General features: G+C 34.5%; 2 protein-coding genes across 7 annotated transcripts; one reads left to right on the forward strand and one right to left on the reverse strand.

Annotated features, from left to right (window-relative positions):
- Positions 1-36,533: 36,533 nt before the first annotated feature.
- LOC139891799 (polyadenylate-binding protein-interacting protein 11) lies at positions 36,534-43,973 on the forward strand. Of its 5 annotated transcripts, none has more exons than XM_071874793.1 (10): positions 36,536-36,586; positions 36,759-36,806; positions 38,163-38,273; positions 38,372-38,416; positions 38,508-38,580; positions 38,664-38,776; positions 38,876-38,935; positions 39,054-39,170; positions 41,249-41,310; positions 43,648-43,967. In XM_071874793.1, exons 3-10 carry the CDS (start codon positions 38,196-38,198, stop codon positions 43,703-43,705), a joined length of 606 nt encoding a protein of 201 aa, XP_071730894.1. In that variant the 5' UTR covers positions 36,536-36,586; positions 36,759-36,806; positions 38,163-38,195; the 3' UTR covers positions 43,706-43,967. The 5 variants fall into 5 exon arrangements, with proteins under 5 accessions (XP_071730896.1, XP_071730894.1, XP_071730895.1 ...); XM_071874796.1 differs by lacking the exons at positions 36,536-36,586; positions 36,759-36,806 and adding exons at positions 36,818-37,213; positions 37,364-37,500 and having other exon boundaries at positions 43,648-43,973; XM_071874795.1 differs by lacking the exon at positions 36,759-36,806 and having other exon boundaries at positions 36,534-36,586; positions 43,648-43,968.
- A 786-nt stretch (positions 43,974-44,759) lies between these two features.
- Positions 44,760-48,192, reverse strand: LOC139891800 (uncharacterized). 2 transcript variants are annotated; one of them, XM_071874798.1, is made up of 8 exons: positions 48,067-48,192; positions 47,663-47,760; positions 47,289-47,359; positions 47,087-47,175; positions 46,308-46,416; positions 46,036-46,049; positions 45,524-45,625; positions 44,760-45,169 (listed from the first exon to the last, which is right to left on the reverse strand). In XM_071874798.1, exons 1-8 carry the CDS (start codon positions 48,109-48,111, stop codon positions 44,996-44,998), a joined length of 702 nt encoding a protein of 233 aa, XP_071730899.1. In that variant the 5' UTR covers positions 48,112-48,192; the 3' UTR covers positions 44,760-44,995. The 2 variants fall into 2 exon arrangements, with proteins under 2 accessions (XP_071730899.1, XP_071730898.1); XM_071874797.1 differs by having other exon boundaries at positions 47,289-47,371.
- Between the last annotated feature and the right edge of the window lie 23,897 nt (positions 48,193-72,089).

The raw sequence follows: 72,089 nt of genomic DNA on the forward strand, positions 1-72,089 counted from the left end.
CCTACAAACACTTTCATTCATCAATTTTCTTCATCTAATTGATCTCTCTCAAGTTCTATCTTCAAGTTCTAAGTGTTCTTCATAAATTCCAAAAGTTCTAGTTTCATAAAATCAAGAATACTTCCAAGATTGCAAGTTTACTTCCAAGTTTTCTAAATCCATTCCAAGTAATCATCCAAGATCAAGAAACCTTTGTTACTTACAGTAGGTTATCTTTCTAATACAAGGTAATAATCATATTCAAACTTTAATTCAATTTCTATAACTATAACAATCTTATTTCGAGTGGAAATCTTACTTGAAATTGTTTTCGTGTCATGATTCTGCTTCAAGAACTTTCAAGCCATCTAAGGATCCTTTGAAGCTAGATCTATTTTTCTCATTTCCAGTAGGTTTATACAAGGAACTTGAGGTAGTAATGATGTTCATAACATCATTCGATTCATACATATAAAGCTATCTTATTCGAAGGTTTAAACTTGTAATCACTAGAACATAGTTTAGTTAATTCTAAACTTGTTCGCAAATAAAAGTTAATCCTTCTAACTTGACTTTTAAAATCAACTAAACACATGTTCTATATCTGTATGATATGCTAACTGAATGATTTAAAACCTGGAAACAAGATGAACACCATAAAATCGGATATACGCCGTCGTAGTAACACCGCGGGCTGTTTTGGGTTAGTTAATTAAAAACTATGATAAACTTTGATTTAAAAGTTGTTATTCTGGGAAAATGATTTTTATTATGAACATGAAACTATATCCAAAAATTATGGTTAAACTCAAAGTGGAAGTATGTTTTCTAAAATGGTCATCTAGACGTCGTTCTTTCGACTGAAATGACTACCTTTAAAAAAATGACTTGTAACTTATTTTTCCGACTATAAACCTATACTTTTTCTGTTTAGATTCATAAAATATAGTTCAATATAAAACCATAGCAATTTGATTCACTCAAAACGGATTTAAAATGAAGAAGTTATGGGTAAAACAAGATTGGATAATTTTTCTCATTTTAGCTACGTGAAAATTGGTAACAAATCTATTCCAACCATAACTTAATCAACTTGTATTGTATATTATGTAATCTTGAGATACCATAGACACGTATACAATGTTTCGACCTATCATGTCGACACATCTATATATATTTCGGAACAACCATAGACACTCTATATGTGAATGTTGGAGTTAGCTATACAGGGTTGAGGTTGATTCCAAAATATATATAGTTTGAGTTGTGATCAATACTGAGATACGTATACACTGGGTCGCGGATTGATTCAAGATAATATTTATCGATTTATTTCTGTACATCTAACTGTGGACAACTAGTTGTAGGTTACTAACGAGGACAGCTGACTTAATAAACTTAAAACATCAAAATATATTAAAAGTGTTGTAAATATATTTTGAACATACTTTGATATATATATGTATATATTGTTATAGGTTCGTGAATCAACCAGTGGCCAAGTCTTACTTCCCGACGAAGTAAAAATCTGTGAAAGTGAGTTATAGTCCCACTTTTAAAATCTAATATTTTTGGGATGAGAATACATGCAGGTTTTATAAATGATTTACAAAATAGACACAAGTACGTGAAACTACATTATATGGTTGAATTATCAAAATCGAATATGCCCCTTTTTATTAAGTCTGGTAATCTAAGAATTAGGGAACAGACACCCTAATTGACGCGAATCCTAAAGATATATCTATTGGGCCTAACAAACCCCATCCAAAGTACCGGATGCTTTAGTACTTCGAAATTTATATCATATCCGAAGGGTGTCCCGGAATGATGGGGATATTCTTATAAATGCATCTTGTTAATGTCGATTACCAGGTGTTTACCATATAAATGATTTTTATCTCTATGTATGGGATGTGTATTGAAATATGAAATCTTGTGGTCTATTGTTACGATTTGATATATATAGGTTAAACCTATAACTCACCAACATTTTTGTTGACGTTTAAAGCATGTTTATTCTCAGGTGAATACTAAGAGCTTCCGCTGTTGCATACTAAAATAAGGACAAGATTTGGAGTCCATGTTTGTATAATATTGTGTAAAAACTGCATTCAAGAAACTGATTTCGATGTAACATATTTGTATTGTAAACCATTATGTAATGGTCGTGTGTAAACATGATATTTTAGATTATCATTATTTGATAATCTACGTAAAGCTTTTTAAACCTTTATTTATGAAATAAAGGTTATGGTTTGTTTTAAAAATGAATGCAGTCTTTGAAAAACGTCTCATATAGAGGTCAAAACCTCGCAATGAAATCAATTAATATGGAACGTTTTTAATCAATAAGAACGGGACATTTCAGTTGGTATCCGAGCGTTGGTCTTAGAGAACCAGAAAATTTGCATTAGTGTGTCTTATCGAGTATGTTAGGATGCATTAGTGAGTCTGGACTTCGACCGTGTTTTCTTTAAAAATGATTGCTTAACATTTTTGTTGGAAACTATATATTATTAACATGTATATATTATGTGATATATTAATCTCTTAACATGTTTGATATTGTGTGATAGATGTCTACCTCTAGCACAAATCCCATTGACTCACCTAATAATAACGAAGAGTCGAATATATATTGGACTGATTCACAAGTTCCCGAAGAAGAACCGGAAGAAGAATCAGAACCGGAAGAATAATCAGAACCGGAAGAGGAGGAACCGGAGGAGGAAATAGAATCGGTGGGGGAAATAATAAAACGGTTAAGTAAAAGAAAATCCTCAACCAACTGACCAAGGTTAATTATGGTCAATGGTGTTTCCGCCAAGGAAGCAAAATATTGGGAGGATTACCAATTCTCCGATGAATCGGATTCCGACGAGAATTCCGATGATGTTATAGAAATTACCCCAACTGAATTTAAAAAGGCAAAAGCAAATAATAAGGGAAAGGGCATAAAAATAGAGAAATCTAATTCCAACCCCGATGAACTTTATGTGTATCGTCAACCCCCGAAGCCCTTAAGTTGTAACAATGACCCGGGAACCTCCAAACCACCAGGTTTTTCTAAACCGTTGTGGAAAACGACAGCTCGTATTAGGGGAACATCATATATCCCTAGAAACTTAGCAAAATGAACCAAAACCGAAGAAGAAGAAATGAGCGAGTCGGAATAAGATAGTTGTATTCGTGTGGTGTAATATATGTAATATAGTGTGCTTATGCTTTATGATATATGTAAAAATTGCTTGTATTAATAAGTATTTTTTTTTATGAATCTAACTCTTGTCTATTTTACAGTATAAAAACACAAAATGGATAGACACCCCAATATTTTAAGAGACCTACCAGGAGACATGATTGATGAAATCTTGTCTAGAGTCGGTCAGAATTCTTCGGCACAACTATTTACGGCGAAATCAGTTTGTAAGACATTTGAAGAGCGTTCCAAGAATGTCTTGGTTTATAAGAGACTTTCGTTTGAAAGATGGGGGATATCACATTGGGAAACCCATAAGTTACGATGTGTTTACTTTGACGCATATATTGCGGGGAACCCAAATGCTATTTTACGCAACGGGTTAAGAAATTATTTTGACTCAATGTATCCGAATATAGGACTTCATGATTTAGAAAAAGCGGCTAACATGCAACATAAAGAAGCATGCTATGCTTACGGGTTAGTAATGTTCGCTTCTCACCAAAGTGAGAAAAAGAACATCGGGCTACAACTTTTAAACAAAACGTTCCCACAAGTGACGGAGTCGGTAATTGGGGTAAGAAATGAGGTTTTTAGGTTATTACGAGACTGTTGGTCATTATGTAACCCTCGTCCCTTTGACGACGTTACAACACGCTGCCTTATCAACGGCCATAACGGTTATGTTCCACAAGACCAAGGATGGGAAGTAGTCCTAGTAAAACCAGAATGCATGACTTGTTTCTGGACGTATGAATTACGTGTCTTTATTGCCTTTGCTGAACGACTTGTGTACTAGCTAGAATTATCTTGACAACTATCTTGTATCAAAGTTATTGTGTGCCATATTTCATGCTTTATGTAAAATAAGCGGTATTGTAAGTTTGTAAAATATTGTATAAAAGTTTGAACGCGAAATATTATTATAATCAGTTTTTCATATAGAATTGTAGTAGTTGAATTGTATATTAGCTACTAAGTATGAACTTAACGGGTAGGTACTCCCCGAATTTAAACTTATAAAACGCTAATATGAAGAAAAAGCTTTTATAAATGAGTTCATATTATGCTACGAAATACTATTAACTACTCTTAATATTCTGTAGGATTAACTTGTTCCATTTGACTATTTTGAAGGAAATGGCACCGACTACTCGACACACCGTGAATATGAATGAAGAGGAATTCCGTACTTTTCTAGCTTCAAACATAGCCGCAGTACAGGCTGCGCTACATACCAACAATAACCTTGGATCTAGCAGTACAGGAAATCGTGTAGGATGCACCTACAAAGAATTCACTGCCTGCAAACCTTTGGAATTTGATGGAACCGAAGGACCGATCGGATTGAAACGGTGGACCGAGAAGGTCGAATCGGTGTTTGCCATAAGTAAGTGTACTGAAGAGGACAAAGTGAAGTACGCTACGCATACCTTCACAGGTTCTGCGTTAACATGGTGGAATACCTATCTAGAGCAAGTGGGACAAGATGATGCGTACGCACTACCGTGGTCAGCATTCAAGCACTTGATGAACGAGAAGTACCGTCCCAGAACCAAGGTCAATAAGCTCAAGACAGAATTTAGAGGGTTACGAACCCAAGGATTTGATATTACCAAGTACGAAAGACGATTCACAGAATTGTGCCTATTGTGTCCGGGAGCGTTCGAAGATGAGGAAGAGAAGATCGACGCGTTTGTGAAAGGATTACCGAAAAGAATCCAAGAAGATATAAGTTCACACGAGCCCGCCTCCATACAACAGGCATGTAGAATGGCTCACAAACTAGTGAACCAGATTGAGGAAAGAATTAAAGAACAGACGGCTGAAGAGGCCAATGTGAAGCAAGTCAAAAGAAAGTGGGAGGAAAACGGTGATAAGAATCACCAATACAACAACAACAGCAATTACAATAATAATCGCAACAATTATCCCAACAATCGCAATATCAATCGCAACTACAACAAACGGCCCAACAATAACAACAACAACAACAACAACAACAACAACAACAACAACAACAACAACAACAACAACAACAACAACAACAACAACAACAACAACAACAACAACAACAACAACAACAACAACAACAACAACAACAACAGCAACTACAACAATCATCTCAACAACAATAACAACCGCAACAACAACAACAATCAGAAGCAGCTATGCCAAAGGTGTGAAAAGTATCACTCGGGGTTCTACACCAAATTTTGCAACAAGTGTAAAAGAAATGGTCATAGCGCGGCGAAGTGTGAGGTCTACGGACCAGGGGTTAACAGAACGAAAGGAACAAATGGTGTCGGAATGAGTAATGGCGGAGCAAGTAGTGTCAGAGCAAGCTATGCCAATGTAGTTTGTTATAAATGTGGAAAACCGGGCCACATTATTAGAAATTGCCCGAACCAGGAGAACACGAATGGACAAGGCCGCGGAAGAGTTTTCAATATTAATGTGGAGAGGCACAGGAAGACCCGGAGCTTGTTACGGGTATGTTTCTTATTGACAATAAATCTGCTTACGTTTTATTTGATTCGGGTGTGGATAGAAGCTAAATGAGTAGAGATTTTTGTGCTAAATTAAGTTGTCCATTGACGCCATTGGATAGTAAATTTTTACTCGAATTAGCAAACGGTAAATTAATTTCAGCAGATAATATATGCCGGAATCGAGAAATTAAACTGGGTAGCGAAATATTTAAGATTGATTTGATACCAGTAGAGTTAGGGAGTTTTGATGTAATAGTTGGCATGGACTGGCTGAAGAAGGTGAAAGCAGAGATCGTATGTTATAAAAATGCAATTTGCATTGTACGAGAAGAAGGAGAACCCTTAATGGTGTACGGAGAAAAGGGCAACATGAAGCTACATCTTATTAGTAATTTGAAGGCACAAAAACTAATAAGAAAAGGTTGCTATGCTGTTCTAGCACACGTCGAGAAAGTACAAACTGAAGAAAAGAGCATCAATGATGTTCCCGTCGCAAAAGAATTTCCCGATGTATTTCCGAAAGAATTACCGGGACTACCTCCACATCGATCTGTTGAATTTCAAATAGATCTTGTACCAGGAGCTGCACCAATAGCTCGTGCTCCTTATAGACTCGCACCCAGCGAGATGAAAGAACTGCAAAGCCAACTGCAAGAACTATTAGAACTTGGTTTCATTCGACCAAGCATATCACCATGGGGAGCTCCTGTTTTGTTTGTCAAGAAGAAGGATGGTACATTTAGGTTGTGTATTGACTACAGAGAGTTGAACAAACTTACCATCAAAAACCGTTATCCACTACCGAGAATTGACGACTTATTTGATCAACTACAAGGCTCGTCGGTTTATTCGAAGATCGATTTACGTTCTGGATATCATCAAATGCGAGTAAAGGAGGATGATATTCCAAAAACTGCTTTTAGGACGCGTTATGGTCATTACAAGTTTATGGTTATGCCGTTTGGATTGACTAACGCACCAGCTGTGTTCATGGACCTTATGAACCGAGTGTGTGGGCCATATCTTGACAAGTTTGTCATTGTTTTCATCGATGACATACTTATTTACTCAAAGAATGATCAAGAGCACGAAGAACATTTGAGAAAAGTGCTAGAAGTATTGAGGAAAGAAAAACTGTACGCTAAGTTTTCAAAGTGTGCATTTTGGTTGGAAGAAGTTCAATTCCTCGGTCACATAGTGAACAAAGAAGGTATCCAGGTGGACCCGGCAAAGATCAAAACCGTTGAAAAGTGGGAAACCCCAAAAACTCCGAAGCATATACGTCAATTTTTAGGATTGGCTGGTTACTACAGAAGATTCATCCAAGATTTCTCCAAAATAGCAAAACCCTTGACTGCATTAACGCATAAAGGGAAGAAATTTGAATGGAAGGATGAACAAGAGAAGGCGTTTCAATTATTGAAGAAAAAGCTAACTACGGCACCTATATTGTCATTGCCTGAAGGGAATGATGATTTTGTGATTTATTGTGACGAATCAAAGCAAGGTCTCGGTTGCGTATTAATGCAACGAACGAAGGTGATTGCTTATGCGTCTAGACAATTGAAGATTCACGAGCAAAATTATACGACGCATGATTTGGAATTAGGCGCGGTTGTTTTTGCATTAAAGACTTGGAGGCACTACTTATATGGGGTCAAAAGTATTATATATACCGACCACAAAAGTCTTCAACACATATTTAATCAGAAACAACTGAATATGAGGCAGCATAGGTGGATTGAATTGTTGAATGATTACGACTTTGAGATTCGTTACCACCCGGGGAAGGCAAATGTGGTAGCCGACGCCTTGAGCAGAAAGGACAGAGAACCCATTCGAGTAAAATCTATGAATATAATGATTCACACTAACCTTACTACTCAAATAAAGGAGGCGCAACAAGGAGTTTTAAAAGAGGGAAATTTTAAGGATGAAATACCCAAAGGATCGGAGAAGCATCTTAATATTCGGGAAGATGGAACCCGGTATAGGGCTGAAAGAATTTGGGTACCAAAATTTGGAGATATGAGAGAAATGGTACTTAGAGAAGCTCATAAAACCAGATACTCAATACATCCTGGAACGGGGAAGATGTACAAGGATCTTAAGAAACATTTTTGATGGCCAGGTATGAAAGCTGATATTGCTAAATATGTAGGAGAATGTTTGATGTGTTCTAAGGTCAAAGCTGAACATCAGAAACCATCAGGTCTACTACAATAACCTGAAATCCCGGAATGGAAATGGGAAAACATTACCATGGATTTCATTACTAAATTGCCAAGGACTGCAAGTGGTTATGATACTATTTGGGTAATAGTTGATCGTCTCACCAAGTCAGCACACTTCCTGCCAATAAGAGAAGATGACAAGATGGAGAAGTTAGCACGACTGTATTTGAAGGAAGTCATCTCCAGACATGGAATACCAATCTCTATTATCTCTGATAGGGATGGCAGATTTATTTCAAGATTCTGGTAGACATTACAGCAAGCATTGGGAACTCGTCTAGACATGAGTACTGCCTATCATCCACAAACTGATGGGCAGAGCGAAAGGACGATACAAACGCTTGAAGACATGCTACGAGCTTGTGTTATTGATTTCGGAAACAGTTGGGATCGACATCTACCGTTAGCAGAATTTTCCTACAACAACAGCTACCATTCAAGCATTGAGATGGCACCATTTGAAGCACTTTATGGTAGAAAGTGCAGGTCTCCAATTTGTTGGAGTGAAGTGGGGGATAGACAGATTACGGGTCCGGAGATAATACAAGAAACTACCGAGAAAATCATCCAAATTCAACAAAGATTGAAAACCGCCCAGAGTCGACAAAAGAGCTACGCGGACAGTAAAAGAAAAGATATAGAGTTTGAAATTGGAGAAATGGTCATGCTTAAGGTTTCACCTTGGAAAGGCATTGTTCGATTTGGTAAACGGGGGAAACTAAATCCAAGGTACATTGGACCATTCAAGATTATAGATCGTGTCGGACCAGTAGCTTACCAACTGGAGCTACCTCAACAACTCGCGGCTGTACATAACACTTTCCACGTCTCAAATTTGAAGAAATGTTTTGCTAAAGAAGATCTCACTATTCCATTGGACGAAATCCAAATCAATGAAAAACTTCAATTCATTGAAGAACCCGTCGAAATAATGGATCGTGAGGTTAAGAGACTTAAACAAAATAAGATACCGATTGTTAAGGTTTGATGGAATGCTCGTAGAGGACCTGAGTTCACCTGGGAGCGTGAAGATCAGATGAAGAAGAAATACCCGCATTTATTTCCAGAAGATACATCAACACCTCCAACTGCTTAAAATTTCGGGACGAAATTTATTTAACGGGTAGGTACTGTAGTGACCCGAACTTTTTCATGTTTATATATATATTAAATGAAATTGTTATTTACATGATTAAGTGTTTCCAACATGTTAAGCAATCAAACTTGTTAAGACTTGATTAATTGAAATAGGTTTCATATAGACAATTGACCACCCAAGTTGACCGGTGATTCACGAACGTTAAAACTTGTAAAAACTATACGATGACATATATATGGTTATATATATAGTTAACATGATTTTATTATAAGTATGTATCTCATTAGGTATTTTAACAATGAGTTATATACATAAAAATGAGACTATTAATTTAAGAAACTCAAAAACGATATATATAACGATTATCGTTATAACAACGTCTTACTAGGTACATATGAATCATATTAAGATATTGATACACTTGGTTAATTATGTTAAATGATAAGTAAATATATTATTAAGTGTATTAACAATGAAATACATATGTAAAAATAAGACTACTAACTTAATGATTTTGAAACGAGACATATATGTAACGATTATCGTTGTAACGACATTTAACTGTATATATATCATACTAAGATATATTATATATCATAATATCATGATAATATAACAATTTAACATCTCATTTGTTATAATAAATAATGGGTTAACAACATTCAACAAGATCGTTAACCTAAAGGTTTCAAAACAACATTTACATGTAACGACTAACGATGACTTAACGACTCAGTTAAAATGTATATACATGTATTGTTTTAATATGTATTCATACACTTTTGAAAGACTTCAAGACACTTATCAAAATACTTCTACTTAACAAAAATGCTTACAATTACATCCTCGTTCAGTTTCATCAATAATTCTACTCGTATGCACCCGTATTCGTACTCGTACAATACACAGCTTTTAGACGTATGTACTATTGGTATATACGCTCCAATTATCAGCTCTTAGCAGCCCATGTGAGTCACCTAACACATGTGGGAACCATCATTTGGCAACTAGCATAAAATATCTCATAAAATTACAAAAATATGAGTAATCATTCATGACTTATTTACATGAAAACAAAATTACATATCCTTTATATCTAATCCATACACCAACGACCAAAAACACCTACAAACACTTTCATTCTTCAATTTTCTTCATCTAATTGATCTCTCTCAAGTTCTATCTTCAAGTTCTAAGTGTTCTTCATAAATTCCAAAAGTTCTAGTTTCATAAAATCAAGAATACTTCCAAGATTGCAAGTTTACTTCCAAGTTTTTGAAATCCATTCCAAGTAATCATCCAAGATCAAGAAACCTTTGTTACTTACAGTAGGTTATCTTTCTAATACAAGGTAATAATCATATTCAAACTTTAATTCAATTTCTATAACTATAACAATCTTATTTCGAGTGAAAATCTTACTTGAAATTGTTTTTGTGTCATGATTCTGCTTCAAGAACTTTCAAGCCATCTAAGGATCCTTTGAAGCTAGATCAATTTTGTAGCGACCCGACAAAATCGTCATTGACGGCGCCGTCTACTTAGGTCCCATCACGTGGTCATAAGTCTTTAAAACAACGTTTGACCAAAAGATATGTCGCATTCATTTCAAATGTAAAGATTGTTCAAAGTTTACAAGAATAGTTCCACCACAAGTTACGTTACAAAGTTATAAGTACAAATGAAACTTATGCGACACAATTTAAAAGTAGCTAAAAGACGCTCCATGTATGCATAAATACTCGACATCCAATGCAGGTATCAAAATAATGAGCGGAAGCATGTATCATGTATCGTTCAAGGACCTGAGAAAAACATAGAAATCTGTCAACGAAAACGTTGGTGAAATCATAGGTTTGAGTAAGTAAGTACAAGTGAACCACAAGATTTGCAACAACGAGATAATAGTAATACATTCCAAAAGTTTGTTTCACGAGCACCCAATTATCAATGCTTAACATTCCTTCCATTGAACCCCATCACTTAGTGCTAGAACATACACTGTTTCTCGAAAATATATTTCATTCGTAAACGGTAGCGAACTGTTTGAATGAGGGTTTGTCAAACCCATATGGATCCATACAACATAAGTTCTCGCTTACACCCGGCAAGTGTAACTAATGATAATCGAATTGAGGATTTTGTTCTAAACTCGTATGTAGAATGTTTGTTTTCCTGTACTTGTGTTCACTTAGTAAAAGAAATGTTTATGTTTTCTCATCCCAAATGTAAGTTCAAAAAGAGTAAAAGTGGGACTATGATCTCACCTTGAGTGCACGAGTAGTAAAGTACTTCAACAAGTAAACGTGTGCAAGGAACAATGCTAGTCTTGACCTAAACAAATAGGTCGTATCAACAACGGTAAACACAAAAGGTCAAAGATGTTCAATTAGTCCTATGGCTCGTTACGACTCGATTACGTAGCATGTGAATCAATTTGTCAAGTTTTCATGCAAGATACAAGTATAGAAACAAGTTAGGAATGTTGCATAATCATTTGGTTAAGTTTGACAAAAAGTCAAACTTTGGTCGGTCAAAGTCAACGAAAAAGTCAACACGTTCGGGTCGGGTCCCGAACTATTTTTCTGAGGTTTTTAATCATATATGAGCATGTTAGAACAAGTTACATGTGAATCGGAGGTCCATAGCATAGCAAACTTTTTTCGTAAAATGACCAACGAGGACAGTAGCCTGCCAGTGCATCTGGACGGCGTCCAGATTTTCTGGACGGCGTCCAGTTTTGAAGGCTGGGACGGCGTCCAGACTTTCTGGACGGCGTCCAGCTTTGAATACTGGGACGGCGTCCAAGTATCTGGATGGCGTCCAGGTTGGATTTCAAGTCTGATGCAGAACTCCTAAGTGCACGAACCAAAAACCAAATAAACACAATTTATGATCCGCAAACAATCAAGTCAAGTATTTTATACCGTTGGGAAGGTAATTTGATGAAGAAAACGACTAGACACATTTCAACAAGTAATTTAACACCTACAATAACCCAAAACCGCATTAAACGTTCATAATCAAAGGTTCAAGTTCTAAAACGCATTTCATGATTCGGGTAACCAATTTACATGTATGATATGCCGTTTCGAAGGTAATCAAACACACGTTGCAACAAAACACTTATCAACAATATTTCATAGCATTTGATACATCCAAAGTTCATATAAAGCTTATCAAACCCTAACCAACATCTCAAAACCAATAATCATGTTAATGTAAGGTTTTCATGTCAATCAACACACCAAAACGAAGTTAATGAAGTAACTAACACTTTGAACACACAACCATTAACATCTAAACACATTTTATCATTCAAAATCAAAGGTTAAACTAACCCATTTCAAGTGTTCATGCTAGTTACACCAAATAACAAGATCGAGCCTACAAATTACATACACGACATCACAATGAGCCATAGACACTAACTAACACCATTTCAAGTCAAAAACACGAATTTAGAGAAATCTAGAGTTTTAGAAATGTTACCCAAACGAGATGAAGTTGGTACCAAAATGAAGAGGATGAAGAGAGGATCACGAATATGTAATTTATTTTGTTGTAAGCCTCCTAGATCGAATTTAGATGATGATTGAATGAATTTGGTAATTGTGTGTGTGTTCTTGCTAGAGAGAAAGAGAGAGATTGAGATGGTTGAATGGTGGTGATTGGAGTGGACTAGTTGACCTAGTCAACTAGTTTGCCCCGTGTCAATTTTAGTCCCTCAAGTTTGAATCGGGTGCGTGAATTACCTAATCGAGATAATTTAAAACGCGTATTAACGAAAGATGTTATAAATATATAACGGACTTTAAAATAGTTAAACGGAAAGTAACCAGAAAAAGGCGGGATGTTATATTACCTACTCCTTAAAAGAAATTTCGTCCCAAAATTTAAGTAGGCGTAGTAGTCGTTGTTTCTTCCTCGAGATCTTGCGTTTCCGAATTCACGAATAGATGAGGATACTTTCTTTGCATTTGATCTTGTCTTTCCCAAGTAAACTCGGGTCCCCTTTTGGCGTTCCAACGGACTTTAACAATCGGGATTCGGCTTTGTTTCAATGTCTTGACGGAGGTGTCCACAATTTCAACCGGTTCCTCCAAAAAATGAAGTTTGTCATCAATAGTAAGTTCCTCGAGAGGGATGACGATATCGGGTTCGGCAAGACACTTTTTCAAGTGAGATACATGAAAGGTAGGATGAACGGAGTTCAATTGAGGTGGAAGATCTAAACGATAAGCAACGGTTCCAATACGCTCCAAGATTTGGAAAGGACCAATATACCGCGGAATTAGCTTCCCGCGTTTCCCAAAACGGATTACACCCTTCCAAGGTGCGACTTTTAACATGACGCGGTCACCGACTTGAAATTCAAGGTCGTTGCGTCGTTTGTCGGTATAGCTCTTTTGACGACTCCGGGCCGTCCGAAGCCTATCTCGGATTTGAACGATTTTCTCGGTGGTTTCGTGAATGAGTTCGGGTCCGGTGATTTGCACGTCGCCTACCTCGGCCCAACAAAGAGGTGAACGACATTTTCGGCCATATAGCGCTTCAAAAGGTGCGACTTTAATACTCGCGTGATAACTATTGTTGTAAGAGAACTCGGCGAGAGGTAAGTGCTTGTCCCAAGCTTTTCCGAAATCAACCACGCAGGCTCGTAACATGTCCTCTAAGGTTTGAATTGTACGTTCGCTTTGTCCATCGGTTTGAGGATGATATGCGGTGCTCATGTCTAAACGCGTTCCCAACGCTTCTTGTAAAGTACGCCAAAATCTAGAAACGAAACGGCCATCTCGGTCGGAGATAATCGATAAAGGTACACCGTGTCGGGCTACGATCTCCTTAATGTAAAGTTGTGCAAGTTTCTCCATTTTGTCCATTTCTTTCATGGCAAGGAAGTGTGCGGATTTGGTGAGACGGTCAACAATAACCTAAATGGTATCATAACCGCCCGTCGTTTTTGGTAGCTTGGTGATAAAGTCCATCGTTATCCTTTCCCACTTCCATTGCGGGATCTCGGGTTGTTGAAGTAGTCCGGATGGTCTTTGGTGTTCGGCTTTGACTTTGGAACATGTCAAACACTTGGAAACATAAGTAGCTACGTCCCTTTTGATGTTCGACCACCAATATAGTTGTTTAAGGTCGTGGTACATCTTATTGGCACCGGGGTGAATCGAGTATCGTGACTTATGGGCTTCGTCTAAAATAAGGCTTCGTAGGTCCCCATAACTAGGCACCCAAATCCTTCCGGCGTAATATCGGAGTCCGGTCTCCCTAATTTCGAATCGAGAGACGAGAATGTTCAAGAACTCGTGTGAAAGGTGTGATGACCCGGGAATTTCCGACCAAATTTAAACTTAATCTTTATATATTTCCGACACGATAAGCAAAGTCTGTTAGACTGAGTCTCAAAATTATTGAACTATTATATGGATGCATTTAACCTCCGACTATTCTCGACGATTCACGAACAACTATTTGTAAATAGTTACATATATATTTAAATATATATATAATAATATATATATAAATATATATATATAAATATTACTTGTAATTATATAATATTATATTTAGTTGTTTAAAAGAATATAATTAATATACTTAAACTTGTTAATTAAGATTTGATATATATATATATAGAATGTGCATATTGAAAATGAATGATTTCTAGCCAAATTAGTAAATGTCAGTAACACTCAGTTGACGTTTCGTTAGTTTTAATATAGATATATTACATGTTTATGAAGGACTAAAATAAAAGTTGAACTGTAAATCAATTACGAAGATGTTACATTTGTTAAAAATATTTTTACCTTTTTAAGTTTAAATATTAGTACTCCGTACATATAAATTGAAACAGAAAATAAATAATTATCGAACCTTTTTGATCAGGTTTCAAACAGTTGATGAGTGAAATAATTAAATATATTTAATCTAAAAATTTGGGATTTTTAGGGACACTTTTATGTATTAACTGTTTAGCAATGGACACGATATTATATCCAGTTGAGACTGTCGGCAACAAATATCTCAGACTTATTGTTGTCACACGATTACTTTGCTTTATTATTAAATATGATATTTTTTTTTAAATGTGAGAATTATTTAGGTAACACAGCTATTTTCCTTTTTACATTCTTTTATCATATAGATTATATATTAATATTAATATATATATATATATCACCATATAGAGAACACACCACAAAAGTATGCTTTGTGCTTTATTTCTCCTGTTGCATTTTTTTTGTTCTTGTCGAGCTCCAAAAACTCACAACCGGCCATATTCTATTATTAACCTAACACCACCCAAACTACCATAGATGTAGCCATTCGATCACCCTCTCCCAACTTGAACCATCCACCATCACCCAAACTTCCACCACATCGACACTCTCACCGTATAATTTGTTTCGGTTTCTTGCTGCAACAACTAACTACGATTTATATTTCTGTTCAGCTGTCAACACTTCGTCGATCAAGCTAGCAGCTACAGCTGCTTTATTTCTATTTATAATCGAATATCACCACCTCACGCTGCTATGTTACTGTTAGTTTGTTGTTGTTTCTTATTTGATTCTGTTTTAGACAAATGAAACAACAACCCAAAAACCCATTACTACTATTTCTGTTTTCCTTATCAAACCCAAACCCACAAACACAACCCACCACCTTTGATGTACGATGGTTCACTGTTGCTCGACTACACCCTCAGGCAACCCACGATCACCACTACTGTTGGTTGAAACTGTCTTTCACTTTCTAACGCCACCATGAACCCATCATCAACCCTCACTGTACAAACCCACTTTATTTTTTTTTTTGTTGCTCGAATCACCATCTCAAACTATCAAGCACCAGATGCTGAATACGCCTTCTATTTACAGCACATCTACCACGTTGCATTGCTACTATCTAGTTCTTTCTGTTTTCAACAACCAATAATAGAAACCATCACAAACTACACCATCCAAAACCCACTTACGTTACTGTTACTTATGCTTGGTTTCTATTTTCTGGAAACCATCATACACCTGCGATCTTTTTCTTTTTCTGTTTCCTTATTGGTGTCGAGAACTTTACCATTACATCGCCTACTACAGCTGAAGTGCTGCTGATCCGAACCCAACACATGCAGCATCTTATTTTGAACCACCATTTATAAAGTAATCCACTATCCTAGCTACTTTATCTAGTGCTTTTATGTCTTGGAAAATATTTAATATAGAAAACTATAATATGTATCAAGTGGAACACTTGATGGCCGACCATTGGGATAGTTATAGCGACGTTCAATATATTCCTTTTTGCTGTGTTATGGATTAGATCATAAGTAGATGAATTTTTTTTATTAGGCTAAACACGCTTATCAATATTTTAAAAGGATTGATGATAGTGAAGCATATGATTAGGAAGATGACGATGATATAAATAATGATGATGATGAGTGATGTACATGATGATGACATTTTGATGATAGAGGATACGGATGATAATGATAATAAATATTGATGGTGAAGATAATCATAGATGATGGCGTTGCAATATAAATGAGGAAGAAGAAGGAAACAGAATGTATAGGGTTAAAAAGATTAGGATACTAATAAGACCAGGAAAACGAGAATGGAGGAGTGGTTCTGGGAGTTTGTGTGTAAACGAAAGGACCAGGGTTCGAATCTAGACAAGTGCATTTATTTTTTTTTAAATAAAAGCAGTCTTGATAAACTGATTATTGGGCTTGTGTATATTGGGTAAGAAGAAGTTGTTGGGCCGAGTTCTTCATTGTCAGTTGGGCCGTGGATTTGTAAAAGAATTTGTGCCATGGACTTCTAATGATTGGGCTATTGCTTGTTGGGCCGAAAGGAGCTGAGGAAGACGAGTTATAAGAAAAATTAGATTAAATGTTACTTAAGAAAAACGTGACATTTCAGATGGTTAGTGGTGTTATTGTTGAGCGAGAGGTCTCGGGTTCGAGTCCGGACTGATGCATTTATTATTTTTTAAGACTTATTACATTAAGGTAGCCTTTTTATTATTATTATTATTATTATTATTATTATTATTATTATTATTATTATTATTATTATTATTATTATTATTATTATTATTATTATTATTATTATTATTATTAGTATTATTATTAATATTATTATTATTATTAATATTATTAATATTATTATTATTATTATTATTATTATTATTATTATTATTATTATTATTATTATTATTATTATTACAACTATACTATTATCTTTATTATCATTTTTACTAATAGTATCATTAGCATTTTTATTATTATAACAACTATAGTATTATTAAAAGAATCATTTTTAGTAAGAATATCATTATTATTTTTATTATTATCATAAGTAGTAGTATTATTATCTTTATAAGCAAATACAACTTTTATTACCGTTATTGATAATATGTTACCAAATAAATATTTTGTATATAAAAATATTCTTTTATTAATATTACATATATGTATGTATTGTTCATATTAACGTTTTTATATAAATATTCATATATAACAAATTAAATATTTTTGATATAATACTAATCATATATAGATATTAATATAATGATATAAATATTAATCATTTTAAATATATACACAAATTAAATATATAAAATATATAAACTAGGATAGAATATATCAATTTGTTCGATTACGATTATATGTGTTAATAAATATATAAATGATATAGGTTCGTGAATCCGAGGCCAACCCTGCATTGTTCAATAACGCCGTATGTATTTTTACTACAAAATACAGTATAGTGAGTTTCATTAATCCCTTTTTAAATGCTTTTGCACTATATATTTTTGGGACTGAGAATACATGCGCTGTTTTTATAACTGTTTTACAAAATAGACACAAGTAATCGAAACTACATTATATGGTTGAATGATCGAAATCGAATATGCCCCTTTTTATTAAGTCTGGTAATCTAAGAATTAGGGAACAGACACCCTAATTGACGCGAACTCTAAAGATAGATCTATCGGGCCCAACAAGCCCCATCCAAAGTACCGGATGTTTTAGTACTTCGAAATTTATATCATGTCCGAGGGAGGATCCCGGAATGATGGGGATATTCTTATATGTATATTGTGAATGTCGGTTACCAGGTGTTCAATCCATATGAATGATTTTTGTCTCTATGCACGGGACGTATTATCTATGAGCAATGAAAATGAAAATCTTGTGGTCTATTAAAATGATGGAAATGATTATTTATGTTAAACTAATGAACTCACCAACCTTTTGGTTGACACTTTAAAGCATGTTTATTCTCAGGTACGAAAGAAATCTTCCGCTGTGTAATTGCTCATTTTAAAGATATTACTTGGAGTCATTCATGACATATTTCAAAAGACGTTGCATTCGAATCGTTGAGATCATCAAGATTATTATTAAATCAGTTATAGTTAGATATATTATAAAATGGTATGCATGCCGTCAACTTTCGATGTAATGAAATATTGTCTTTTCAAAAACGAATGCAATGTTTGTAAAATGTATCATATAGAGGTCAAATACCTCGCGATGTAATCAACTATTGTGAATCGTTTATAATCGATACGGACTTCCTCCGGATGGATTAGGATGGGTCCTTTCAGTTGGTATCAGAGCGGTGGTCTTAGCGAACCATGTCTTGCATAGGTGTGTCTAACTGATAGTTGTTTAGATGCATTAGTGAGTTTGGACTTCGACCGTGTCTGCATGTCAAAAGTTTTGCTTATCATTTTTGTCAGAAATCATTTGTTTATCATCCTTAGTAAATTACCTGCTTATTATTCTTAGTCTAGACACATCTTATTGCATTGACTGCATGAATAGTGTATAGACAAAATTCATATCTTAGCGTATCTACTAATTCATATTTTAGCGTATCTGTTACTGTAACTTTGTCTGACAACTTCCGTAGATTCCTCCGTAACTTATGGGATTTTAGTATTATATATGCATATGTAAATTATGTATTGCAGGGTACTAATCTACATCTTATAATCTATTTCTTATCAAAAATACTTCATCTGATCGTACGAGATGAATCCCTCAACCAGTTCGAATCCCTCGAATTCCGACAGCTATTCCGATAGTTATCTCGACAGTTATTCCGAATGGATAGTCATCTAAACTCCGGAAGCAACATCATCAGAATGAATAAATCAATCAGCCATCCTTAATTCATCTGATGGGTTCGTAGTCGACTTAATCAATGGAGATGCGAAGAAGGCGATCCCTTCCACCAACCGAATTCACCTCTTGACAATGAACCTGAGGCGCTTACCGGCGAACCTGTTCGAGACACTATTTTCTCTCTCATTTCCAGAGTATCTCATCACGATCATATACTATCTCAGAATTCTAAACCTTATTCATCCGCTCGTTTCGACCAACAATCATCCCGGAGTAATCGAAGAAGTCAACGAGCTTCGCGCTCGAATAATCAATTCGGAGAATATGGTGCAAAATGTACCAGCTTCAGCAACATCACCGGCACCAATAGTACAATCAATAACAGCACCAGTACCATCAACAATCCATGCTTCAATATCATCATTTGTACTTTGAGTATGATCTTCGTTCGACATATCGAATATGTAATCTCTAAAGTTTTAAAGATTATTTATTCTAGTTCCAACCGAAAAGCAAATGAATTTAAAATTATATTAACTCATTAAATCCATGAATACATCTGAAGAAAATATATATGTATATATGTTTTCATAAAGATTGTAATTAAAGATTCTCTTGTACAAACTGTTAATGGTGAAAATATTTTAACGGGTAGGTAATACCCGAGGACTATTTAAATTTCACATTAATAAGTTATATTGTACGTTCTTTGAAGCCGATTCAACAGTCATTTACTATCCTACTTACAATCACCGATATCCGTATCCGTTCACCAAAGAATAACTATTTTCATTCAAATTCAATTTCATATTTGGATTTTGACCTATCAGAATCCAATAAGTGGCATAATGAAGAAATAATGGACACAATAAAAAAAAAATTGATTAGAAACAGACTAATTAACAATATTAAACTTTGTTAAGAATCCACGCTAATTGTTCCAGCTAACTATTTCTAGATAACTGATTACATTTATTTATTGCAATTTATTTATCGCAATTTATTTATTTATCGCATTTTAATTATCGCAATTTACATTCTCGCAATTTTAATTATCGTCATTTAATTTCTGTTATTTACTTTACGCATTTTATTTATCGTCATTTAATTCCTGTATTTATTTTACGCACTTTAAATATCGGGACACGTATTTAAGGTTTTGACATATCATATCGACGCATCTATATATATTATTTGGAATCACCATAGACACTCTATATGCAGTAATGCGGGAGTTAGCTATACAGGGTTGAGGTTGATTCTATAATAATATATATACTTTGAGTTGTGATCGAGTCTGAGACGAATACGAGTCACGATACATATTAATTAATTCGAATATTATATATTAAATTATATATGAATTATTGGACTGTCAACCGTGGACTATCGATTGTGGACTAATAACATTGGATAATTAAAATGAATTAAAATATTGATTATAACATATGAAACTAAACAATTCTTCAAGTTTGCCACTTGATTTCGTCTTAAACCTCATCTGTATCTTCACGATTACATTCTGCGTTCAAACCTTTCATGATTCTTGAAAACACCTCAATCGAGAGGATGAGTCAACCGCACTTCATCTACGGAAGAAAAGATTGATGCATAAAATTACGTACCTAAAAACACTCGGAACCTGAGTAAACGTTTAACACGTGTCTGTGCTAGCTCCTTTGGCATTGTTACTACCGAAAATAACATTGTAATTTTTTTTTCAAAATTAGCCAAATTTGTCACAGCTCCAACAAGTCAACTTCGACTTTTCGTTCGAAATGACCTTATTATAAATTTGATATATATGTGTGCTCTTTTATTGTTATCAGGGAACCTTTTATATTCCACCATATTACCAGCAGATGTACCAGCAACCTTGTAGCTCCTTAGTTTAAATCCCTCCAACAAATCATTATATTTATCTATTGAAGTCTCATCATGTACTCATCCGCATCTTTTAACAAGAATTGCCATACCAATTACCGGGAATCAGCAAATCTGTATTGTGAGTCTCGCAACGTTTTCACATCAACAGTTATATGTATCCATATAACATTTATCTCTTAGAATTATGATCTTCCATTCTGAAATTCTGAAAAGCACCCAGCCTGCGAATCTATACTCTGAATTTTGAAAAGTTGAATGAAGCAACAAAAACTGTAAATGACCTCAATAGTCAAAAGTTGATGATAAAGAATGGAGTATTGGAAACACTCAATAGAAAATTTAGTACCGAAAAGCGGATTATGCGAAACTATGAAGGAAACCATGGACAAATCACAAAGAATAAGTTTGACTTCAAAGAATCTAAATAATTCAATGCCTGCTGAAGTCTTTAGCGAAAATCTTGCTCCTTACTCTACACCCTTGCGGACAATAGGCTCCATCATCCTCTGATCTTAGATATTCAAAGATATTATCGTATCTTTCATTATAAATATCCTCCATATTTCTGAAGATATTTTTATAATTATTCTTATCTGAAATCATTAATCTCTTCGTGCTATCAGTGTTACATCCTATAGAAACTGTTAGTTTCTATATTTTGTAAACTTTCGAGCTTAAAATATGAATGTTATTGAAGTAATGTTGGGAACTGAAGCATGAGTTAGTATAATATAATGACACTTGATCAACGTGATTATATTACAGTAAGTCATGCTGAGTTTCTAAATGAAACATGATGATTCACAGATTATAACGTCATCATGTGCCATGTTACATAACTCTTTCATTCTGATTAACTTCTGAACATATCAAGAAAATATATTCTTGATAGTTCTATTCTCAGTGATTCTGGTAATTTGACAAATCAAATCGTGCTATTACGTTCATTCTCATTTAGAACATTAAGTTTATTCGAAACCCCATACTTACGAATTCTGGACCATTACTTGCGAAAAGAAAACAAAAGCATGAAACTCCGAAATAGAAATGGGGTATAAATCGCAGCAAATAAGAGAGAGCATTAACTGTGAATGACAATGATTATAGAAGACTGAAGCAGAGACTCCTAAATATAAGGGAGAATATAAAGCCCTATAACAATACGGAGATTACAAACTATGGATATTAATACGAATAGCAATATAAAGACACGGTATAATTAAGAATAGTATCACCCCAAGGTAACAGTAGAGGTAAACAGATTTTTCTTGTGGAAGATTGAAAAGAAGGATGACAGAAATGATAATTAGAAAAATATCAAGGATTAGAACGGGATTAAGTATTTTCACAATCTTATTGGAAGTATGAACTAAGAAAGAAAGTATAGGAATGGTGAGAATAATGGAACGGAAGAGCTTAATTTATAGTGGAAATATCAGACAGAGTAATCGAGGTGATCTGATAGAGTAATTGAGGCAGATCACCGTATTTAATTATAGAGATCTTAATCTCCTTACTCGCCGAAGAATCAAATCTTTTAGATTTCGAAGATTTTCTTTAAAATCCCTTGAATTCCGGAATTCAACCAAGACAACGTCAAAAGCTAAGACGCACTTTATTTTCTAATTTTCACCGTGACTACGTCAAAAGTTAAATCTCTATCTCAATCTGTTGTGACAGCTTCATTCGTACACTTCATCTAATCGAATCGTTTTATCTATATTAGTCAATAATGATAAAACTCAACTTATCAACTCATATTTGTCATGAAAACATTTTTATTGTTAGTCATGACCACCTCACTCAAATTTCGGGACGAAATTTCTTTAACGGGTAGGTACTGTGATGACCCGGAATTTCCGACCAAATTTAAACTTAATCTTTATATATTTCCGACACGATAAGCAAAGTCTGTTAGACTGAGTCTCAAAATTATTGAACTATTATATGGATGCATTTAACCTCCGACTATTCTCGACGATTCACGAACAACTATTTGTAAATAGTTACATATATATTTAAATATATATATAATAATATATATAAAAATATATATATATATAAATATTACTTGTAATTATATAATATTATATTTAGTTGTTTAAAAGAATATAATTAATATACTTAAACTTGTTAATTAAGATTTGATATATATATATATATAGAATGTGCATATTGAAAATGAATGATTTCTAGCCAAATTAGTAAATGTCAGTAACACTCAGTTGATGTTTCGTTAGTTTTAATATAGATATATTACATGTTTATGAAGGACTAAAATAAAAGTTGAACTGTAAATCGATTACGAAGATGTTACATTTGTTAAAAATATTTTTACCTTTTTAAGTTTAAATATTAGTACTCCGTACATATAAATTGAAACAGAAAATAAATAATTATCGAACCTTTTTGATCAGGTTTCAAACAGTTGATGAGTGAAATAATTAAATATATTTAATCTAAAAATTTGGGATTTTTAGGGACACTTTTATGTATTAACTGTTTAGCAATGGACACGATATTATATCCAGTTGAGACTGTCGGCAACAAATATCTCAGACTTATTGTTGTCACACGATTACTTTGCTTTATTATTAAATATGATATTTTTTTTTAAATGTGAGAATTATTTAGGTAACACAGCTGTTTTCCTTTTTACATTCTTTTATCATATAGATTATATATTAATATTAATATATATATATATATATATCACCATATAGAGAACACACCACAAAAGTATGCTTTGTGCTTTATTTCTCCTGTTGCATTTTTTTTGTTCTTGTCGAGCTCCAAAAACTCACAACCGGCCATATTCTATTATTAACCTAACACCACCCAAACTACCATAGATGTAGCCATTCGATCACCCTCTCCCAACTTGAACCATCCACCATCACCCAAACTTCCACCACATCGACACTCTCACCGTATAATTTGTTTCGGTTTCTTGCTGCAACAACTAACTACGATTTATATTTCTGTTCAGCTGTCAACACTTCGTCGATCAAGCTAGCAGCTACAGCTGCTTTATTTCTATTTATAATCGAATATCACCACCTCACGCTGCTATGTTACTGTTAGTTTGTTGTTGTTTCTTATTTGATTCTGTTTTAGACAAATGAAACAACAACCCAAAAACCCATTACTACTATTTCTGTTTTCCTTATCAAACCCAAACCCACAAACACAACCCACCACCTTTGATGTACGATGGTTCACTGTTGCTCGACTACACCCTCAGGCAACCCACGATCACCACTACTGTTGGTTGAAACCGTCTTTCACTTTCTAACGCCACCATGAACCCATCATCAACCCTCACTGTACAAACCCACTTTATTTTTTTTTTTGTTGCTCGAATCACCATCTCAAACTATCAAGCACCAGATGCTGAATACGCCTTCTATTTACAGCACATCTACCACGTTGCATTGCTACTATCTAGTTCTTTCTGTTTTCAACAACCAACAATAGAAACCATCACAAACTACACCATCCAAAACCCACTTACGTTACTGTTACTTATGCTTGGTTTCTATTTTCTGGAAACCATCATATACCTACGATCTTTTTCTTTTTCTGTTTCCTTATTGGTGTCGAGAACTTTACCATTACATCGCCTACTACAGCTGAAGTGCTGCTGATCCGAACCCAACACATGCAGCATCTTATTTTGAACCACCATTTATAAAGTAATCCACTATCCTAGCTACTTTATCTAGTGCTTTTATGTCTTGGAAAATATTTAATATAGAAAACTATAATATGTATCAAGTGGAACACTTGATGGCCGACCATTGGGATAGTTATAGCGACGTTCAATATATTCCTTTTTGCTGTGTTATGGATTAGATCATAAGTAGATGAATTTTTTTTATTAGGCTAAACACGCTTATCAATATTTTAAAAGGATTGATGATAGTGAAGCATATGATTAGGAAGATGACGATGATATAAATAATGATGATGATGAGTGATGTACATGATGATGACATTTTGATGATAGAGGATACGGATGATAATGATAATAAATATTGATGGTGAAGATAATCATAGATGATGGCGTTGCAATATAAATGAGGAATAAGAAGGAAACAGAATGTATAGGGTTAAAAAGATTAGGATACTAATAAGACCAGGAAAACGAGAATGGAGGAGTGGTTCTGGGAGTTTGTGTGTAAACGAAAGGACCAGGGTTCGAATCTAGACAAGTGCATTTATTTTTTTTTAAATAAAAGCAGTCTTGATAAACTGATTATTGGGCTTGTGTATATTGGGTAAGAAGAAGTTGTTGGGCCGAGTTCTTCATTGTCAGTTGGGCCGTGGATTTGTAAAAGAATTTGTGCCATGGACTTCTAATGATTGGGCTATTGCTTGTTGGGCCGAAAGGAGCTGAGGAAGACGAGTTATAAGAAAAATTAGATTAAATGTTACTTAAGAAAAACGTGACATTTCAGATGGTTAGTGGTGTTATTGTTGAGCGAGAGGTCTCGGGTTCGAGTCCGGACTGATGCATTTATTATTTTTTAAGACTTATTACATTAAGGTAGCCTTTTTATTATTATTATTATTATTATTATTATTATTATTATTATTATTATTATTATTATTATTATTATTATTATTATTATTATTATTATTAGTATTATTATTAATATTATTATTATTATTATTATTATTAATATTATTATTATTATTATTATTATTATTATTATTATTATTATTATTATTATTATTATTATTATTATTATTATTACAACTATACTATTATCTTTATTATCATTTTTACTAATAGTATCATTAGCATTTTTATTATTATAACAACTATAGTATTATTAAAAGAATCATTTTTAGTAAGAATATCATTATTATTTTTATTATTATCATAAGTAGTAGTATTATTATCTTTATAAGCAAATACAACTTTTATTACCGTTATTGATAATATGTTACCAAATAAATATTTTGTATATAAAAATATACTTTTATTAATATTACATATATGTATGTATTGTTCATATTAACGTTTTTATATAAATATTCATATATAACAAATTAAATATTTTTGATATAATACTAATCATATATAGATATTAATATAATGATATAAATATTAATCATTTTAAATATATACACAAATTAAATATATAAAATATATAAGCTAGGATAGAATATATCAATTTGTTCGATTACGATTATATGTGTTAATAAATATATAAATGATATAGGTTCGTGAATCCGAGGCCAACCCTGCATTGTTCAATAACGCCGTATGTATTTTTACTACAAAATACAGTATAGTGAGTTTCATTAATCCCTTTTTAAATGCTTTTGCACTATATATTTTTGGGACTGAGAATACATGCGCTGTTTTTATAACTGTTTTACAAAATAGACACAAGTAATCGAAACTACATTATATGGTTGAATGATCGAAATCGAATATGCCCCTTTTTATTAAGTCTGGTAATCTAAGAATTAGGGAACAGACACCCTAATTGACGCGAACTCTAAAGATAGATCTATCGGGCCCAACAAGCCCCATCCAAAGTACCGGATGTTTTAGTACTTCGAAATTTATATCATGTCCGAGGGAGGATCCCGGAATGATGGGGATATTCTTATATGTATATTGTGAATGTCAGTTACCAGGTGTTCAATCCATATGAATGATTTTTGTCTCTATGCACGGGACGTATTATCTATGAGCAATGAAAATGAAAATCTTGTGGTCTATTAAAATGATGGAAATGATTATTTATGTTAAACTAATGAACTCACTAACCTTTTGGTTGACACTTTAAAGCATGTTTATTCTCAGGTACGAAAGAAATCTTCCGCTGTGTAATTGCTCATTTTAAAGATATTACTTGGAGTCATTCATGACATATTTCAAAAGACGTTGCATTCGAATCGTTGAGATCATCAAGATTATTATTAAATCAGTTATAGTTAGATATATTATAAAATGGTATGCATGCCGTCAACTTTCGATGTAATGAAATATTGTCTTTTCAAAAACGAATGCAATGTTTGTAAAATGTATCATATAGAGGTCAAATACCTCGCGATGTAATCAACTATTGTGAATCGTTTATAATCGATACGGACTTCGTCCGGATGGATTAGGACGGGTCCTTTCAGTTGGTATCAGAGCGGTGGTCTTAGCGAACCATGTCTTGCATAGGTGTGTCTAACTGATAGTTGTTTAGATGCATTAGTGAGTTTGGACTTCGACCGTGTCTGCATGTCAAAAGTTTTGCTTATCATTTTTGTCAGAAATCATTTGTTTATCATCCTTAGTAAATTACCTGCTTATTATTCTTAGTCTAGACACATCTTATTGCATTGACTGCATGAATAGTGTATAGACAAAATTCATATCTTAGCGTATCTACTAATTCATATTTTAGCGTATCTGTTACTGTAACTTTGTCTGACAACTTCCGTAGATTCCTCCGTAACTTATGGGATTTTAGTATTATATATGCATATGTAAATTATGTATTGCAGGGTACTAATCTACATCTTATAATCTATTTCTTATCAAAAATACTTCATCTGATCGTACGAGATGAATCCCTCAACCAGTTCGAATCCCTCGAATTCCGACAGCTATTCCGATAGTTATCTCGACAGTTATTCCGAATGGATAGTCATCTAAACTCCGGAAGCAACATCATCAGAATGAATAAATCAATCAGCCATCCTTAATTCATCTGATGGGTTCGTAGTCGACTTAATCAATGGAGATGGAAATGATTATTTATGTTAAACTAATGAACTCACCAACCTTTTGGTTGACACTTTAAAGCATGTTTATTCTCAGGTACGAAAGAAATCTTCCGCTGTGTAATTGCTCATTTTAAAGATATTACTTGGAGTCATTCATGACATATTTCAAAAGACGTTGCATTCGAATCGTTGAGATCATCAAGATTATTATTAAATCAGTTATAGTTAGATATATTATAAAATGGTATGCATGCCGTCAACTTTCGATGTAATGAAATATTGTCTTTTCAAAAACGAATGCAATGTTTGTAAAATGTATCATATAGAGGTCAAATACCTCGCGATGTAATCAACTATTGTGAATCGTTTATAATCGATACGGACTTCGTCCGGATGGATTAGGACGGGTCCTTTCAAAAGGTTTTCATCCTTGAGAGCCTCATCTTGGGCTACCCGAATTTGGCTATTAAGGTTTGTGTGGATGGTGATGTTTAAGGCTCGGACACGAAGAGGCACCGCTCTTTCTTTTCGACTTAAGGCATCGGCTACTACATTTGCCTTCCTGGGATGGTAACGAAGCTCGCAATCGTAATCGTTTAAGGTTTCAATCCACCTTCGTTGTCTCATGTTTAGTTGCTTTTGATCGAAGATGTGTTGAAGGCTTTTGTGATCGGTGAAGATAGTACTCTTAGTTCCATAAAGATAGTGTCTCCACATTTTAAGTGCAAAGACAACGGCTCCGAGTTCGAGATCATGTGTCGTATAGTTTCGTTCATGAATTTTGAGTTGTCGAGAAGCATAAGCAATGACTTTCGTTCGTTGCATCAATACACACCCAAAACCATGTTTCGAGGCATCGCAATATACAACAAAGTCATCATTGCCTTCGGGAAGTGACAAGATAGGAGCGGTGGTTAGCTTCGTTTTCAAGATTTGGAATGCAGATTCATGTTCGGTCGCCCAAATGAATTTCTTTCCCTTGTGAGTCAATGCGGTTAGAGGACGTGCAACCAAAGAGAAGTTTTCGATGAATCTACGATAGTACCCGGCGAGACCCAAGAACTGACGAATGTGAGTAGGAGTAGTAGGAGTCTCCCATTTACTAATGGCTTCGATTTTCGTGGGATCGACTTTAATACCTTGATCACTTACAACATGACCAAGAAATTGAACTTCCTTTAACCAAAATTCACACTTGGAGAATTTGGCATAAAGTCGTTCTTGTCTCAAGAGTTCAAGCACAAGTCGAAGATGTTGTTCGTGCTCTTCTTCATTTTTAGAATAGATCAATATGTCATCGATGAACACGATAATGAATTTATCGAGATACGGTTTGTACACGCGGTTCATAAGATCCATGAACACCGCCGGTGCGTTAGTGAGATCAAATGGCATGACAAGGAATTCATAACTACCATAACGAGTCCGGAAAGCGGTTTTGAAGACATCTTCCCCCTTAACCCTTAATTGATGATAACCCGAGCGGAGATCGATTTTTGAATATACACAAGACCCTTGTAATTGATCAAAGAGGTCATCGATGCGAGGAAGAGGATATCGGTTCTTAACCGTCAATTTGTTTAGTTCACGATAGTCAATGCACATTCGTAGGGATCCGTCTTTCTTTTTAACAAACAAAATCGGAGCGCCCCATGGTGAATGGCTAGGTTGGATAAAACCACGGTCAAGTAGTTCTTGGATTTGACTTTGCAATTCTTGCATTTCGGATGGAGCGAGTCTATATGGTGTACGTGCTACGGGTGCGGCTCCCGGAATAAGATCGATTTGGAATTCAACCGGTCGATGAGGTGGAAGACCCGGCAATTCGTGGGGAAATACATCGGAAAAGTCACTAACAATTGGTACATCATCGATATGCGTCTCATCGGACTCGACTTTCTTAACGTGGGCAAGGATCGCAAAACAACCCTTACGGAGTAGTTTTCTAACTTTAAGGCACGAAACGAGGTTGAGTCTGGTGCAACTCTTATCCCCATAAACAATCAAAGGTTCACCATTCTCGGTAGGAATTCGGATTGCGTTAAGATCACAAAGGATGTGAGATTTCGTTTTGACTAACCAATTCATACCGATTATTACATCAAAGCTTCCTAGTTCCATGGGTATCAAGTCAATTTCAAATTCCTTACCCAAAATGTTTAACGTACACCCCCGGTAATATGTGTCGGCACTTAATAGTTTCCCGTTAGCCACTTCAATGGTATAAGTGGTATCTAGGGGACGTGGTGGAGTATTAAAAGAATGAGTCAAAGTCTTGGATACAAAACTCTTATCGGCACCCGAATCGAATAAACAAGTAACATAAGTGTTGTTGAGAAGAAACGTACCCGTGACTAATTCATTATCATCTCGGGCTTCCTCGGTGTTGATGTTGAAAGCTCGACCGCGCGTATTGGGGTTATCTTTCCTCTTCGGGCATGCATTTCTATAATGGCCTATTTGGCCACATTCATAATAAGTGCCCGTTTTTGGTGCATTGGGCCCCTTTCGAGCGATGGGGGCAACACTTTTACACTCATTGGCCTTATGACCAACTCCTTGGCACCGGTGGCAAATTAACTTGCCACATTCACCAAAGTGATGTTTGTTGCATTTGTTGCAAAGAGGTAGGTTTCCGGCATAACCCTTCTTGCCGTCGGAGGTGTAAGGCTTCTTAGCAAGGTTGTTGTTGCTTGATTGGGAGGGTTCCCACTTTCTTTTGTTGCCGCCCGATTTATCCTCGGCCTTAGGTGCCGGAACTACGATTTCGTCAACCGTTTCTATCAATTTGCGGGCCATGTTCAAAGCTTCTTGATGATTAGTGGGTTTGGATAACATTACTCCGTGTTTGATACTCTTTAGAAGACCATCCATGTAAAGTTCAACCCTTAAAGCTTCGGGGTTCACAAGATTTGGGCACATCAAGGCTAGTTCGGAAAATCGTTGATTATAAGCCTTGAGATCATTTCCGATCGCCTTTAAAGTTCTTAGCTCTTGTTCGAGCCTTCGGGTTTCTTCACGAGGGAAATATTCGACAATCATCTTTTCTCTCAAGTCGGCCCAAGAGAGGGCGTGAGCTTCATCGGTACCCACCGATTGTATATAAGTATTCCACCATGTAAGAGCGACACCGGCGAAGGTGTGAGTGGAGTATTTGACCTTGTCTTGGTCCCGACAACCGCTTATGCTAAAGACAGCTTCCGTTTGCTCAAACCATCGGGTGAGCACGACTGGTCCCCCGGTTCCATCAAAAGTGTGAGGTTTGCACCCCATGAAGGATTTGTAGGAGCACCCTTCGTTTGAGTTACCGGCTCCATTGTTGTTGTTGTTGTTGTTGTTGTTGTTGTTGTGGTTGTTATTATTATTGTTGTTGGATGAGTGTCCGGCCATGGCCGCATCTACGGCGGTGGCTATCATGCGTTGTAGAGCTTGTTCGGGAGTTTCACGGCGTGGCGCACGGCGAGGAGCCATTGTTCCTTCAAGACACAAGAATATCATTGATTAGTATTCTCAATAATACTAACCGTGATATAGAATAAAGATAAAGAGAAGTTTTTCCTCGACTCGCCTTAAATTCTTTATGCCACAATGTCGGAACGTTCATATGAGTCACCGTAATATAATCCCGGAAATTAAATTACCCTGATTCATATGTGCATTCGACATCATTTCATATAGTCAAGGTGGCGTGTCAATCAAATTAAACAACGTGAGATTAAGATGAACTAAGAGTAGATATGAGTAGAAGCGTTCGAGTATAAATGCACAAGTAGTCAAGTAATTCCTACTTCAAGTCTATATGCCGGTTGTAGTCTAGACTCACCAATGTACCCTATGACTCGAGGTTGACACCAATGAACTCTAAATCCCTACAACCAACGTTCTGATACCATCTGTAGCGACCCGAAAAAATCGTCATTGACGGCGCCGTCTACTTAGGTCCCGTCACGTGGTCATAAGTCTTTAAAACAACGTTTGACCAAAAGATATGTCGCATTCATTTCAAATGTAAAGATTGTTCAAAGTTTACAAGAATAGTTCCACCACAAGTTACGTTACAAAGTTATAAGTACAAATGAAACTTATGCGACACAATTTAAAAGTAGCCAAAAGACGCTCCATGTATGCATAAATACTCGACATCCAATGCAGGTATCAAAATAATGAGCGGAAGCATGTATCATGTATCGTTCAAGGACCTGAGAAAAACATAGAAATCTGTCAACGAAAACGTTGGTGAAATCATAGGTTTGAGTAAGTAAGTACAAGTGAACCACAAGATTTGCAACAACGAGATAATAGTAATACATTCCAAAAGTTTGTTTCACGAGCACCCAATTATCAATGCTTAACATTCCTTCCATTGAACCCCATCACTTAGTGCTAGAACATATACTGTTTCTCGAAAATATATTTCATTCGTAAACGGTAGCGAACCGTTTGAATGAGGGTTTGTCAAACCTATATGGATCCATACAACATAAGTTCTCGCTTACACCCGGCAAGTGTAACTAATGATAATCGAATTGAGGATTTTGTTCTAAACTCGTATGTAGAATGTTTGTTTTCCTGTACTTGTGTTCACTTAGTAAAAGAAATGTTTATGTTTTCTCATCCCAAATGTAAGTTCAAAAAGAGTAAAAGTGGGACTATGATCTCACCTTGAGTGCACGAGTAGTAAAGTACTTCAACAAGTAAACGTGTGCAAGGAACAATGCTAGTCTTGACCTAAACAAATAGGTCGTATCAACAACGGTAAACACAAAAGGTCAAAGATGTTCAATTAGTCCTATGGCTCGTTACGACTCGATTACGTAGCATGTGAATCAATTTGTCAAGTTTCATACAAGATACAAGTATAGAAACAAGTTAGGAATGTTGCATAATCATTTGGTTAAGTTTGACAAAAAGTCAAACTTTGGTCGGTCAAAGTCAACGAAAAAGTCAACACGTTCGGGTCGGGTCCCGAACTATTTTTCTGAGGTTTTTAATCATATATGAGCATGTTAGAACAAGTTACATGTGAATCGGAGGTCCATAGCATAGCAAACTTTTTCCGTAAAATGACCAACGAGGACAGTAGCCTGCCAGTGCATCTGGACGGCGTCCAGATTTTCTGGACGGCGTCCAGTTTTGAAGGCTGGGACGGCGTCCAGCTTTGAATACTGGGACGGCGTCCAAGTATCTGGAAGGCGTCCAGGTTGGATTTCAAGTCTGATGCAGAACTCCTAAGTGCACGAACCAAAAACCAAATAAACACAATTTATGATCCGCAAACAATCAAGTCAAGTATTTTATACCGTTGGGAAGGTAATTTGACGAAGAAAACGACTAGACACATTTCAACAAGTAATTTAACACCTACAACAACCCAAAACCGCATTAAACGTTCATAATCAAAGGTTCAAGTTCTAAAACGCATTTCATGATTCGGGTAACCAATTTACATGTATGATATGCTGTTTCGAAGGTAATCAAACACACGTTGCAACAAAACACTTATCAACAATATTTCATAGCATTTGATACATCCAAAGTTCATATAAAGCTTATCAAACCCTAACCAACATCTCAAAACCAATAATCATGTTAATGTAAGGTTTTCATGTCAATCAACACACCAAAACGAAGTTAATGAAGTAACTAACACTTTGAACACACAACCATTAACATCTAAACACATTTTATCATTCAAAATCAAAGGTTAAACTAACCCATTTCAAGTGTTCATGCTAGTTACACCAAATAACAAGATCGAGCCTACAAATTATATACACGACATCACAACGAGCCATAGACACTAACTAACACCATTTCAAGTCAAAAACACGAATTTAGAGAAATCTAGAGTTTTAGAAATGTTACCCAAACGAGATGAAGTTGGTACCAAAATGAAGAGGATGAAGAGAGGATCACGAATATGTAATTTATTTTGTTGTAAGCCTCCTAGATCGAATTTAGATGATGATTGAATGAATTTGGTAATTGTGTGTGTGTTCTTGCTAGAGAGAAAGAGAGAGATTGAGATGGTTGAATGGTGGTGATTGGGGTGGACTAGTTGACCTAGTCAACTAGTTTACCCCGTGTCAATTTTAGTCCCTCAAGTTTGAATCGGGTGCGTGAATTACCTAATCGAGATAATTTAAAACGCGTATTAACGAAAGATGTTATAAATATATAACGGACTTTAAAATAGTTAAACGGAAAGTAACCAGAAAAAGGCGGGATGTTACATATTTTTCTCATTTCCAGTAGGTTTATACAAGGAACTTGAGGTAGTAATGATGTTCATAACATCATTCGATTCATACATATAAAGCTATCTTATTCGAAGGTTTAAACTTGTAATCACTAGAACATAGTTTAGTTAATTCTAAACTTGTTCGCAAATAAAAGTTAATCCTTCTAACTTGACTTTTAAAATCAACTAAACACATGTTCTATATCTGTATGATATGCTAACTTAATGATTTAAAACCTGGAAACACGATGAACACCATAAAATCGGATATACGCCGTCGTAGTAACACCGCGGGCTGTTTTGGGTTAGTTAATTAAAAACTATGATAAACTTTGATTTAAAAGTTGTTATTCTGGGAAAATAATTTTTATTATGAACATGAAACTATATCCAAAAATTATGGTTAAACTCAAAGTGGAAGTATGTTTTCTAAAATGGTCATCTAGACGTCGTTCTTTCGACTGAAATGACTACCTTTACAAAAATGACTTGTAACTTATTTTTCCGACTATAAACCTATACTTTTTCTGTTTAGATTCATAAAATAGAGTTCAATATGAAACCATAGCAATTTGATTCACTCAAAACGGATTTAAAATGAAGAAGTTATGGGTAAAACAAGATTGGATAATTTTTCTCATTTTAGCTACGTGAAAATTGGTAACAAATCTATTCCAACCATAACTTAATCAACTTGTATTGTATATTATGTAATCTTGAGATACCATAGACACGTATACAATGTTTCGACCTATCATGTCGACACATCTATATATATTTCGGAACAACCATAGACACTCTATATGTGAATGTTGGAGTTAGCTATACAGGGTTGAGGTTGATTCCAAAATATATATAGTTTGAGTTGTGATCAATACTGAGATACGTATACACTGGGTCGTGGATTGATTCAAGATAATATTTATCGATTTATTTCTGTACATCTAACTGTGGACAACTAGTTGTAGGTTACTAACGAGGACAGCTGACTTAATAAACTTAAAATATCAAAATATATTAAAAGTATTGTAAATATATTTTGAACATACTTTGATATATATGTATATATTGTTATAGGTTCGTGAATCAACCAGTGGCCAAGTCTTACTTCCCGACGAAGTAAAAATCTGTGAAAGTGAGTTATAGTCCCACTTTTAAAATCTAATATTTTTGGGATGAGAATACATGTAGGTTTTATAAATGATTTACAAAATAGACACAAGTACGTGAAACTACATTATATGGTTGAATTATCAAAATCGAATATGCCCCTTTTTATTAAGTCTGGTAATCTAAGAATTAGAGAACAGACACCCTAATTGACGCGAATCCTAAAGATAGATCTATTGGGCCTAACAAACCCTATCCAAAGTACCGGATGCTTTAGTACTTCGAAATTTATATCATATCCGAAGGGTGTCCCGGAATGATGGGGATATTCTTATATATGCATCTTGTTAATGTCGATTACCAGGTGTTCACCATATGAATGATTTTTATCTCTATGTATGGGATGTGTATTGAAATATGAAATCTTGTGGTCTATTGTTACGATTTGATATATATAGGTTAAACCTATAACTCACCAACATTTTTGTTGACGTTTAAAGCATGTTTATTCTCAGGTGAATACTAAGAGCTTCCGCTGTTGCATACTAAAATAAGGACAAGATTTGGAGTCCATGTTTGTATGATATTGTATAAAAAGTGCATTCAAGAAACTGATTTCGATGTAACATATTTGTATTGTAAACCATTATGTAATGGTCGTGTGTAAACAGGATATTTTAGATTATCATTATTTGATAATCTACGTAAAGCTTTTTAAACCTTTATTTATGAAATAAAGGTTATGGTTTGTTTTAAAAATGAATGCAGTCTTTGAAAAACGTCTCATACAGAGGTCAAAACCTCGCAATGAAATCAATTAATATGGAACGTTTTTAATCAATAAGAACGGGACATTTCATTGTGCGATGTTGATTTTTATCACGATTGATTCTTAGATCGTTGAATTGTAGCCATAATTGTTTGTACTTAATCGAGTTCGTTTTAGTTATCGAGTTATAAGGTCTTTTAGAAAATGAGTTGTTAAGACGTGGAGTCGTGTTTGTTGTAATTAATAGCTTCTTGCTAGTCTTATTATTATTTATGAATTTATTGTCTTTCAAAAAAATAAAAATTTGTCTTTAATCATCTTTAATGACTTATGTTTTTAGATATATGTTTTTATATTGTTTTTTAATCAGAATATTTTGTTAATATTGCTTTTTTATAATAGTATAGAAGAGAGAAGATAGACAGACAAATAAATCGGTAGGTAGATAGATATATAGATAATAATTTCGTTTTCACGGGTATTAAACTATTTAATTTATTTGTAACACAAAGTTACTCCTTTAATTTATTATAGTACTTTCATAGTTCATTAACTTTAATTAATCTCGTAGATAGATTACCAAAACGGACGTTATACCATCACCAACAAGACAAAACACCCTAATATAATTATTAACTCACTACTAACAACAAACTCTGATACATTCTTGGCGAACAAAAAGGTTCTTCTTCTTCTTTCTCATCTATGAGTTATGAATTTACGATTAATGATTTTTGATTTTTGATTATATGATTTGTGATCAATATACGTTTACATACATATAACTCTCTCTCTCTCTCTCTCTCTCTCTCTCTCTCTCTCTCTCTCTCTCTCTCATTTTTACTATCTTTCAGTTCAATTCAATCAACCAACACTCCATTCTCAACTCATCCATCCATCAGGTAACGATTTCATTATACGTTTTCTTTTTTTCTTTTTTTTCTTTCCTAATTTCCAGCGCTTTTTTTAATTGAATTTTGATCCCTACAGTTGATTAAAAAAATTTTAGAAGGAAATTAGCTCAATATAAGAACTAGTGTCACTGGGTAATCGATCGATATTGTTATGGCTGTTGTTGAGAACGGTGTATCCAATAATCAGGTTGAATCGAACGACGACGTTGATCATTCGGATTCCTCCATCTCGGTTTCTATGGAAAATGGAAATGGTAATTTAGGTAATGGAAATGATCATGTGGATGAAGGATTTCAGAAAGAAATGAGGGAATTGGAGATTATGTTTCCCAAATTGAACCCTATGGCTCAAGAATTTGTGCCTCCTTCATTATCATCATCGAATAATAATCATAAAAAAAGTGGTGGTGGTGGTGGTGGTGGTGGTGGTGGTGGTGGTGGTGGTGGTGGTGGTGGTGGTGGTGGTGGTGGTGGTGGTGGTGGTGGTGGTGGTGGTGGTGGTGGTGGTGGTGGTGGTGGTGGTGGTGGTGGTGGTGGTGGTGGTGGTGGTAGGATTTTATTACAATCACCATCTGCTGCTGCTGTTGCCGCTCAGTTTGGTTATGCTGCTGCTGTTAATGATTTCTTACTTCAAACTAACCACCCGGCATTCGCTAACGTTAAAGTTTTGTTTCATAGGCCGGCAGATTACATAGAAACATTTCAAACTTTGCTCATTTTGCTATTACTAAAAAGTTCAAGTTTCCTTTTTTATATTTAAAACTTCTACAGTTCACGTTTTATTGTATATGGTGACGAGTAACTGGTCTCGTCTTGGTAGCCACATGAGCTGTCATGTCACCAAATGTTTCTGTGTCACCAACAGACTGATTGTTGGTAATTTAAGAGTAAATGGCACCACAAAGTACCCAACTTTACTAATTTTCAATGGTTGGATACCCTGTGTCTTTTTGATGATTAAAAAGTAAGGTTCTTTTACTAACAAGAAAAGATCTTTTTACCTTTTGAAGCATCACAACACAATATTGCTTCCCCCCTTACTAAAGGTTCATTCTTGAAAAGAAACTTAAATACCGTATATTGACGAAAAATTGTGTAGCCAAAATGAGAATTTTGACAAAGTTGTGTAGCCTAATTGTAAAGATAAATTTATGTAAGTTTTTGACACATACAAAAAGAAGTTTATTTTAGTAAGGTACCTACAATGGCAAATGGTGAAAATTTTGATGCAGTACATTATTTCAATGTAGTTTGGCCTTGTTTTGTATATGTTCATTAAAACAAAAAGTTGAGGTTTTGTTTTGTCTATGCTGATTGTTTTTGGATTAAATTGTTTATGATTAGAAGAAGGGTAGTTTTGGTAATGGAAAACGGAGAATGAATAGCCGAACTAACATGGCACAACGAGAAGATGCGATTAAGAGAACAGTTCATGTGTCTGACATTGATCAGCAGGTAAATGAATGCTGACTCATATAATGCATTTCTATCAGTTGTTTACTAGTAGGATTTTTCTGGTTTTTGATCTTAAATAAATGGTGAGTTTCGCTTAGGTAACTGAAGAACAGCTTGCAGCACTTTTTATTAGTTGTGGACAGGTAAATACGTTATTCATGTCATCGTAGAAAGGCGTTTGTTTTTCCTCGCATATATCATTTTGACTTCTGTTTTTTCTTGTTTACATAATAGGTTGTTGATTGCCGTGTATGTGGCGACCCTAATTCTGTTCTTCGTTTTGCTTTTATCGAGTTTACTGATGAAGGTATGCAAATATAATGTTGCTAAATGTAGTTAGTACGTTGTGGGATTTGTGTTATGTTAGGTTTTGTGTTGCTGTATCTGCAGAAGGTGCAAGGAATGCATTAAGTCTTGCTGGAACAATGCTCGGGTTCTATCCTGTTAAGGTGCTGCCTTCAAAAACCGCAATTGCGCCAGTGAATCCCACTTTTCTGCCGCGAGTCAGATTCTTTGACTTTGACTTTGACTTCTGAAAGTGATGGACAATGTACTTTTAGTTGTGCTAAACTGCTAACACTTTTATTCTTGTTTGTGTTTAGTCTGAGGATGAAAGGGAAATGTGTGCACGAACTATTTATTGTACTAATATTGATAAGAAGGTAGTTAAAAGTTTTTTTTCCTTTTTTCCTTTTTTTTTCCTTTTTTTTTTTTTTTTTTATGCATTTGATGAACGTTAGTTTTGTAGCACTTATGTGATCACTATCTTGTTTGAATCAGGTTACACAGGCAGATGTCAAACTCTTCTTTGAATCACTTTGTGGAGAGGTTTACCGCCTGAGGTTGCTCGGGGACTATCATCATTCGTCTCGCATTGCATTTGTGGAGTTTGTTATGGTGATTTTTCTAAGCTTTTAGCTATATTGTTACTATGAATATTCAATTCATTTATTGAACATAGCATAATTATATGCTTGCTGGTGCTATATGCCATTATGAAGATGCTCTATTGATGAATTATTATATTCATAATGTTAGAACAGTCCTTTTCTAAAACATTCTTGTAATAGAATATTTTTTACCCAATTTCAAAACATTCTTAAAATAGGATTGTAATATGATCAAGATAACTTTCTTGAAATAGGATTGAGATCATATTACAATCCTATCTCAAAACATCAAATTAACTTTGGTGTTAATTTCTCTTTTCTTTTTGAAGATAAATTAGTCCCTTTGTTAATTTACGTTTGTCAGTAAGCTAATTTTTCCGAAGTTTTTGCTATAATATTCTCCAGACCTTTAACTCATTATCTCTGTTGGCAAGATGTGCATATTGGCTATTTCACCGTGTCTTCTGACTTCTAAGCTAATTAGCTAGCTCAAACTAAGATCATGGTTGCAAACGGTTGTTGCGGCGATTTGGTGGCTAGCACGTCCCGTTTCAACCAAAAACGTCTAATTAATCGGTTAACGCTGAAAAGTCATGTCAAAGTCGGTCATAAGTTGACTTTTTGTTTGGCCTTGTTCTAGTGTTAACGAAAATCCCAAATCCATTTAAAAATTAGTTGGAAAACACGCCGACTTACATAATATCCTTTAAAGATAAAATAATCATAGAAATTTGTTAAAAACCTATATATTTTTTAATCTAACACCACATCATCTTATTTGTAAATCATTTATTTTTAAAATATTTGTGTTATTTATGCTTGATATATTTATATTTAATATATTTTTATTTAAAAGTCAACCTTCGTCTCGACCGACTCGACCTTTCCAGGTCCAGACCGACTTGTCTCTGTCTCGCCTCTTATTCAACCTTGATTAAGAGTGTGTAGTGTAAAAGATAACTTTATGGTATGTGAGGAAATCTTCAACCTAGAGGTTGTGGGTTCAAGACTCGTAGTAGGCAATGTGTATATATAATATGTGTGTTTAAAATCTTAATAACACCCAATGCCGCCTTAGGTGGGGTATGGTGGATATTTCCCGCATTACTTTGCTTCACATCATCTGGGTTAGCTTTTTGATGCACTGGTGCTAACAATTGGTGTAAGGTGCCACATATTGCTAAGGCATCGTACATGCGCCGTAGATACGATTTGTCATTAGTAAGTGATGTAAGGTGCCCCACATATTGCTAAGGCACCTTACATGCGCTCTAGATAAGATTTGTTGTTAATAAGTGGTGTTAGGTGGCACATATTGCTAAGGCATCTTATATGCGCCATAGATAAAATTCGTTATTATTGTCCTAGCAAGGTTAGGTCTCTTTTGAAGCTTAATAAGAGGTGCAGCTTTGAAAACAACTTTAATTAACAGGTTATATATATCAATGGTCATTTAGTTAAGATTTAAATTTGAATGCTGACCTTCATTTGATTCTCAAACCATCACTAAGAGCCCAGTGGTTGCGGACCTGAGATTGTTGCAAGAGGTCTTAGGTTCAAATCTTGTTGTGGCTAGGGAATGGCTTGGAAACAGCCATGTATTAATATGGTAATGCCGCGTACATCCGAGTAATAAAATACTGCTCTCAACCTCATCACTTTTCACCTTCATTTGATACTCTATTTGAACACAAGGCTTGTTACAGTTTTTTCAGTCAATGATTTTTGTATTTGTGATTAGAGATATGAGTTAGTCATATTAGGTATTCAACAGATGGCTTACAAGTTTTCGCTGTGTTTTCCTTTATTTCTTATTGAACCAGAGATTCCGTGATGGTATGCCTGTTTAATGTTGGCTTGCTTTGTTTATTTTGGTGTTGTCGTTTTTTGGCCTGGTTTGTTGACTAGGAGGCATATCTTCTAGTCATTTCTGTACATTTGCATTGTAAATATTTTGACTTATAATATATTCTCCTTTACCAAAAAAAAAAAAATTAGGAAAAAAAAAGAAACTGGCTTTTACATTCTATATTTAATATTTTTGCAAGATACTAACATTAATCATGTGTTGGGTTGATGTTACAGGCTGAGAGTGCTATTGCAGCTTTGAACTGTAGTGGTGCGGTGTTGGGATCTTTACCAATAAGGTACTTTTATTCTGTTTCAAACACTTTCGTATCCACTGAATTGCCATGTTTGAATATATATATATATATATATATATATATATATATATATATATATATATATATATATATATATATATATATAGGGGTCAAGGGGGAAGTAACCAACTGAGAGGAGGGGGGAAGTAATTTTTATTTACTTATTTTTTGGTTTTTTCGAATTTTTTTTTTTTCCAGGCATCAAGATCACACGAAAATATGAACATTTAAAAAAGACACTTCGTGATGAATGTTATTATTTAGGCGAAAAAAACGATTGACAAAAAATAACATTCAAGATAATATTGATCGTGAAGAATGTTAATCTTCGAACGTATTTTTTTTTTCATGTTTTGTGAAGTACTTTTTGTCAAAATTTAGCCCGATTTAGAGTTTAGGGTTTAGTCCCTAAACCCTAAACTCTAAACCGTTCGTGTTAAAAACTCAATCTAAATCCTAAATCTAAACCCTAAACCCTAAATTTCTAAACCCTAAGATCTGCACCCTAATCTCTAAACCCTCAAAATACGCTCGAAAAACATGATAATTGTTATATATTATTTCTTCGAGCGTTTTCCCTCCAAAATACAAACATTTATCATAAAGTTTATTTTTTAAATGTTCATATTTTCATCCAATCTATAATGTTCGTGAACAAGGTTTTTTCAAAAAACGAAAAAAAAAAGAAATTTTGCTTCCCCCAATTGGTTACTTCCCCATTGATACTACCATATATATATAGGATCAATGGGGAAGTAACCAATTGGGAGGAAGCAAATTTTTTTTTTTTTTTCCTTTTTTTTGGAATTTTTTTTAGGCGTCAAGATCACACGAAAATATGAACATTTAAAAAAGACACTTCGTGATGAATGTTATTATTTATGCGGGAAAACGATCGACAAACATAACATTCAAGATAATATTGATCGTGAAAAATGTTAACGTTTTTTTTTCATGTTTTGTGAAGTAAAATTTAGACTGATTTAGAGTTTAGGGTTTAGGGTTTGGTGTTTTAGGTTTAGTCCCTAAACCCTAAACCGTTCGTGTTAAAAACTCAATCTAAATCCTAAATCTAAACCCTAAACCCTAAATTTCTAAACCTCAATATCTAAACCCTATAAACCCTAATATCTAAACCCTAATAGCTAAAACCTCAAAATACGCTCGAAAAACACGATAATTGTTATATATTACTTCTTCGAGCGTAATTGTTATATATTACTTCTTCGAGCGTTTTTCCGCCAAAATAAAAACATTTATCACAAAGTGTCTCTACTAAATGTTCATATTTTCATCTCATCTATAATGTTCGTGAACAAAGTTTTTTCAAAAAACGAAAAAAAAAAAAAAAAATGTTTTTGCTTCCCCCCGCTTCCCCCCGAATGGTTACTTCCCTCTTGATCCTACCACTATATATATATATATTAGGGTTTATAGGGTTTAGATATTAGGGTTTAGAAATTTAGGGTTTAGGGTTTAGATTTAGGATTTAGATTGAGTTTTTAACACGAACGGTTTAGAGTTTAGGGTTTAGGGTTTGGTGTTTTGGGTTTATTCCATAAACACCAAACCCTAAACTCTAAATCGGGCTAAATTTTACTTCACAAAACATGAAGAAAAAAAACGTTCATATTCTTCACGAACAATATTATCTTGAATGTTATTTTTGTCGATCGTTTTTCCGCCTAAATAATAACATTCATCACGAAGTGTCTCTTCTAAATGTTCATATTTTCGTGTGATCTTGATGCCGGAAAAAAAAAATTTCAAAAAAAAACGGAAAAAAAAAAATTTTTTGCTTCCCCCCACTTCCCCCGATTGGTTACTTCCCCATTGATCCTGCCCCTATATATATATATATATATATATATATATATATATATATATATATATATATATATATATATATATATATATATATATATTCACATTAAAGTGGCAAACTGGAAGATCAGGTGTATTGTTAATGGGGATTCGGTAATTGGTCGAAATATGAAATGTTTTCTCATGAGTGAGATCGGAGTAGGTTGACCTTATTTTGTTCCTGTTTCCCCGGAAAGATCTTGAATAGTCAAGGTAGTAAATATGAATACTAAAATAATCAGAGTTTTTGATCAAAATAAAATCAGGAGGTCGTATGCATTAAAAACACATTTAAGGTGTCTTTCAACCTAACATCTGACATGTTTACACTTAACCTAGAAATTGTAATCAACGTATTTGGCCTGTTAGATATTAAACACAGCGCGATTCGACCCATTTAACTAGGAAATGTGCCAGAATGCTCCTCTCTAATCCACAATTTATTTGTTGTTGCAGGGTAAGCCCTTCAAAGACCCCTGTTCGTCCACGTTCACCCCGCCCTACCATCCACTGAGACATTGGCTACAAATAGCTATAGCTATATTTAATTAATACGGTAGATACACAGAAACTATTGAAAATAATATTTTTCGTTTGTGTATGATGCTTCTCAGAGGCCATGTGTATGTCTATAGATTTATTTATATGTAGAGAGCCCGGATGAAAAATCTCCGCGGACGGTGAGTGTTGTTGAGAAGCATACAATTTTGGATCTTTTGTCATGGAAATCACGTTTGTAGCACGTTTTGTTTTCTTCTTGTCTTTTGTGTGTCTGTGTTCTAGTCTCTAATCGCATTAAACAGTCATGTCAGTAACGTAGTACCACTACTGATTTTGTTTATGTTTTAACCACAATATATAGATGAGTCTTTCTATCACACTGCCTTTTATTAGGGGGTAATGCAAATATTGGTCTGGTCTATGCATTGACAAAACTCAACAGAACTAATTCCTTATAGTAATTGTTTCGTACTGCGTTCAAAACTGGCCTATTGTGATAAATCAAAATTAGTTTCAAACAAAACATAACTCAAACCAGTGAATCTAAACTGGCCTAATGCTCTTTCATATATGTAGAAATTGTCACTACAAATTGTTTTTGGTTAGTAGGTTGTGTCAATACGATAATTGGATAATTTTAGTTTCAAATAATAACATTATTATTTGCAATGATATTGTGATCGAACATAACGTAATGTAACCTTGGTGTTAACATAGTTTTAACTCGGTTTTGAAAGAAGTGATTACAGAAATGTCAACCATGGGTGGTTTACAAGCAAGAGGGGGATTAGAAGTATCATCAGCTCAACATCATTGACCACGTAAAAGCATTCATTCATTTAAGAGAGTATTGGAAACTTTTAACAAAGTGGGATGATACTTGATCCTGCCACAAGGGTGAGACTGGTAGGTTTCCAAAGTTTTCCCAAGAAAACACATGATTTGAGTGTTCTTCGCCAATCTACACCTTTTTTCCGACATGTGGCGTAAGCTTTTCTTTCTTCAAAGCATTATAATGAAGAATGAGGGATAAATTTAAATATAACTGTGCGTGTACTGTTGACCCAACTCGTTTTGAAATATATGAAAAATCACCTGTTTAGGAACGATAGGATGACCTAAAGAGAAAACCGTCACCTTTTTGTATGACTCCAGTCAAGATTACATGTTACAGACTTACAGGTCATTTACATGAAAGGGAAAACAAAGACATTCATTGCATCAACATAGTTCAGTATAGGAACGATAGTGCGGCTCAGATCAAAAGTTATATTAAAGAATATGAAGGTATTTGCTGCTAGTATCAGGCTTCAGAAGTAGACTCAGATGATGAGTCTGGGCTACTCGTTTCAGCATCTGGCTTTTCAAGCTCAAGTGTTGCATTGAATCCAAAATCACTCCCAGGGCTAAATGATGCTTGTAGCTCTTCTATACTCTGAATCGTGTTGATTTTGTTATCCTTAACATAAATATTGTTCTGCCAAACGAGTCATGAGTTCAGAAAGTTGCTCTGCACTAATATCTTAACTTAGAAAAGGTGACAACTTTGACCCATTAACATATAAGTCGATCCGCTTGGGCTATGTTTAAAAAATAGGAAATGGGACAAAAGTCATCCAAAACATTTTTATTCATTATACTTTCTAAATCATTTTATTAAAATGATTACAGATTTTGTTATTATATATGACTAACTATTTACTTAAAAAACGTAAATATTTTTTGGAGAACGGAGTTAGGTTAAGCTAAGCAGAACATTTTTGGAACCACCAATACATGGGAACTGCTTGCATTTAAGCAGGTGACAAATAAAGCAATAGCATAAACTTGCCTGCTTCACATAATCAGCCACGGTGGAGCTAACTATTTCTTGAATAACAAATTTTGTAACACGATCTTCACCAATCATTGACAAAAGAAAGCTTTTGGGTACCTGCAAAAACTTCCTGAATTAACTTTCGTGATAGAAAATTCATGATAACAGACTGCTATTTATGTATTTTCTACTTGACATCTAATACAACCAAAGAAATTTAATCCATTCATCATATTTTCAACATTTTTTCCTTTTGTCAAAAATTTAAAACTTGGAAGTAGCAAACTGCCCACTGTCATACTACTTAGTGATGTAACTGACGTTAGTTCAAAAAGTTCTTATGCTGGAATTTGGAGGGCACAGATATTGGATAACGTATTTGCAGTATGTACCCAATTAGGTTAAATATTCTAAATACAGGAACAAAAAAGTATTACGAGTATCAAAGGAAAGAATCAGATATAACAATGTACTTCGTCTCAACAAAAAAGGAAATCATTAAAAATAGATGAATAACATGGCGTTACCTTAGATGTCTTCCCTAAAAGCCACCATCCACATGAAAAAGAGAAAGTGTTAGGAATGCCAAAATGAGTTGCTTGGTCAGGTTGAGTAACCGGTCAAAAATGAAATTTCTGTATGGATCGAAATGGGTTGCATTAACCCAAAACAGTTTATGTCCAAAATGGAAAGCTGGACAGCAAAGCCCTTATTGAAACAATATGCATTTACTCTAGAATAAAATATAATATAAAACGTAAGAACAGCCCACAAATAATTCTATCAAATTACAGATTACCCCCTTTTTGTCTGCGAAAGCCAGGAACTGGTGGTGCTGTACGAGCCAAATTTGTCAAAACCTTGTCAAATACTATTTGCGTCTCCTTCCCTGGTAATTCCACTTTTACCTGGAACGGGAGAATATCCACTGTAAATGTCTAAATGATTTACAACAGAATTCAACTGCTAATAATATACTCATGATGGTGTCAATTTGAACATAGAAAAAAATACATTGTACAATCAGCTTGTAAGTAAACAAGACATGTAACTTTCTCTTATTATTTTTCCGGGTCAAGCATTCTAATAATTAATGCTTGTCCAGTTCATATCATTGACCATAACTTAACACGATAATCATTACCTTTATTTAGCACTTCAAGAAAAAGTATATCTTATAAATCAAGAAGATAACATAAGCTTGTAAGTCAAGTGTGTTAGTGTTGCAAGTATTTCTCAACAGTAAATCAGCTGAAGAAACTTTCATATTTAGTGGTGAGATTGCCACTAAATAATATGAATTGATATTGATATTTAGAAAGTTTCATACTTTTTGCTAGAAGATACAGAACATTTAGAAGTATATATATATATATATATATATATATATATATATATATATATATATATATATATATATATATATATATATATATATATATATATATCCTCGGTCTTATAACTAGGAATGTATATCTTTTGTTACGGAGTATTAATAAAGTAGCACAACATATATAATCTCAGAAAGAGGCTTTGGGAATTTTTAGTTTAAGAGATTATAGATGCTTCTGAGCTCACTTGCATCTTATCATCATCCTGCACTTCCACAAGTATATTAGCATTTTTTACTGATACAACATTATCATCTGATATCGAAGCTTCTACACCTGCAATGCATTATTATATAATAAAAAAAACTTTTAATCAATTATTTTAATTACATGAGGAGAGAGAGGTTATCAATGTATCATAATAAGGTTTGGAAGTAGGTCAAGATCACCTGATGGAGCAGCAAGTAGTGGTCTAACAAATGAGCTCAGACTTTTATCAGACTTACATGAATCCAGTGTTCTGTATAAATTACTAAAAGACATAAAAATCAGAAAATAAGTAGTCCATATATTCCTAACCTAAGGAGGTATGAAGATTATAACCTGTAGTGGTAAAATGGGTGGGTTGGCTAACAGGCCAAAGTTTATGCAACTAGGTAAAAGTCTAAACACAACGAATTAGGTTAACCCATAAACACTTTTTGTCCATTTTGTTGGAATTTTAATGAGCGGCACCATTCATATCTGATATATGATTGAAATTGAAATAATACAAAGTGATGATACATGAAACAACTATTTATCATTTGTCAGATAAACTTACCTCCCATCTAAACATTGTTTTGTAGAGAAAAGAAGATTGATACTTGATACATTATTCCAATTTGCAACGCTTACATGCTTGCTCTTAGCAATATCATTCTGCATAATGTAAACCATTGCAAATGTAAATACACTTAATAATTTACCACACTAGTTACTACCTGAAATTACAATTTCCAAGCTTATACAATTATTGTAATTTGAGAAAAATCAACAAATTGATTTTGAATAGATTATATGCATTACCAACTTTAGCTTATCTATTCAAAGAAGGCACAAACTTAAGCTTTTAAACTCGCTCGCAAGTCATAAGCAAGGAAAATAAGGCAAAGAGCATTAATAATATATAATTGTGCACGAGAATTATATAAAAATGAAAGCAAAAAAGATGGAGAAGAAAGTTACTTTGGAGTAAGTGAGATGGAAAAATGTTAGAAAAATGGTCGCCATTGATCGTGGTCAAGCTGCTTCTATGTCCAACCCTTTTTCTGCTCAATCCTTTCAGTCAATTGAGTTTTGCCGAATTTTCACTATCAACTCCTGCTTTCAGAAATATAAGCATCAATCTATGTATTGGGTAAATTACATTTTTCATTTTTAGTCCTTAGTTTATTGTCTTGGTTAATTTGCACCTTTTTCATTTTCTTGATGATTTTGACCAACAATCAATTTTAGTCATTGACTGTAACATATAAATTTTCTAATTACATAAGAGTATTACCAACATACACAAACTAAATTACCTAAGCCTATATGAAAAGGCTTTCTGTAAAAAAAAAAATATATATATATATATATATATATATATATATATATATATATATATATATATATATATATATATATATATATATATATTAACGCAATATGTAAAACACCCTCTAATCTAAAAAAGAAAGAAAACTAGAAGGGAAAATAAAATAATTATAAAAGCTTATAATAAAGTCATGAGTTTCACGAGATATTACACTTGCCTAAAAAAAAAGTTACATTACGAATATGAAATATGAACGGGATAGTTTTATTCTCGTTATCATATCTTACAACGTTTAAAATATTTAATTTGTAAACTACAACATTTTTTTCCCCAGAAAGTAATATTTCATAATTTGTAAGTTGCCCTCAATATACCACGAGATCTCCTGTTGTCAACCATTGGGATTTTCCCTCACATAATATCAGTAACTCACCCGGTTAACCTGCAGGCTGATGTTTTCAAGTGTAAAATTGAGCTCCTTAACATTCGTATGAAGAACGGCTGGCATTATGCAACCTGCAGTATCTGCAAGGCGAAAAAGGGAATCACGAGGCAGTTTGGGGGCTACTATTGCGAATCTTGCGCAAAAATTGTGCCCGAACCCATTATGCGGTATTTACTATCTAAACCTATGTGTGGGGCAACAAATCCAACCATGTGTTTCATATGTTTGCGTTTTCAATAGTCATCGTTTCATGCATCTCCATGAAACGTTTCCAGGTTCAGGCTTCAATGTGACGTCCGGGATGCGACTGCGGAAACTATGGTTGTTTTCTTTGATGAAACTGCTGAACAATTGACTCAGACAACGGCTCCAATTTTGTTGGCTGAACATGATGAGGTAAGCCTAAAAATTTTGGTCGGCTTACGTTTGTTCGTTCATGACAACACTTTATGTTTATATACATATAGAAAACATGCACAACCGTTTTGCCAAATGCGCTCGCATATCTGTTGGGAACCACGCATGTCGTCTTGATAAAGATTAACTCATACTATGAGCATGGATCGCTTGAAAGTTTTAATTGCATAAAGGTGTACTTGGATGAACCAATTCCCGACACCCCACCAGCTGGGGGTGTTGAACAGGTCACCATACCTGCAGTTACTGAACCACTTCCTGAATCGAGTATTCCCCCACCGTCAACCTCAAAAGGGTTGAAACATGAGATTGATGTGCCAACACCACCAAAGGATTTGGAACGTGCGAGCAGCTGGAGGTACCCTATTACCTACTGTGCTTATATACAATTATATGCACAGGAACGGCCACACATGATATAATGTACATATGTTTTCCAATTGTCGGGCCCATGCTTATACACATCATTGCATTGACCTGCAGGTTCATTGTTACAACGTCTGATTCAGACGATGAGCAGCCCCACGAAACAACAAAGATTGAGGAGAAGGAGGTGAAGAACAAGGAATAAAAGGGATTTGCATAGCTAAAATAAATAACTCCACATAATAAGTTATAATTTGGTTCTTTATCTTTGTAAGCACATTTTCGTTTTTCTACTGCTCTCGGCGTGTTTAGTCGATATCCTATGACATTATCCCCCATGTTTTTTGGGCATTTATAATAAAGTCTATGTTTCTATTATTGACCATTATTTTGAGTATGTTGGTTTTTATCTCTTTACATTATGGTTGGCTTGCTGTTATTAGACGGTCACTGTTTAGTGGCGCACGCACTGAAAATAAAAACGTATCTATTTTTTATGCAAGTGTCATTCTATGCATTATGGCCATTTTGATTTCACCATATACGCCATTCTTTGCTTTAGTGTTGTTATGATCCAAGCATTGCTAGAAGGTCCTGATGCAATTTTATGAGTTATGCTAAATGATAAAGGTCATAGAACACATCAGACTTGAATAGAAACCAGTTGATTTTCCTCCGTGCATGCATGTTTTCTACGAATGATTTGTTTATATTGGATTCAATCCTGTTTAGTTTGGCCATGTTTAATTTAATTTAGTATATGGCCGACTCCAGCTCCTATCTTGCATCACTTGGACACAATTTAGTCCCATACTAGAGTTACCCATGTCCAAAAACTTTAGGTTTTGTGCACCACATGCTTGGACCCCATAAATTCCATTAGTACAAACATGGGAAGGCTAGGCATACATGGCATGATCACTATCATTAAAATGCTAAATTTGAATCCCTGACCTAAATTAGACTTACATTGAGGTAGAGTGGTCAGGTATGCCCTGCAGCCCATATATATATATGAAGTTTACTCATGCCTATTTTCCTGTATGATTGTTAAAATCATTAAATTAGTCACAATTATAGGGCCCAGAGCATCATTGTTCATGGTAACTCTAAGAACAGCCCCAGACCAATGCTTGGTTCCATAGTTACAGTCAGTGTAGACCTATGGATTTGTGAAATAAATATAATCCCCTCATGTTCCCCTTCTCCAACCCTTGGCATCCTCTTCACACTTTGAATTACTAAACCATACCATATTTGTAGCGACCCCGACAAATCGTCAAGTGACGGCGTCGTCTACGTAGGTCCCATTGCATGGTCATAAGTCTTTAAGACAAAGTTTGACCAAAATATGTCGCCTTCATTTCAAAATAAAGATGTTTCAAAGTTTACAAACGTAGTTTCCATAACAAGTACATAACAATGTTTAAAGTTTGTATGAAACACGTGCGACACGATTAAAAGTAGTCAAAAAGACGCTCCACATATGCAAGTATACTCGACATCCAATGCAAGTATCAAAAAGTATGAGCGGAAGCATGTATCACCTAAGTTCAAGGACCTGAGAAAAACATAGAGAATCTGTCAACGAAAACGTTGGTGAAATCATAGGTTTAAATAAGTAAGTGAGTAAAAGTAAGTTGAACCACAAGATTTGCAACATCGATAAAGTCATAGTACATTCTAAAAGTTAATATTCACGAGCACTCAATTATCAAAGCTTAACATTCCGTCCGTTGAACCCCGTAATAATAGTGTTAGAATATACACTGCTTCCCGAAAATATATTTCACCCGTAGACGGTAGCGAACCGTCCGAAGTGAGGGTTTGTCAAACCCATATGGCCATATAACATAAGTTCTCGCTTACACCATCTGATGTAACTAATGATAATCGAATTGAGGATTTGTGTTCAAACTCGTATGTAGAATGTTTGTTTTCCCTGTACTTGTGTTCACGTAGTTTAAAAGAACGTTTATGTTTTCTCATCCCAAAAGTAAGTTCAAAAAGAGTAAAAGTGGGACTATGATCTCACCTTTGATTGCAAGAGTGTAAAAGTACTTCAACAAGTAAACGTGCAAGGAACAATGCTAGTCTCGACCTAAACAAATAGGTTGTATCAATAACGATAGTCACGAAGGGTCAAAGATGTTCAATTAGTCCTATGGCTCGTTACGACTCGATTAATATATCATGTGAATCAATTTGTCAAGTTTCATGCACGATACAAGTAGTTAGGCATGTTAGAACGATTGTATAATCGTTTGGTTAAGTTTGACTAAAAGTCAAACTTGGTCAAAGTCAAAGTCAACGGGGTCGGGTCGGGTGTCCGACAATTTTCTCATGATGAGAAGTCATATACGAGCATAATAGTCAAGTTTCATGTTAATCGGAGTTACGGTTAAGCGGGAAACATTTTGGGAGCGTTTAAAGACAAGAAAGTTGGCCTGGGCCATTTGCGCGGTGCGCAATGGGTTGCGCGGCGCGCACCCATGTGCAATACCAGGTCAGAACTCGACCAAGGGAACCATTTATTTGGTTTTTCTGATTTGCGCGGTGCGCAGGTGAACGCGCGGCGCGCATAACCTGGGGAATTGCTGATTGCAGAAAAATAACTTAAGTAACGAACCAAAACTCATTTTAACATATTTCATGCACCGAAAACACTTAAAACGCATATCATATATCATGAGAAAGGTAATTTGACAAGGAGAATAACTAAACGCATTTACTCAATCAAAACCAAACAACTTATATCAAAATCACCATTAATGCTCATCATTTATTACTCCAAGTTCATAAATGCCATATTATGATTCGGTAAATTAATGCACATGTGTAATACGCCGTTTTGAAGATAATCAAGCATACAACACAACTAGACACTTACAATTAACATTGCTAAGCATTTAATGCATCAAATATTCAATTTACTTTTATCAAACCCTAACCCAAAATCATAAAATCAACAATCTTGCTTATGAAACTAATCCATGTCAACCTACATACCAATTTGAAGCTAGTGATGTTAGGAACACAATTAAAACATGAACTTTCATCATCAACCAACATATGTACACCTAAAACTCAAGATTAAACAAGCATTCTTTCAATATGAGCTAGTTACACCAAAATAGCAAGTACAAGCATACAAAACACATAATCATACTAGACTTGAGCCATAGACACTAATTAACAACCTTTTTAACTCAAAAACTCAAGAACACATAAAATTAGTGATTTTAGAAAGTTACCCAAATTTGATGAAGCCGGTATGGAATCGAAGAGGAGATCACGAGGAGTTCAAATATGTAATTTGTTTGGCCCGAAGCTTGATCGATTGAATATGGATGATGAATTGCTTTTTGATGAATTAGAGAAAAATATGAAAGTGTTGAAAGAAAAGAAAAAAAAGAAAATGAGGAAAGAGGTGGAAGATGGTTGACTAGTCAAGTGCTAGTCACCATTTTGGCATGTTGGCAAAACAAGTCCCTCTACTTCCAATCGGGTGCGTTAAATTACCTAAACAAGATAATTTAAAACGCGTATTAACGGGAGATGTTATAAACATATAACGGAGTTTAAAATAGGTAAACGGAAAAGTTGACGGAAAAAGGCGGGATGTTACATTACCTACACCTTAAAAGAAATTTCGTCCCGAAATTTAGGTAGGCGTAGTGGTCGTTGTTTCTTCCTCGGAATCTGACGTTTCCGGAACCGGGAATAGATGAGGGTGTTTCTTTCGCATTTGATCTTCTCTTTCCCACGTAAACTCGGGTCCCCTTTTGGCGTTCCAACGGACCTTAACAATCGGGATCCGGTTTTGTTTCAATTCCTTCTCGACGTAGTCCACAATTTCAACCGGTTCCTCCACAAAATGGAGTTTGTCATTAATAGTAAGTTCCTCGAGAGGGACGACGATATCGGGCTCGGCAAGACATTTCTTCAAGTTAGATACATGAAAAGTAGGATGGACGGAGCTTAGTTGAGGCGGAAGATCCAAACGATACGCAACGGTTCCAACACGCTCTAAGATTTCGAAAGGACCAACGTACCGCGGATTTAGTTTCCCACGTTTCCCAAAACGGATGACACCTTTCCAAGGTGCGACTTTTAACATGACGCGGTCACCGACTTGAAATTCGAGGTCTTTGCGTCTTTTGTCGGTATAGCATTTTTGACGACTCCGGGCCGTCCGAAGTCTATCTCGGATTTGAAGAATCTTTTCGGTTGTTTCGTGAATGAGTTCGGGCCCGGAAATTTGCACGTCACCCACTTCGGCCCAACAAAGAGGAGAGCGACATTTTCGACCATATAACGCTTCAAAAGGTGCGGCCTTAATACTCGCGTGATAACTATTGTTGTAAGAGAATTCGGCGAGAGGTAAGTGATTGTCCCAAGCTTTTCCAAAATCAACAACGCAGGCTCGTAACATATCCTCTAAGGTTTGTATTGTACGTTCACTTTGCCCATCGGTTTGGGGATGATATGCGGTGCTCATGTCCAAACGCGTTCCCAACGCTTCTTGTAACGTACGCCAAAATCTAGAAACGAAACGACCATCTCGGTCGGAGATAATCGATAACGGTACTCCGTGTCGGGCTACAATCTCTTTAATGTAAAGTCGTGCAAGTTTCTCCATTTTGTCGGTTTCTTTCATGGCGAGAAAGTGCGCGGATTTGGTGAGACGGTCAACAATGACCCAAATTGTATCATAACCGCCCGACGTTTTCGGTAGTTTGGTGATAAAATCCATCGTGATCCTTTCCCACTTCCATTGCGGGATCTCGGGTTGTTGAAGTAACCCGGACGGTCTTTGGTGTTCGGCTTTGACTTTAGCGCAAGTCAAACAATTGGCGACGTATCTAGCAACCTCCTTTTTGATGTTCGGCCACCAATATTGTTCTTTAAGGTCATGGTACATCTTATTGGCGCCGGGATGAATCGAGTATCGCGATTTGTGGGCTTCGTCTAGGATGAGGTTTCGTAGATCGCCATATCTAGGCACCCAAATTTTTCCGGCGTAATATCGAAGTTCGGTCTCCTTAACTTCGAATCGGGAGACGAGAATGTTTAAAAGTTCGCGTGCGATGTTGTTGTCCTTAAGAGCTTCATCTTGGGCTACCCGAATTTGGCTATTAAGGTTGGAGTGGATGGTGATATTCAAAGCTCGGACACGAAGAGGTACCGCTCTTTCCTTTCGACTTAAGGCATCGGCCACTACATTAGCCTTTCCGGGGTGGTAACGAAGTTCACAATTGTAATCGTTCAAGGTCTCAATCCACCTTCGTTGTCTCATGTTTAGTTGCTTTTTGATCGAAGATATGTTGGAGACTTTTGTGATCGGTAAAGATAGTACTCTTGGTACCAAGAAGATGATGTCTCCATAGCTTAAGTGCAAAGATGACGGCACCGAGTTCAAGATCATGTGTCGTGTAGTTTCGTTCGTGAACCTTGAGTTGTCGAGAGGCATAAGCAATGACTTTCTTTCGTTGCATTAGTACACACCCATAACCGTTTTTCGAGGCATCACAATATACAACAAAATCATCATTGCCTTCGGGAAGTGACAAGATAGGAGCGGTGGTTAGTTTAGTTTTCAAGATTTGGAAAGCGGTTTCTTGTTCGGATGTCCAAACGAATTTTCGGTCCTTGTGAGTTAACGCGGTTAAAGGGCGAGCGATTAAGGAAAAGTCCTTGATGAATTTACGATAGTATTCGGCGAGACCCAATAATTGACGAATTTGAGTAGGAGTAGTAGGAGTCTCCCATTTACTAATGGCTTCGATTTTCGCGGGATCGACTTTAATACCTTGATCACTTACAACATGACCAAGAAATTGAACTTCCTTTAACCAAAATTCACACTTGGAGAATTTGGCATAAAGTCGTTCTTGTCTCAAGAGTTCAAGCACAAGTCGGAGATGTTGTTCGTGCTCTTCTTCATTTTTAGAATAGATCAATATGTCATCGATGAACACAATAACGAATTTATCGAGATACGGTTTGCACACGCGGTTCATAAGATCCATGAACACCGCCGGTGCATTTGTGAGACCAAAAGGCATGACAAGGAATTCATAACTACCATAACGAGTCCGGAAAGCGGTTTTGGAGACGTCTTCCCCCTTAACCCTTAGTTGATGATAACCCGAACGGAGATCGATTTTTGAATATACACGAGAACCTTGCAGTTGATCAAAGAGATCATCGATGCGAGGAAGGGGATATCGGTTCTTAACCGTCAATTTGTTTAGTTCACGATAATCAATGCACATTCGTAGGGATCCGTCTTTCTTCTTGACGAACAAAATCGGAGCGCCCCATGGTGAATGGCTAGGTTGAATGAAACCACGGTCAAGTAGCTCTTGGATTTGACTTTGCAATTCTTGTAATTCGGATGGAGCGAGTCTATACGGTGCATGCGCTACGGGTGCGGCTCCTGGAATAAGATCGATTTGAAATTCAACCGGTCGATGAGGTGGAAGACCTGGTAATTCGTCGGGAAATACATCGGAAAAGTCACTAACAATTGGCACATCTTCGATGCGCTTTTCGTCGGCCTCGACTTTCTTAACGTGAGCAAGAATCGCGAAACAACCCTTGCGAAGTAGCTTTCGAACTTTAAGGCACGAAACGAGATTGAGTCCGGTGCAATTTTTGTCGCCATAGACAATCAATGGTTCACCATTCTCGATAGGAATTCGGATTGCATGAAGATCGCAAAGAATGTGAGATTTATTTTTGACCATCCAATTCATACCGATTATTACATCAAAACTCCCTAATTCCATGGGTATCAAGTCAATTTCAAATTCCTTACCCAAAATGTTCAAAGTACACCCCCGGTAATATGTGTCGGCACTTAAGAGTTTTCCGTCGGCCACTTCGATGGAATAAGTAGTATCTAAAGGGTGTGGTGGAGTGCAAAGGGTAGGAGCCAAAGTCTTAGACACAAAACATTTATCGGCACCCGAATCGAATAAGCAAGTAACATAAGAGTTGTTGAGAAGAAACGTACCCGTGACTAGTTCATTGTCATCTCGGGCTTCCTCGGTGTTGATGTTAAAGGCTCGACCTCGGTTGTTGGGTTTGGCTTTCTTTTTCGGGCATTCGTTCTTATAATGGCCCGTTTGGTCACATTCGTAACAAGTGACCGTTTTTGGAGGATTGGGCCCCTTTCGAGCAACGGGGGCGGCGCTTGTGCAATTGTTGGCCCTATGACCAACACCTTGGCAACGGTGACAAACTAGTTTGTTACATTCGCCGTGATGATGCTTGTGGCATTTGTTACAAAAAGGTAAGTTTCCGACATAACCCTTCTTGCCGTCGTTGTTGAAAGGCTTTTTGGTGAAGGTGTTGTTGTTGTAGTTGGTTGATGGAGTGGCTTCCCATTTCCTTTTGTTGCCACCCGACTTTGAAAGGACCCGTTCATATACATTATAAACGATTCACAATAGTTGATTACATTGCGAGGTATTTGACCTCTATATGATACATTTTACAAACATTGCATTCGTTTTTAAAAGACAATCTTTCTTTACATCGAAAATTGACAGGCATGCATACCATTTCATAATATCCACTATCCAACTATAAGTTGATTTAATAATAATCTTTGATGAACTCAATGACTCGAATGCAACGTTCTTCGAAATATGCTATGAAAGACTCCAAGTAATATCTTTAAAATGAGCAAATGCACAGCGGAAGATTTCTTTAACACCTGAGAATAAACATGCTTTAAAGTGTCAACCAAAAGGTTGGTGAGTTCATTAGTTTATCATAATCATTTATTTCCATCATTTTAATAGACCACAAGAATTTCATTTCCAGTTCTCATAAATATACGTCCCATGCATAGAGACAAAAATAATCATTCATATGGTGAACACCTGGTAACCGACATTAACTAGATACATATAAGAATATCCCCTATCATTCCGGGATCCTCCTTCGGACATGATATAAATTTCGAAGTACTAAAGCATCCGGTACTTTGGATGGGGTTTGTTAGGCCCAATAGATCTATCTTTAGGATTCGCGTCAATTAGGGTGTCTGTTCCCTAATTCTTAGATTACCAGACTTTAATAAAAAGGGGCATATTCGATTTCGATAATTCAACCATAGAATGTAGTTTCAATTACTTGTGTCTATTTCGTCAAACATTTATAAAAGCGCATGTATTCTCAGTCCCAAAAATATAAAGGGTAAAAAGGCAAATGAAACTCACCATACTGTATTTTGTAGTAAAAATACATATAACGTCATTAAACAAGTGCAAGGTTGGCCTCGGATTCACGAACCTATATTAATTATATATATTTATATGTTGGTCAATATTTGTATAGCAATTCAGGTCAGGTCATAGTGTAATCCTATCCTATAGCTCGAGTCTGACTCTACAGTATAGTAACATGTTATATTACTCATGCTCAATTAAGATTCTAGTAAAAGGTGACGTGTGAAACAACGTAACACAAATGGTTTCATAATCATAAAATAGTATTTTAGGTTTTTTTTTTTTTTTAGAGAAAATCAACACAAAAAGTTAACTGAAAAGTTAACAGGAAAAGTCAAAGATTAAAGTCAAAAGTCAAAGGTCAAAGTAAAAATGAGGTCGCATGCAAATATATAATAACTTATACAAAAATGATTTTCGGTCAAACATGACTAAACGTGCCACTTCAGCTATTTTTAGAAAAATTATCGGAACTCCGATTGATAAACGGCCAAAGATAAAAGTTACACATTACCAAAAAGATTAAGCATAAATATTACAGAAGTAAACTAAACCTAGACAACTCGTAGTTGCCAACGCGTTTTCGGCGTTTCAAAGTTAATTTTTCAGCTTTAATAAATTTACAAAAGTGACCGAGTAGCCTACTTTGGAGATTTTTAGAAAATTCCTCAAAACTCGTATTGACAAACGGTCAAAGCCTGCAAATTCTCGTTACCACAAAGATATAACATGATTTTTGGCAAGAGTAAACACATATCAGGCCGACCATGACAACTGATACAAAACTGACATTTTTAAATAAAAAAGTTTCAGCTCTTTTTAGAATTTTAAAATGTGACCAAACCGTCAACTTTGATGATTTTTAGAAAAATCGTCGAGACTCGAATTGACAAACGGCCAGAGTCATTTGTTAGACCTTACATCAAAGAATTCAGTGGTATTTTTTTTTATATATGAAACAACGCAGATCAGCGAGAATTTCAGTTCCCATTTCGACATTTCATCAAAATTTGCAAAACTTCTTTTGTCCATAACTTGACAACCGTTCAACGAAACGAGACGTGATTTATATGAAAATTCATCTACTCGACGAGTAGAATCCAAATAACCACTTTTTATAACCCAGAAAATTAGTTCACTAATTATCATCAGCAATTTTAATTACGAAATTAATTATGCAATTTGTTTATTTCATAACTTTCTAACCGTTACTTGGATTCAAGTGATTCTTAAACCAAAATTCAACTATTTTTCGCTAGCTTTCCAACGACATTCATATCTTATACCTTATCTCAATCGTATATGTAACTAATTCAGGAATCAACATAACCTATCTAATGGCAATATCAAAAGTACAAGCATGCATAATCCTATATACTCGAGCACTAGTCAGGGATACACTATTAGTTTGTAAAAATTAAATTATGAGTACTCACATATCAATATTGAGATTCAATATTGCAGGAAAGGTACGTAAACGCAACGGAGATGACAAACACTATATTGACCTCACGAGCATACCCATGAACCATACTCAATCACCTCCATAGCTATAACCCATCATTTCCTTAATCCTATCCCACTCGAAAAAACAACTTTGAAATCACTCGGACAGCACTCCGTCGTAATATTTTATGTATACTAATAATATCTTGAGATAATACGGAGTAAATATATATATGTAAATCGATTGAGAGAGTTTAGAGAAAACTATTTTCAAGTTTCTATGAAATAATGAAATCTATTGAATTCTATTTATAATAGATTTTTGAATTATTAAAGTGAATTATTAAAGTATGAATTATTAAAGTGAATTATTAAAGTATGAATTATTAAAGTGAATTATTAAAGTATGAATTATTAAAGTGAATTATTAAAGTGAATTATTAAAGTATGAATTATTAAAGTGAATTATTAAAGTATGAATTATTAAAGTTAAAGTAAAGTAAAAATAAAGTAAAGGTAAAGTTTAAGTATAGTAAAAGTATAAAACTATGTACGTATAATACGCGTATAAATATATATATTATTAATTTAAATCATTATATATATTTAATAAAATAAAATATAAATATCGTTATCTTTATCATACTAGTTAAGTAATGAGTTGTCAAAAGTGGTTCTAGATATTTATAAAAGTTATATACGTTTTAATAATAAAGTTCTTTTTAAACTGAAAACGTTTTTGTACGTTTGAAACTAAATAGATCAATCGAGTCTTTATGAGATTCAATCTTCCACTATCCTTTGTCTAGTTCTCAATGATTGACAATTTGTTCATATTTATAAATCACTTTACCATTTTCCGAATATTGTTAAAATGAAAAGATTTCTCAAATCAACGTGGGCCTTTCAACAGAGACTTGTAATCATAATTTAATATATCTGATAATTCAATCATTTGATCTTATCTTCTAATTCCATTGATAAACATTTTGAAACAGATACAATCATATAAAGTATTTAATCTAATATTTTGTTTACGTTTCAAGTTATAATATATATACACATATACATATATAATCATATTCGTTTAATGGTTCGTGAATCGTTGGAACTTGGTCGAGGTTGAATGAATGTATGAACATAGTTTAAAATTCTTGAAATTTAACTTAACAAATATTGCTTATCGTGTCGGAATCATATAAAGATTAAAGTTTAAATTTGGTTGAAAATTTCCGGGTTGTCACAGACTTGTCCTCGGCCTTAGGAGCCGGCACTACGATTTCGTCAACCGTTTCAATTAGTTGGCGAGCCATGTTCATAGCGGCTTGATGAGTAGTGGGTTTGGATGACATCACCCCTTGTTTGATGCTCTTTGGAAGACCGAGCATGTAGAGCTCAATCCTTTGAGATTCGGGGTTAACAAGATTAGGACACATCAAGGATAGTTCGGCGAAGCGTTGGTTATAAGCTTTAAGATCGTTTCCGACCGCCTTCAAAGCTCTTAGTTCTTCCTCAAGCTTTCGGGTTTCTTCGCGCGGAAAATATTCAACAGTCATCTTTTCCCTTAGATCGGCCCAAGAGAGGGCATGAGCTTCATCGGTACCCACCGATTGAACATAGGTGTTCCACCATGTTAGAGCAATTCCGGAGAAAGTGTGGGTGGAGTATTTGACCTTGTCTTGATCCCGACAACCGCTTATGCTAAAGACGGCCTCGGTTTGTTCGAACCAACGAGTAAGCACAACCGGTCCCCCGGTTCCATCATAAGTGTGAGGTTTGCACCCCATGAAAGCTTTGTAGGAGCACCCTTCGCTAGAGTTACCGGCTCCTTGGTTATTGTTGTTGTGGTTGGTGTTATTGTTGTTGTTAGACGAGTGACCGGCCATGGCCGCATCCACGGCGGTGGCTATCATGCGTTGTAAGGCTTGTTCGGGAGTTTCATTGCGTCGTACACGGCGAGGAGGCATTGTTCCTTCAAAACAAAAGAATACCGTTGGTTAGTATTCTAAATAATACTAACCGTGATATGGAATAAAGATAGAGAGAAAATTATCCTTGACTCGCCTTAAATTCTTTATGGCATAATGTCGGTATGTTCATATGAGTCACCGTAATATAATTTCCGGAAATTATATTACCCTAATTCATATGTGCATTCGACATTGCATCATATAGTCAAGGTGGCGTGTCAATTAAATTATACAACACAAGATTTAGATAGAATAAGAGTAGATATGAGTAGAAGAGTTAGATAGAAACCAGTTGATTTTCCTCCGTGCATGCATGTTTTCTACGAATGATTTGTTTATATTGGATTCAATCCTGTTTAGTTTGGCCATGTTTAATTTAATTTTGTATATGGCTGACTCCAGCTCCTATCTTGCATCACTTGGACACAATTTAGTCCCATACTAGAGTTACCCATGTCCAAAAACTTTAGGTTTTGTGCACCACATGCTTGGACCCCATAAATTCCATTAGTACAAACATGGGAAGGCTAGGCATACATGGCATGATCACTATCATTAAAATGCTAAATTTGAATCCCTGACCTAAATTAGACTTACATTGAGGTAGAGTGGTCAGGTATGCCCTGCAGCCCATATATATATATGAAGTTTACTCATGCCTATTTTCCTGTATGATTGTTAAAATCATTAAATTAGTCACAATTATAGGGCCCAGAGCATCATTGTTCATGGTAACTCTAAGAACAGCCCCAGACCAATGCTTGGTTCCATAGTTACAGTCAGTGTAGACCTATGGATTTGTGAAATAAATATAATCCCCTCATGTTCCCCTTCTCCAACCCTTGGCATCCTCTTCACACTTTGAATTACTAAACCATACCATATTTGTAGCGACCCCGACAAATCGTCAAGTGACGGCGTCGTCTACGTAGGTCCCATTGCATGGTCATAAGTCTTTAAGACAAAGTTTGACCAAAATATGTCGCCTTCATTTCAAAATAAAGATGTTTCAAAGTTTACAAACGTAGTTTCCATAACAAGTACATAACAATGTTTAAAGTTTGTATGAAACACGTGCGACACGATTAAAAGTAGTCAAAAAGACGCTCCACATATGCAAGTATACTCGACATCCAATGCAAGTATCAAAAAGTATGAGCGGAAGCATGTATCACCTAAGTTCAAGGACCTGAGAAAAACATAGAGAATCTGTCAACGAAAACGTTGGTGAAATCATAGGTTTAAATAAGTAAGTGAGTAAAAGTAAGTTGAACCACAAGATTTGCAACATCGATAAAGTCATAGTACATTCTAAAAGTTAATATTCACGAGCACTCAATTATCAAAGCTTAACATTCCGTCCGTTGAACCCCGTAATAATAGTGTTAGAACATACACTGCTTCCCGAAAATATATTTCACCCGTAGACGGTAGCGAACCGTCCGAAGTAAGGGTTTGTCAAACCCATATGGCCATATAACATAAGTTCTCACTTACACCATCTGATGTAACTAATGATAATCGAATTGAGGATTTGTGTTCAAACTCGTATGTAGAATGTTTGTTTTCCCTATACTTGTGTTCACGTAGTTTAAAAGAACGTTTATGTTTTCTCATCCCAAAAGTAAGTTCAAAAAGAGTAAAAGTGGGACTATGATCTCACCTTTGATTGCAAGAGTGTAAAAGTACTTCAACAAGTAAACGTGCAAGGAACAATGCTAGTCTCGACCTAAACAAATAGGTTGTATCAATAACGATAGTCACGAAGGGTCAAAGATGTTCAATTAGTCCTATGGCTCGTTACGACTCGATTAATATATCATGTGAATCAATTTGTCAAGTTTCATGCACGATACAAGTAGTTAGGCATGTTAGAACGATTGTATAATCGTTTGGTTAAGTTTGACTAAAAGTCAAACTTGGTCAAAGTCAAAGTCAACGGGGTCGGGTCGGGTGTCCGACAATTTTCTCATGATGAGAAGTCATATACGAGCATAATAGTCAAGTTTCATGTTAATCGGAGTTACGGTTAAGCGGGAAACATTTTGGGAGCGTTTAAAGACAAGAAAGTTGGCCTGGGCCATTTGCGCGGTGCGCAATGGGTTGCGCGGCGCGCACCCATGTGCAATACCAGGTCAGAACTCGACCAAGGGAACCATTTATTTGGTTTTTCTGATTTGCGCGGTGCGCAGGTGAACGCGCGGCGCGCATAACCTGGGGAATTGCTGATTGCAGAAAAATAACTTAAGTAACGAACCAAAACTCATTTTAACATATTTCATGCACCGAAAACACTTAAAACGCATATCATATATCATGAGAAAGGTAATTTGACAAGGAGAATAACTAAACGCATTTACTCAATCAAAACCAAACAACTTATATCAAAATCACCATTAATGCTCATCATTTATTACTCCAAGTTCATAAATGCCATATTATGATTCGGTAAATTAATGCACATGTGTAATACGCCGTTTTGAAGATAATCAAGCATACAACACAACTAGACACTTACAATTAACATTGCTAAGCATTTAATGCATCAAATATTCAATTTACTTTTATCAAACCCTAACCCAAAATCATAAAATCAACAATCTTGCTTATGAAACTAATCCATGTCAACCTACATACCAATTTGAAGCTAGTGATGTTAGGAACACAATTAAAACATGAACTTTCATCATCAACCAACATATGTACACCTAAAACTCAAGATTAAACAAGCATTCTTTCAATATGAGCTAGTTACACCAAAATAGCAAGTACAAGCATACAAAACACATAATCATACTAGACTTGAGCCATAGACACTAATTAACAACCTTTTTAACTCAAAAACTCAAGAACACATAAAATTAGTGATTTTAGAAAGTTACCCAAATTTGATGAAGCCGGTATGGAATCGAAGAGGAGATCACGAGGAGTTCAAATATGTAATTTGTTTGGCCCGAAGCTTGATCGATTGAATATGGATGATGAATTGCTTTTTGATGAATTAGAGAAAAATATGAAAGTGTTGAAAGAAAAGAAAAAAAAGAAAATGAGGAAAGAGGTGGAAGATGGTTGACTAGTCAAGTGCTAGTCACCATTTTGGCATGTTGGCAAAACAAGTCCCTCTACTTCCAATCGGGTGCGTTAAATTACCTAAACAAGATAATTTAAAACGCGTATTAACGGGAGATGTTATAAACATATAACGGAGTTTAAAATAGGTAAACGGAAAAAGGCGGGATGTTACAATATTAAATGTTTAGGAGCAAATGAAAAACCAAATGGAAAGGAAAAGCCTCCACACCCTCTACCCACATTTATTTACTGGTATACATAAGTGTCAGTTTCTATCATGATAGTCTAATATCTCACATGGCATGAACTGAAATTGCATTCCCCTCTACACAAATGTCTTCAGGTATGCTTTACATTCCTCACACGTTTAATCAATTTAATTGCATTACATTCATATCAATGATTCTTTTGCTGCCTGATTGTGATCACCAGATTCCAGCATTCGTCTCATACACTCAGGGTTTCCCAATTGTGCACTCTCAATTTACTCATCAAAAACCACAAGAGGGTTTGGAAAACCGCAACCCTATTGCGTTCTAAAGTTAACTGAACAATGTCATGGTGATTCAGGTTATTTCTAAATCATCTTAAATTATTTCATTGTCAAATAATTTGGTTACACACAACCACTGTTGCTTTCAAGTTAATCAACTATCCTGTAGGGAAACCCCGCGCCAACGAAGACCCGCTATCCTTCTCCAATATTCTACACCATTCACTGATTATAGAATCCATCAAGACCAAGATACATGGTGAGGTTCGGAGTTTTGTTGGCCTTATGTATATTGAACCAAATGGTCTTGCAAATTCTGGTAAGTCTAAAACCATTACACCCTTACACAAATTGTTTGTAAATCATATTAAAGTTTTTCATCATACAATCATCACTATGACCAAAACAAACACTCTCTTTGATGCATTCATTTTTCCTGTAGTAAAACCAACAGCCGATGAAGCATGCCTATCATTCTCCAACATCCTGCATCATTCACTCATTATAGAATCGATCAACACAAAGATGCATGGTCGGCTTCAGACGTTTGTTGGTTTGAAAATTATGGAGCCGCCTGCTTTGACCAAACCTGGTAAACCTATACTTTACGCTCACAATAACAGGTTTATTACATGTTTAAATACCATCTGTTTCTCAGAAAAGCATATATCATCGTCTTACTCTACTTTCACTTATTCAGGTATAAACCACAGCAATCATCAAACTTATCAAAATCGCGCTCCAAATATCGCATTCGCGTCTTTAGGTAATTTGTTTTACTATCAGCTCCTTGAGCAACCACCCATTAATTTTAGAGTAAATTAAATTAGCCAAGTAAACTGGCTCAATTATTTATAGTGACCAACCGGGCGACTCGGAGTTCATTAGTTATTAAGCCATCCAATGATCCACTTACTTTATTTGCAGGTACACATGTCTCTTACCATAGCCAAGGCGTACCAACCTTTTAGTGTATGCATTGCAATGCAACTATGTGGTATGAAGAGCGGAGTAACAAACCCAAAAGAACCACCACACCGACTTTCACTTTGTTGTCAAAATGGTAAAGTACTACTACCAAAGCTACAGGAAGCTCCAACGTTGTTGAAAACATTGCTGGACTATACAACCTCTTCTCCAGCAAAATTCCGAGAACAAATTCGGGTTTATAACAGCATGTTTTGGTTTACATCATTCTGGGTAAAAATTGATCACTCAGTCAACCATGGCCGAGGCCCTTATACATTTAGGATAAGCGGCCAAACTGAAATGTCCCGTTCTTATTGATTAAAAACGTTCCATATTAATTGATTTCGTTGCGAGGTTTTGACCTCTATATGAGACGTTTTTCAAAGACTGCATTCATTTTTTAAACAAACCATAACCTTTATTTTATAAATAAAGGTTTAAAAAGCTTTACGTAGATTATCAAATAATGATAATCTAAAATATCCTGTTTACACACGACCATTACATAATGGTTTACAATACAAATATGTTACATCGAAATCAGTTTCTTGAATGCAGTTTTAGACAATATCATACAAACATGGACTCCAAATCTTGTCCTTATTTTAGTATGCAACAGCGGAAGCTCTTAGTATTCACCTGAGAATAAACATGATTTAAACGTCAACAAAAATGTTGGTGAGTTATAGGTTTAACCTATATATATCAAATCGTAACAATAGACCACAAGATTTCATATTTCAATACACATCCCATACATAGAGATAAAAATCATTCATATGGTGAACACCTGGTAACCGACATTAACAAGATGCATATATAAGAATATCCCCATCATTCCGGGACACCCTTCGGATATGATATAAATTTCGAAGTACTAAAGCATCCGGTACTTTGGATGGGGTTTGTTAGGCCCAATAGATCTATCTTTAGGATTCGCGTCAATTAGGGTGTCTGTTCCCTAATTCTTAGATTACCAGACTTAATAAAAAGGGGCATATTCGATTTCGATAATTCAACCATAGAATGTAGTTTCACGTACTTGTGTCTATTTTGTAAATCATTTATAAAACCTGCATGTATTCTCATCCCAAAAATATTAGATTTTAAAAGTGGGACTATAACTCACTTTCACATATTTTTACTTCGTCGGGAAGTAAGACTTGGCCACTGGTTGATTCACGAACCTATAACAATATATACATATATATCAAAGTATGTTCAAAATATATTTACGACACTTTTAATATATTTTGATGTTTTAAGTTTATTAAGTCAGATGTCCTCGTCAGTAACCTACAACTAGTTGTCCACAGTTAGATGTACAGAAATAAATCGATAAATATTATCTTGAATCAATCCACGACCCAGTGTATACGTATCTCAGTATTGATCACAACTCAAACTATATATATTTTGGAATCAACCTCAACCCTGTATAGCTAACTCCAACATTCACATATAGAGTGTCTATGGTTGTTCCGAAATATATATAGATATGTCGACATGATAGGTCGAAACATTGTATACGTGTCTATGGTATCTCAAGATTACATAATATACAATACAAGTGGATTAAGTTATGGTTGGAATAGATTTATTACCAATTTTCACGTAGCTAAAATGAGAAAAATTATCCAATCTTGTTTTACCCATAACTTCTTCATTTTAAATCCGTTTTGAGTGAATCAAATTGCTATGGTTTTATATTGAACTCTATTTTATGAATCTAAACATAAAAATATAGGTTTATAGTCGGAAAAATAAGTTACAAGTCATTTTTGTAAAGGTAGTCATTTCAGTCGAAAGAACGACGTCTAGATGACCATTTTAGAAAACATACTTCCACTTTGAGTTTAACCATAATTTTTGGATATAGTTTCATGTTCATAATAAAAATAATTTTCTCAGAATAACAACTTTTAAATCAAAGTTTATCATAGTTTTTAATTAACTAACCCAAAACAGCCCGCGGTGTTACTACGAGGGCGTAAATCCGGTTTTACGGCGTTTTTCGTGTTTCCAGGTTTTAAATCATTAAGTTAGCATATCATATAGATATAGAACATGTGTTTAGTTGATTTTAAAAGTCAAGTTAGAAGGATTAACTTTTGTTTGCGAACAAGTTTAGAATTAACTAAACTATGTTCTAGTGATTACAAGTTTAAACCTTCGAATAAGATAGCTTTATATGTATGAATCGAATGATGTTATGAACATCATTACTACCTTAAGTTCCTTGGATAAACCTACTGGAAAAGAGAAAAATGGATCTAGCTTCAATGGATCCTTGGATGGCTCGAAGTTCTTGAAGCAGAATCATGACACGAAAACAAGTTCAAGTAAGATCATCACTTGAAATAAGATTGTTATAGTTATAGAAATTGAACCAAAGTTTGAATATGATTATTACCTTGTATTAGAATGATAACCTACTGTAAGAAATAAAGATTTCTTGAGGTTGGATGATCACCTTACAAGATTGGAAGTGAGCTAGCAAACTTGAAAGTATTCTTGATTTTATGTAACTAGAACTTGTAGAATTTATGAAGAACACTTAGAACTTGAAGATAGAACTTGAGAGAGATCAATTAGATGAATAAAATTGAAGAATGAAAGTGTTTGTAGGTGTTTTTGGTCATTGGTGTATGGATTAGATATAAAGGATATGTAATTTTGTTTTCATGTAAATAAGTCATGAATGATTACTCATATTTTTGTAATTTTATGAGATATTTCATGCTAGTTGCCAAATGATGGTTCCCACATGTGTTAGGTGACTCAAATGGGCTGCTAAGAGCTGATCATTGGAGTGTATATACCAATAGTACATATATCTAAAAGCTGTGTATTGTACGAGTACGAATACGGGTGCATACGAGTAGAATTGTTGATGAAACTGAACGAGGATGTAATTGTAAGCATTTTTGTTAAGTAGAAGTATTTTGATAAGTGTCTTGAAGTCTTTCAAAAGTGTATGAATACATATTAAAACACTACATGTATATACATTTTAACTGAGCCGTTAAGTCATCGTTAGTCATTACATGTAAATGTTGTTTTGAAACCTTTAGGTTAACGATCTTGTTGAATGTTGTTAACCCATTGTTTATTATAACAAATGAGATGTTAAATTGTTATATTATCATGATATTATGATATATAATATATCTTAGTATGATATATATACAGTTAAATGTCGTTACAACGATAATCGTTACATATATGTCTCGTTTCGAAATCATTAAGTTAGTAGTCTTATTTTTACATATGTATTTCATTGTTAATACACTTAATAATATATTTACGTATCATTTAACATAATTAACCAAGTTTATCAATATCTTAATATGATTCATATGTACCTAGTAAGACGTTGTTATAACAATAATCGTTATATATATCGTTTTCGAGTTTCTTAAATTAACAGTCTCATTTTTATGTATATATGTAACGACCCGGAAATTTCCGACCAAATTTAAACCTTATCTTCTATATGTCTCCGACATGACAAGCAAAAACCCTAATATTGAGTCTAGAAAAGTTTGAAATCTATAGTCGGATAACTAGATACCTTTTGACTACTCTCGACGATTCACGAACAATTAATTGTAATTAGATATGTGTATGTATATAAATAAATATGTGTATATATATATATAAAAGAATATATATAATAAATTTGAATTAAAATTAATAAACTATTATATTTTTATATATATTACTTGATATATATGTAATGTCATAAATTAGATTTTTTTTTTAAATTCTAAACATATTTAATATATTTACATGATGTAATAAAAACTTATAATTAAAATGTATTTGTATATATATATTATTTTGGAATATATATGTTCGAACCTTGATACTCGTTTTCACATAGTTAATAATGAATAATTATACAATTATAATCGAATATTAATATATGATATATATATCTATGAATTTCTATATAAAGTTATTTAAATGAATATTATAATTTATAAAAGTTATATTTATAGAAATTATTAAGACTTCATAATTATATGTAAATATTAAATTGTTATATTAAAATTTTTAGTATTATTATTATCATTATTTAAGATGTTAAGAAGTATTATTATTATTAATTATCATAATAATTATTATTATTAATGTAATTAATAGTTATAAACATTAATTATATAATATAAAATATATATAATACATAAATACGTATAATATAAATAAATACAGATTTAAATAAATAAAAAGAGTAGATACAGATATATAGATTGTGTGGAATTCTCTTCTGTCTTTATCAGATATCTAATTTTGTTTAAAACCTGTTTATCTTGTGAACCAGTTTTGACTTCACTCTATTTATACCAATCAATTCACTCGTGGTTTACAGAAAAACGAATTCTTCCAATCTCCATTATCAATACAAACTCTTGTCATCTTTTATTATATCAGTTAATCAATTTAAGTGAGCAAGAACCCGATTATATTTCTCTGTTTTTGAGTGTTGAAGGTCAAAGATCGATTTCATAATTGTTTTAAAAAAATCTGTAAATGCAAACATGTAAGGAAATCTTTGTTCAAATTGTATGTAAGTTTTCAAGTTTCAATTCCTTTTCTTGAATTCTAATTTTGAAATCAAAGTTTTAACTCAAAAAGTTAAAAATTTGTTCTTAATTTAAATTCGAAATCGTTCCTATGTTTTAAGACAAATTGTTGAATCAGAGAGTTTACATAAATGATTTAAAACCTTTTTCATGATATAAACTTTGTCTAAAACTTTTTCATAAATGAAATCAATTTTTTTTTTCCATTATTCATAGCGACAGCAGCTTCGCAGCTTTTGCTGTCCTACTTCGTTTTTTTTTTTCATTCCTTTTATTTTAAGATCACACTTATGAGTATATTTATGGTTACAAGTTCCAATTGAAGATATAGATTCGGTATTATCAGTTTTGAGAGTGTTCTGCTCGACTTGGTTAAGGAAGAAGATGAGAAACAGGAAATAATTGAATTACTGTATATATCAATTAAAACGGAATAACATAACAGAAAAATGTAGGCAGCGGAATGGTTAAGAGGGTGTGCGGGTGAGCGGAGGGTCTTGAGTTCGAGCCCGACATTGGGCATTTGTTTTTAAAATGGGTTTTCTAAGGTATTTTTTTTATTTTTCTTTTAAAAGATTATTATTATTATTATGATTATGATTATTATTATTATTATTATTATTATCATTATTATTATTATTGTTGTTGTTGTTGTTGTTATGAGTATTACTATTATTAATTTTATCATTTTTAAAATTATTATTATCAATTCTATTAAATGTGTTATTTTTAACTAAAAATTTCCAAAGTTATCATTTTATCAAAACTACCACTCTTATCAAGACTTAACATTATTAGTAAAGATATTATCTTATCCTTTATTAAAATTTACATTTTATATATAAATATTATCATGAATAAAATGAGTAGTAATATCATTATTATTACTACAAATAAATATTACAAATGTATTAATATAAAGTTTTAATATATAATATGATATTACTAAACATCATTATAGTGTATTTACAATAAATAATATATCATATATTTTAAATTATAATATATACATAAATTGTTAAGTATCTAAAGCATATAAATTAATATAGTAAATAAATTATTAATATTATAAGTATATTAATAATATAACTGTAAGAACTGATTAATTATCATCATGGGTTTTAATAGAAATAAAATTGTTATAGGTTCGTGAATCTGAGGCCAACCTTATACTTGATCAATGATGTTATATGTATTTTTACTACAAAATACATTAGGTGAGTATATAGTCCCACTTTTAAACTCTAAATATTTCGGGATGAGAATACATGTATTTTATGTTTTACGTTATGGACACAAGTAACTGAAAAATATATTCTACGTTGAGTTGTACCACTGGCATACTTCCCTGTAGCTTGGTAACTAATATTTACAGCGGTATTGTAAACGCGAATCCTGTTGATAGATCTATCGGGCCTGACAACCCCAACCGAACTGGACGACCAGTATTCAACGGTTGCACAGTACTTCGTTTCGTGACTACACTTGGTACAGTGTAGTAAGATTTCATAATAAAGGGAATATGCGACGTGATTAAATGTTAAGTATGGTTACCAAGTGCTCAACCACTTAGAATATTCTTATTAAATGTTTACATATGAAATCTTGTGGTCCATTGTTATAATGCTGCTAGCATCAAACCTATATATCTCACCAACTTT

This window comes from Rutidosis leptorrhynchoides, chromosome 2 (genome assembly GCF_046630445.1).
Source record: "Rutidosis leptorrhynchoides isolate AG116_Rl617_1_P2 chromosome 2, CSIRO_AGI_Rlap_v1, whole genome shotgun sequence".
NCBI lineage: Eukaryota > Viridiplantae > Streptophyta > Magnoliopsida > Asterales > Asteraceae > Rutidosis > Rutidosis leptorrhynchoides.

Coding starts and splice junctions, on each gene's coding strand:
- LOC139891799 (XM_071874796.1), top strand. CDS start 36,970: ATGGCTGTTGTTGAGAACGGTGTATCCAATAATCAGGTTGAATCGAAC. Junction 38,274..38,371: donor TGTCTGACATTGATCAGCAG/GTAAATGAATGC, acceptor AGTTTCGCTTAG/GTAACTGAAGAACAGCTTGC. Junction 39,171..41,248: donor CATTTGTGGAGTTTGTTATG/GTGATTTTTCTA, acceptor TTGATGTTACAG/GCTGAGAGTGCTATTGCAGC.
- LOC139891800 (XM_071874797.1), bottom strand. CDS start 48,111: ATGGCGACCATTTTTCTAACATTTTTCCATCTCACTTACTCCAAA. Junction 47,176..47,288: donor ACTACTTGCTGCTCCATCAG/GTGATCTTGACC, acceptor AATGCATTGCAG/GTGTAGAAGCTTCGATATCA. Junction 46,417..47,086: donor AGGATGATGATAAGATGCAA/GTGAGCTCAGAA, acceptor CTCCCGTTCCAG/GTAAAAGTGGAATTACCAGG.